Source organism: Castanea sativa, chromosome 6, assembly GCF_040712315.1.
Source record: "Castanea sativa cultivar Marrone di Chiusa Pesio chromosome 6, ASM4071231v1".
NCBI lineage: Eukaryota > Viridiplantae > Streptophyta > Magnoliopsida > Fagales > Fagaceae > Castanea > Castanea sativa.
Window position 1 is genome coordinate 61,214,838 of NC_134018.1, and position 72,089 is coordinate 61,286,926.

At 32.7% G+C, this 72,089-nt stretch overlaps 5 protein-coding genes across 6 annotated transcripts; 4 read left to right on the forward strand and 1 right to left on the reverse strand.

Annotated features, from left to right (window-relative positions):
* Positions 1–237: 237 nt before the first annotated feature.
* Positions 238–25,755, forward strand: LOC142640975 (callose synthase 7-like). The gene is given in 42 exon segments (XM_075815321.1): positions 238–442; positions 529–629; positions 1,229–1,341; positions 1,451–1,538; positions 1,647–1,757; positions 1,879–2,040; positions 3,145–3,231; positions 3,364–3,455; positions 3,579–3,702; positions 7,645–7,779; positions 7,860–7,936; positions 8,020–8,107; positions 8,346–8,468; positions 8,554–8,671; positions 8,894–9,225; positions 9,350–9,402; positions 9,574–9,634; positions 12,328–12,409; positions 12,501–12,550; positions 12,668–12,754; positions 12,999–13,103; positions 13,336–13,430; positions 13,521–13,602; positions 13,688–13,851; positions 13,951–14,074; positions 14,206–14,303; positions 14,412–14,511; positions 14,601–14,752; positions 15,177–15,286; positions 15,371–15,502; positions 15,597–15,665; positions 15,794–15,980; positions 16,074–16,185; positions 18,247–18,369; positions 18,453–18,571; positions 18,725–18,808; positions 21,050–21,162; positions 21,237–21,466; positions 21,904–22,701; positions 22,780–22,830; positions 23,161–23,346; positions 25,203–25,755. Coding segments are annotated over 42 exon segments (5,757 nt in total). The 3' UTR covers positions 25,437–25,755.
* Positions 25,756–28,721: 2,966 nt separating this feature from the next.
* LOC142641598 (uncharacterized) lies at positions 28,722–34,660 on the forward strand. Of its 2 annotated transcripts, XM_075816050.1 has the most exons (5): positions 28,798–29,053; positions 29,174–29,241; positions 30,036–30,130; positions 32,588–33,182; positions 34,529–34,660. In XM_075816050.1, the coding sequence occupies exons 1-4, from the start codon at positions 28,927–28,929 to the stop codon at positions 33,138–33,140; spliced, it is 843 nt and encodes a 280-aa protein (XP_075672165.1). In that variant the 5' UTR covers positions 28,798–28,926; the 3' UTR covers positions 33,141–33,182; positions 34,529–34,660. The 2 variants fall into 2 exon arrangements, with proteins under 2 accessions (XP_075672164.1, XP_075672165.1); XM_075816049.1 differs by lacking the exon at positions 34,529–34,660 and having other exon boundaries at positions 28,722–29,053; positions 32,588–33,403.
* A 1,035-nt stretch (positions 34,661–35,695) lies between these two features.
* Positions 35,696–36,837, forward strand: LOC142639015 (chlorophyll a-b binding protein of LHCII type I, chloroplastic). The gene has a single exon (XM_075813104.1). The coding sequence runs from the start codon at positions 35,912–35,914 to the stop codon at positions 36,713–36,715; it is 804 nt and encodes a 267-aa protein (XP_075669219.1). The 5' UTR covers positions 35,696–35,911; the 3' UTR covers positions 36,716–36,837.
* Positions 36,838–50,683: 13,846 nt separating this feature from the next.
* On the forward strand, positions 50,684–55,955 carry LOC142639016 (putative receptor-like protein kinase At2g42960). Its single transcript, XM_075813105.1, has 8 exons — positions 50,684–51,169; positions 51,768–52,504; positions 52,590–52,694; positions 52,884–53,006; positions 53,402–53,572; positions 53,666–53,795; positions 53,966–54,175; positions 55,398–55,955. The coding sequence occupies exons 2-8, from the start codon at positions 51,840–51,842 to the stop codon at positions 55,515–55,517; spliced, it is 1,524 nt and encodes a 507-aa protein (XP_075669220.1). The 5' UTR covers positions 50,684–51,169; positions 51,768–51,839; the 3' UTR covers positions 55,518–55,955.
* Positions 55,956–67,518: 11,563 nt separating this feature from the next.
* Positions 67,519–69,749, reverse strand: LOC142638778 (WRKY transcription factor 28-like). The gene is made up of 3 exons (XM_075812842.1): positions 69,139–69,749; positions 68,526–68,666; positions 67,519–68,083 (listed from the first exon to the last, which is right to left on the reverse strand). Exons 1-3 carry the CDS (start codon positions 69,609–69,611, stop codon positions 67,732–67,734), a joined length of 966 nt encoding a protein of 321 aa, XP_075668957.1. The 5' UTR covers positions 69,612–69,749; the 3' UTR covers positions 67,519–67,731.
* Positions 69,750–72,089: the final 2,340 nt, after the last annotated feature.

Consider the following 72,089-nt stretch of genomic DNA (forward strand, 5'->3'; position numbering starts at 1 on the left):
GCAAAAATCCAACAAATGTGTTTACTTTAATTCGTTTCTTCCATCCAGAGAAATCCCTTGCCCCACTCTTCTCCCAAATTACCTCTCTTTAATACCCCAATATGATCAGCACACCGAGCTTTACATTACAACCCTCTCTCTCTTTCTCTCTCACTTTTTTTTTCTCTCTCAACTCGAAGAAGAAGAAGAAGAAGAAGATCGAAATTGGAGAAAAAACCAAATTGATTGGATTGAGAGATGGCGAGTACGTGCAGGGGTTCGAAATTGAAGCTGCTGTTATCTCAAAGTTATACACAGGCACTGACGCCTATGGTGGATCACCAAAACAATGATGAGAAAGTGATCGACAGTGAGCTCATCCCCTCCTCCCTCACCCCTATCATCCCTGTTCTCCACGTCGCCAATGAGATCCAGCAATTGAATCCCTGAGTCGCTTATCTCTGTAACTAACCGCCATTCCTTTCTTTCTTAATTAATTGCCTTTAATTTCTTCAAAATATATTATGATTTTTTTGTTTGTTCAATTAGGCCGATTCCATGCGTTTGAGAAGACGCATTACATGGATCCAAATTCAACTGGACACGGTGTTCACCAATTCAAGACATATCTCATTCACAGACTTGAAATAGTACTTCTCTATAATTCTATTTCATTCCAATTTCCTCTCGTTTCATGACACATAATATAATATAATAGGAGAGAGTGTTATTAGTTGTTACTGTAATACTGTTCTGTGACTACTACTACTACTACAGACATATAAAATTGAATTCTCATCTTAGCCTCCATGCTGTAATACCTTTTTAAATTTAATAATAGCTGCAGGATATTCATAAAAGTTAATCGGCAGTTACTTTTTTAGTCGCGTTGTTCTTATTATTGTTAATCTCAACATCTTATTGCATAATTGTCCATATCTCTCTTATTGCATATAGTTTATAATGTAAGAAGTTGCAACTCTTTGTGTTTGTTTTGTTCATGCCTTAATCTAGCTTGAATACCATATCTGATGTTATTTACACAGTTAACTTTTATGAAAAAGGTTATAAGCGTGCAATTTTTAAAATGAAAATTGACTTCAATTGAAATTTGAAAAATAATTATAGTCTCGTCACAACTTTTAAAATATTAAACTTTATGACTGTGAAGACTAAACTCCATATTTTATTTCACAGGTTCTAAGTGTGAATGAAAATTATTTTTAATCTTTCAAAATCTCCTTTGCAGGAAGAAGAAGAAACAAAGTGTATCCTTGCAAGCAACGATCCAAAAGAAATTCAGTTGTTTTACCAGAGATTCTATGGGGAAAATATCATAGACGGGGAATATAAAAAAAAACCGTGAGGCTTGACTTTGAAGTTTGAACTGTTGACATGCCTAAATTTTTGTAACCACATTATTCAAATATTATTATTCTTTTTTATAATTTTATTTTTTCCACTGATGAAGTGAGGAGATGGCTAAGATTTTTCAGATTGCATCTGTATTGTATGAGGTGCTGAAGACAGTTGTACCTGCTAGAAAAACAGATGAAAAGGTTTTGTTTATCTAATTTTGGTTTCCTGACAGGAATTCTTTTAGTACCCATTTGGTGTGGAAAATACTGAAAATATTGATTGATCTTCAATTCATTTTGTCATCACAGACAGAAAGATATGCCAAAGATGTCGAGAAGAAGAAGGAACAGTGTGAACACTATAACATTCTTCCACTGTATGCAGTTGGGGTTAAACCAGCAATTATGGAATTTCCTGAGGTTGTTAAAATTCAGTTTATGTAATCTTGGTTATTTTTGTGTTCATTAGACCAGTTCTAACTAATCCTTCAATTTCACCTTAGTTATCTTTCTTCCTTCTGATTTTTAAATAATGATATAGATCAAAGCAGCACTTAATGCACTACGTAATGTGGACAAGCTTCCAATGCCTAGAATCCGTATGACTCACGGTGGCCCTGATGACAGTCCAGTAATGTCAACAGAGAGGGTTAAATCTATCAATGACATACTTGGTTGGCTTTCATCAATCTTTGGATTTCAGGTAAGACGTGTCTTGAATGTCTCCTTTTAAATTTTATTTCATATCTACTTTTTAGTTATCATAGGCTGGTAAGCCTACCCTAAGCATGGCCCATTGTGTAGGCTTCCATTGCAACAGATTTAAGTTGCTAAAAAGAATTTGTAATCCAGGTTTTTGGATTTCCCTCAATGGAGGTGCAGCTTATACCACTGGACCACAACTTCTTCATTAACACACACACACACACACACATACATACATATACATATATATATATTATTGTTATTATTTTAAACATATTATTGTTATTATTTTAAACTAATAAAGAAGCTATTAGAGAGGCTGAATAACAGGGAAATTGTGTGGTGGAGAAATTGTACTTTTTGCTTGTCCTAATGACCCTCTTGTAGGATTATGTTAAGGTCTCTTAAAAGAAACTTAGTTATCTTGGCAAACAATGTATATTATTACATGTTGTGAAAAGTATTGAGAGAACAATGAAAAAAGCAAAAGAATCTTGATTTAATGTCTGCTGTCACAGATTACAGCACACTCAAAGATAGACTTAAGAAGGGTCTAGATTTAACACTAAAACATGACCTGCCTCTCAATTGTCCCTTCTAACCTTTTATAGAATGTAATGCATTCTGTTAACTAAATCCAGAAACTAACCAAGCAGTTCAAGGGTTTCTTTTTGCATTTTTCAAGGATTTTGACTTGAAGTCCCACAAGTGTTTTTTAATTTGTTTCCACTAAAATGATATTTCTTTTAAAGGAAATATGAAATACAACTAGTAAATTGTTATTTTCTTCAAATCCTTGCAATGTGAAGGGTTTTCTCTCAAGAGTGTAAGAGTGTGGGCACACACACACACACTGACACAAATGAACTTTTAATGTTTTCCATTGCTAAGGACTTATATCTGAGGAACCTATACTGTTTACTTTAATTCCTTCTTTGTGTAAAATCTGGGATCTTATACCTGTGAGGGTGACTTTAGCAATGATCCTTCATTCTATTGTGCTACTAGTTATATTATTCGTTCATATGAAATATTTATGTGCGAAATATCAGTACAGCTGACTAGTTTTTGTTTTTTTTTTGGATCTTTTTGGGGCATGAAGAAAGGGAATGTAGCAAACCAGAGGGAACATCTAATATTGCTCCTTGCCAATATGCACATAGGGAAGAAGGAAAGTGATCATACTGGGGTAAAATCATAATTACTATTTGCGGTGGAATGCCTGTTATTTGATTTTCATTTCTCTCTATTTGTCAGTAACTTCCTTAAGTTTCATCTTTATGTGATTATATATTAAAGATTGATAAGAAGCTTATTGCAGCTGGATAATGTCACTGTACAGAAGTTGAAGAATAAGATTTTAAAGAATTACACTTCGTGGTGTCATTATTTGCGCGTTGAAAAATATAATAAGTAAGTGATTTTTTTGCTGTCCAGATCATAAGCCTAAAAAGTTACAATTCTATTAGACTTGGTACCAAACGATATTTACCACATTAGCACTTACACATTTTTTTTCCTGTGTGCACTTTACAGGACTCCTCGAGGTTGTGACACAAAGCAAGTAGACCTTATTTATATTGCACTTTATCTTCTCATATGGGGTGAAGCTTCAAATGTCCGATTCATGCCTGAATGCCTTTGCTTCATCTTCCATAATGTATGTTTCTTATTCAAGTATACACTTCCCATTATGCTATCATATTTTTTCTTTAATTGCACTAGCTGACTAACAAAGCTTCTATTATTACTATCTTTAATGTTATCGTGAATCCTTAGATTTTTTTAAATTATTTATTCTTTTAATCGTGAGATTTATCTCTGTTCTTGCCATTGCTTAGCTCTATATAAATCAACTTATTATATTATCTTTATCCTTATGCATTCAAATCATTAGAGATTGACATAGAACTTAGAACATATCCTCTGATACTAATCTGTTGCATGAGCTTTTTTAAAATCAGCACTAAACTACCAGGTAGATAGTTTCCCTGGCTAATTGAGGATTCCAGGTTAGGTAACTTTCACAGGCGACTAAAATTAGGTTTTTGGTTGTATTTGGGACGGGAATACTTATGGGAGGATAAAACACGACATGTAGAAAGTATGGAGAGAGATAGAAGACAGAAAGGAACTTGGTTTTGCACCAAGGTCCGTACATCCAACAGGAGCTGCAGCACAAATCAAGCATTTATGCTTGTCCCAAACACCTTTTATTTGTGGATAATTCGATAGTTGGGGGAGGGAGGATTTGAGCTCTGGACGTTTTTGTTGGAAATATCAAGAAATGCCGGTTAAGCTATAGGGTTCTTGTCTTGTCCCAATCACCTAGAACTGTTTTTGTCATATTTATTTATTTATTTAAAATTTATTATTAACACTTAAAACCTTAAAACTATTAGGAAGGAAAGAATTGAATCATTTAAATATTATTCGAATACTCCCCTTAACGTGTGGGATCATTTTTCCCTTTAAGCGGTTGGGTTTGACATGTGGGATTTATAAGATTTTTTTAATAAATGGGAAATAGAGTGGAGACAAGGTTTGAATTTAGCACTACCTTGTCTAATACCATGATAAATCACTCTCTTTTTTTTTTGGACAATTGTATTTATTATGGCATCAAAGTAGGCGGTCTTAAGTTCAAAATCTTTGTTTGCTTTACCTCCCATTTACAACAACAACAAAGCCTTAATCTCAAAATTTGAAGTCAGCTATGGATCATCTGTAGATTAGAGTGGGTCAGCCACATGAATTCTTTTCATTCATTCTATCCTACCTAAAGTCACGCTCTACCTCCCATTTAAACAGTTAAACATCTTACATGTTGAGCCTCACTTATTAAGGGGGAGTGCTCACTCATGAGGGGAAGTGTTAGAATAATAGTAAAATTGGTGAATTCACCATTTCTAACAACTTCACTTATTAAGGGGGAGTTCTTACTTGTGGGTGGAAGTGTTAGAATAATAGTCAAATGGGTGAATTCACCCTTTCCTAATAACTTAAGTTTTTGGACATGTAATAATTTATCAGTTCTAAACAAGAAATACCAATTACTTGAAGGAGTCTAGAATCTCACTAACAACTTGGGCCCTAGAAGGAGGCTCTCTTTACCCTCCACCTAAGTTGTGCAAGAAGGGCCCAAAGCCAATCTCAGGGAATAGTTAAGTTCATAAGGTCTTTTTGTTATGCTAAGTTTTGAGTTTAGGCCCTGTTTGTTGTTCTTAAATTCAAAATGCAAAAATCACACTCTCAAAACTGTTTTCTCTCAACCAAATCTAACGAACTCAAATCACACTTAAATTGAACTAAGAAGCGAAAAAAGAAAATTCTGAAAGATTTGATTCACTGTGCATGTTTTGTTTGATTCAAATTTGTTAATGTGATTGTGAGACTAGGGATTTCATTTTTGGTTTTCATTTATGACTAGTTTGGCTGCTAAGAAAAGATAAGAAAAATAAATGTTACGGAAGTTAATAAATGAATGTGGATTGTAGAGTACTCTACTCTAATGCCACCCTACTGTGTGGCCTAGAATTTGAAGTCCTTTATTTTCCTCTAAAACAAATAAGATAAAAAAGAAAAGAAAAATAAAGAGAATCAAAATTTGAAATTCCGTTAATATCCAATTTTGTTGCTTAAGTAAAAACCCAACACAAAAAAATTCGATTGGGGGCAGAGATTTTGGGCTGTAGGATGGGGACTTTGCCTATGACTTATCTTGGAATGTTGTTGGGGGCTTCTCATAAATCACTTTTAATTTGGAATCCTATTCTAGAAAAAAATGAGCGGAAGTTGGCTGGGTGAAAGAAGCTATATTTATCAAAGGGTGGTAGATTGACATTACTTAAGAGTACATTGTCTAGTTTGCCTACAAAATTCGGTACTGATTTACAAATTGACATTGTTAGTATCAACAATATAATAAATAAAATTTTAATTTCTTTTTTTTTTTAATTTGAAAGTGAAGATATCAATTTGTAAAGCTATATGATGAAATTTGAAACAGCATCACTCATTCACTCTTTTTCATTTTCTTTCTCTAATTGGATATTCCTTTTTTATATTTTATGGTGCTAATTGTTGATAATTTATTTTTATTGATTTATTATTCAACTTAAGAAATAAATTAAACAAAACTATATCTGCATCAAAAATATATATAAAAAATTTGTTTATATCACAGACATGTCTATATCACCAAGTCTCCTTCTACGACAATGCCCATATTGTTATACCTTTTATGTAGTTTGGAACTTATCAGACAAGGAATTTCATTACCTTAGGATAGTTATTGAGAAAACTGCAATCACTTTTATAGGTAAAAACCTTCTAAAACTTAACATAGTCCTTAAAACCAAATGAGTTCAAACCATGCATTAAACCCAAGTAAATGAACCTCAAAAGAACAAAAACACTGACTAGTTAAGTGTGGAAGGTAGATAATGAGTGAGAAAATTTTGGTTAATGATATTGTACAAAGTACATTAAGTTTACAAGAAATTGCTAAAGTAAGTTTTAACAAAACTTGTTTCTTATCATTCAATAAAGGAGATAATAACTAAAACTCTTTCTCTAATAAATTACTAATATCAACTTTATATAAATTAAGACTACCAACTAGCAACTTTGAGTGCTGGAAATCTTTCACCATATAGCATTGATGATTGTGTTTAACATTGATGATTATGTTCTTCATAGAGAGAGAAAGAGAGAGAGAGAGAGGTATCCATTAGGATTTTGTGTGTGAGGCCATTGCATGGGTGTTTGTGGAGTCCTATATCAGGCACATACTAAGTTGATTAGAGTTTTATAAATGGGTATGGGGAGTCCCATTTGTGTATATTTTTTTTGGTGTATCGAAAAATGTGGTTAGTATGTCGTTAGATTAATACAAATGGTATCAGAGTCAACCTAAGAATATCATACAAGTTGTAGTTACTGCAACACAAGGCAAGTTCCCTTGATAAGGGCATTAAGGATTTGAGAGGAGGAAATTTTGATACCATATCAAGATTGTGTAGATTTGAATTGCATGAGATCATTGTTCCCTTTTGAGGTATTGTGCAAGTGTGATTAGTATGACTATTGAGAGAGAGAGAGAGAGAGAGAGAGAGAGAGAGAGAGAGAGAGAGAGAGAGAGAGAGAGAGAGAGAGAGAGAGAGAGAGAGAGAGAGAGAGAGATTATGGTGCACTTAACCTAAAAAATTCAATATGTTTATTTAAATTCACACTTATTTGACAATTGAAATTGCAAATCTACAATTAGATGATGTTACAGCAAAAATAGAGCAATTTTTTTTGCTTTTGATTTGGTTGGATATTGTAAATAGCATCATAATATTATTTACAATCTCCCAACAAATATGTTTATTAAACTACATACTTAGTAAAAACAATTAAATTACTCTTCTTTTCTAGATACCAATTTATTTTCTGGGTTGAGTATATAAATTATCCACTAATCCGTCTTCTTTTAAGAATATAGACAACTTTATGTAATATAAAGTAATTATCTTATACCTATGATTTTATCATAATTTTATTTGATTCAAAAACATTTCGTATGTTAAAATAACTCTTGTTTTTCTAATTGCATAAGATGGCACACGAGGTACATGGGGTATTATTTAGCAATCTCCACCCTGTTAGTGGAGAAACATATCAAGAAGCAGCTCGTGATGAAGAATCTTTTTTGAGGGAAGTTATAACCCCTATCTACCAGGTCTTGCTCAAGGTAATTATGATCTTGTACTGCCTGAATTAGTTTTTGCTACATGTTTCAATCTGAAATTTGACTTCCATTCAATGCAAAAGGAAGTTAAGAGAAACAAAGGAGGCAAGGCAAGCCATTCAGGATGGAGAAATTATGATGATTTAAATGAGTACTTCTGGTGAGTTTCTTGAATATTTAATTCTGTTTCTTACTTCTAACAGATACTAAATAGCTGAAAAATAACATATTCCTTTTCTCTAGGTCTGATAGGTGTTTAAAGCTAGGGTGGCCAATGAACCCCAAAGCAGATTTTTTCATTCATTCAGATAGTGTGCAAACTGGAAATGTGGTACTTATCTTTTTTATTTTAATTATTTTAAATTAGTTAATAACTTGTAATTAAGTCATGTTTTTGTATATTTTATGTTATTTTATGAAATAATTATTTTCATTCTTGTCTTATTTTAATGAGTTGGACATTATTGTGTGCATGCAAGTCTTTACACATACAACATAGATTTGCATACATGTGTGTAGCGTAGGCTTTTTCTAAAAGAATATTGTCATAGTTCATTTGTATTTGGCAGAGAGTTAATCAAGCTGGTGCTGGAAAGCGAAAGCCTAAAACAAATTTCGTTGAAGTCCGCACATTTTTGCACCTTTACAGAAGTTTTAATCGAATGTGGATATTTTTTATATTGGCTTTCCAGGTAGCTTATTATTTAAAAAGGTTTTCTTACTTGTTGACTCTTCTCTGGTTGGAATTTACTCATCTGAATTAGTTCTGATTTTCAGGCAATGTTAGTTGTTGCATGGAGTCCGTCTGGATCCCTTGCTGCTTTTTTCGATGCAGATGTCTTTAGAATTGTTTTGAGCATCTTCATTACTTCTGCTTTTCTTAATCTTTTCCAAGGTACTGGTGTTATTTCTCCATGTAACTAATTCTTTGGTGGCACTTTGGGTGGACGTTCACAAAATAGAGGTCTTATATTTTTATAACTATTTGAAACTGTTGTATTGGTTATTGTGCAGCAGTTAGTTTTAAAATAGCATCTATATCCTGTTTGAATGTCATTCTAGGGGTTTGACTGGGGTTTCATGGTGCTCTCTCATCTTCTCTGTATCTGCTCTGCAGCCAGTCTGGATATAATTCTTAGTTGGAATGCCTGGAAGAGTTTGAAATTCAGCCAAATACTACAATACCTTCTGAAGTTTGCAGTAGCAGCTGCATGGGCTTTGGTTCTGCCAATTGGTTATTTCAGTTCTGCGCAGAACCCAACAGGATTGGTGAAATTTTTCAGTAGCTGGGCTGGGGATTGGAGGAACCATTTATTTTATGGATATGCTGTTGCACTTTATTTGATACCCAATATCCTCTCTGCTATACTGTTTTTCCTTCCACCTTTACGGAGACACATGGAGCGTTCAAACTGGCGAATTCTCACTCTTATTATGTGGTGGGCTCAGGCAAGCATGTCTGACATTGTCACTTATGTTTTCTGCTTTTTCTTCTTCTTGTTGCTCCCTCCTTTTTTCCCCCCTTTCAATCTCTCTTTTGAGTATTCTTTTGCCTATTTTGATTTTTTTGCAGCCAAAACTTTACATAGGAAGGGGCATGCATGAGGATATGTTCTCTTTGCTGAAGTAAGGAAAAAGATTTTTTTTCTTTTTTCTTTTTTCTTTTCTCCCTGGATTAGTTCAAAGGAGCTTTTCTTTCCCAATTTTGTGCTATTCCTTTAAAATCTGGTCTATGATTTCTGCTTTGATTTGGAGGTGGCCTTTTCAATTAATAGAATTCCATCTTCTTATACTTAGGTATACACTGTTTTGGATTATGCTGTTAATCAGCAAACTTGCATTCAGCTACTATGTGGAGGTGAATATTCCTTAAATATTTGTTGTTTGATTCAATGTCCTTAGGGATTCTATCTTGGTTTTAATATTAGTTCAAATGCATATATGTGAACACAAATACTCATATGAATACATGCTTGCATGTAGAATACACACATGCAAACTTAAATGTAAATTTGTGTTATTGATTGCTCATTTGATTCACATTTATGGTGAATCCTACTAAATTAAATTCATAATAAGGTCAACTGTGAATATGAGAAGACATAGAATTGCATCTCCGTACTACTCTGAGAATACCTAATAATTTCAATCGATTCTTGGTCATTGACCTCCAGGGAACATGTTGGGTTGATCAAAGAGACTTTGTTAAAAGCCTCAATCTTCTCTAGGCCCAATATCAAAACCCATTCAAACACATTAGTGTCAACCCAGCCCAATGAGAAGTCCTAGTTCTACCATGAGAAGTTAAAAGTAGGTTCTATTTAAGTGTTTTATTGTACACAAAAAAGTTAGAGTTGAATAATAAAGTTATTGAGTGTTAAGAGTAGAGAGACACATTGGTCTTTGTGGGTTCTTCTCTCTCTTTCTTAAGGTAGCGTTCATACAGTCCCTAATCACCATAACGATCTCTCTTTTTCTTCTTCCTCACAATCCAAATCAATCCCTTTCTTTTACCTATCAAAACCCTAAATTCCACCATACTTTCTTTTACTAAATTGCCATCAAATAACTCATCAAACCACATTTTTTAACCCTTTCTTCAAAAATTCTAAATCTATTTCTAAAAACTCTTCTAAATCTTAACCCATCACAAATCCACAACCACACATAGACAAATTCCTCAAGCCCTTTCTTTTACCTGTCAAAACCCTAATTTCCTACATACTTTATTCTATCAAATAGCCATCAAATAACTCATCAAACCACCTTTAACCCTGTTTTTAAATTAACCTTTATTCACCACAAACAGACCTAGACAAATTCCCCAATTCGTCCTATGTCACAAACAACATAAAAATGTTTTCAAGATCATTTTCAAAGTTGCAACCAAATAGAGGACAACAAATCTTTTTTCTAGAAAATGTTTTCGTCCTCAGGAAACTATTTTTTTTTTTTTTCCAAACAAATGGAGCATTAGAATGAGAATAAACTGGTTTACCTACTTTTTTTCATAACTTTCAATAGAAACGGATGGTATAATGGGAAAAAACAAGGGGCAAGATATGCAGAGAACATCACGTAACTTCTAACCATAAGAACTAGTGAGAGAGATTGGACACAGCATCACATGTCCTCATTTGTGTATCGGAATAAAGCTTTTCGTTCCATTTTTTTGCCTTTTCTTTTTCTCTTTTATCTTTCATTTTCTCTACTTTTTTTCTACTGTCATTTTTTCCCAATAGAGATCTACTAGTGTATACACCTAAGGGCACATAATGATGGAGGAAAAAAATGGTGTAAAGAAAGATGTTTTAGAAAGCTAAGCTGCTTAGAGAAAAGAAAAAATGAAGTAATTCTTCAAAAGACACACTCTTGGAATAATACCTCATAGGCAGAGATTTCTTGGATTCAAATTCAACTAGTTACAATGTGGGCAGCCTTGATTATTTATAGTTATATAAGCAAGCTACTGAGTTAGTTACAAGAACCCACCATGTGGCTGCTATGTGATTGGCCAAAGCCTAAAAAACTTCTCTAACTAACTAATAAGCTACTGCACTTATCACTAACAACTTATTAGCTAACTAACTTTCTGTTACAAGTGATAAAGGCCATTAAATATAAAAAGGAACTACTTATCATACAACATAAGCACTAGTAACGGCTAGCTTTAGAAGTGAACTGCATCACATAATGTATTACATGTTAAATTTTTGTTATTGGTCTTAATTTGTGCTCCTTTGCATAAAGCAGTTTTTTTATACATATAGGTCCTTATTTATCCAAAAAAAATATTTGTTACCACTTAAAAAATGACTTTTAAGTAAAAATGTGTGGTTTCTGCAAATTCATATGAAACATGTGTTAATGATAGAAGACTAAACAACACTTTTGATCCTTATAGTTCGGGGCTGTTTTTACTTTCGTCATTTTTGCATTTCAAAATTTTTCATATTGCCCTCATGTTTGATTTTGTTTATACAGTGGCCCTACCATTCATTTATGTTGGTAATGTAACTATTAGTGCCAGATAAGGGTTATCCATTAAGACACATCACTCATACAATGCCAAGTATCACTAGATTACAAATGGAAATGGATGGCAAGGAAAATATGAAAACGGAATGAAACTGGAAAAGCCAAAATGATAATTTTGAAGCATAAAGTACCAAAATGAAAACAACCCCCCAAAAGTGTACTTTAATCCTTTTTTTTTTCAATATTTTAAAATAAAAGAAAAGATTCTGAAGATTGACTTCCACTTGGAGGCTAATAATATTATAACAAGAAATTAGTTCTTTTAATCATGAAATGGGAGAAGTTGTATATGTACATTTAATATACGATTAAACCTTCTTTACTTCTATTGACTACTGGATGATGAAATGATGAACTAATGCAGCTAATTCTATACAAATCAGGGTTTAATAATTAGATTCCTTTACTGTTAATCTTTTAAAATGCTGTTCCATTATATGGGACCTAGTTTGATTCTTCGAGAATATGTGGAATTCAGGTTGTTTAAGATCCCTTTATATGCTCTGTCAATAGATATTGCCACTAGTTGGACCAACAAAGTTGATAATGGAGATTCCAATCGATAACTATCAGTGGCATGAGTTCTTTCCAAATGGTAACATAATAACTTTCTTATTGCACTTCCTAGTTTCTTTATATTTGAAGTTGTAGACTGTGCTAAGTCACAATCTGAAACTGTGCTGTAGTTACACATAATATGGGCGTTGTTATTGCAATATGGGCTCCAATTGTCCTGGTAGGTGGATCCAAGAAAAACTCTCCTTGAAATAAATTTTAAGTCAGTATGCTGTATCTTTGTTCTTTACATTATAATACTGTATATGCCATTACTTTAAGTTGTTTCACCATATAGGTCTATTTTATGGATGCACAAATATGGTATGCCATATATTCTACTCTGTTTGGTGGAATTCATGGAGCCTTCAGCCATTTGGGCGAGGTCAGTGGAATTTTTTTTTCCCTTTTCTCTGATAAATTAAAAAAAAAAAAAAAAAAGAAAGGGAACAGAACTCAAGATGTTTGTGTCCTATGGTCCTGAAAGCTAAAGGGAACGGAACTCAGCCCGTTTCTCTGATAAATCAATGCTCTGATGCCCATCGAATGAGAACCTTGTCATTTGGCTTCACATTCGTAATAATGGTTCTCTTCCTGAATATTACTTTATATCATTGGATGTTTGTTAGATACGGACACTTGGGATGTTGCGATCCAGATTTGAAGCTGTGCTTTCAGCTTTCGAAAATCGTCTTGCGCCACTAGCAAAAGAGGACTCCAAAAGGGAACACAAGGTAATTTCAACTTTAATCAATCTTGTAATGTTTGCTCAAAGTTCTTTAGCATTTGAAACTTCACTAAATTATGTTTGAAATATAATTTTTTTTTTTTTACCGAATACAAATAAAGCTTCACACCTATGTGATCTGGAAATTTATGCGGGTGTGTTGACTAATCTTCATATGTTTGACTTGGTGTCTTTCATCTTCATTGTCTTTTACTGCATTCTAAACTTTGCCATGGCAGGAGGGACACCTTGACCGGAAGACCTTTGCCAAGTTTTCTCAAGTGTGGAATGAATTCATATATTCAATGCGAAGGGAAGACCTTATCAGCAATAGGTTCTGATTGCTGCTTTCCCAGTAATTCATTATATATCATATGAATCATATTATATCTCTAATTGTTTTATTTGACTTTTAATCATTCAGGGACAGAGACTTGTTGCTTGTTCCATATTCTTCAAGTGATGTATCTGTTGTCCAGTGGCCTCCTTTTTTGCTTGCTAGTAAGGTATATTCTTTTCATGTTACTTGTGTTAATTTTAATATTGAACACAAGATTTTTGTTATTTACACCCTTTTTTCTCATGTGGTAGATTCCTATAGCATTAGACATGGCAAAAGATTTTAAAGGGAAGGACGATGATGATTTGTTTAAGAAGATTACAAGTGATGATTATATGCATTCAGCAGTTATTGAATGCTATGAGACACTCAGAGATATTATATATGCCCTTCTGGAAGATGAATTAGATAGGCTGTAAGTCAGAATCATTTGCATTACCAGCTTGAATAGTCTAAATAATCTTAGAGGCGACCTTGCAAGACTCACGATGGCTTAATTTTTCTTGTGAATCAGGATTCTAAGGAATATATGTTATGAAGTAGAACAGAGTATAGAGCATAACAGATTCATAAATCGTTTCAAGATGAGCGAACTGCCTCAATTCAGTGAGAAGTTGAAGAAATTTCTAAAGCTCTTGGTAACATTCATCCTTTATGTTTCCCTATTGTTTTAATTGTTGAAAACTTCATCATTGAACTGATTGACATAGTATGGACATTGTACTCGTTAATTCTTACTTTCTTGCTAATTATGTTTGTAAATTGACAGCTAGCAGAAAGTGAAAATTTTTCTGAGCCTCAAATAATCAATGTCCTCCAGGACATTATGGAGATTATTACACAGGATATTATGGTTGATGGTCATGAGTAAGTAGTGAGAAACGTATACTTAGTGGAGACATAATTTTTGTTTTTTAACTTTAGAATGAACCTTCATGACTCCGGTATACTGTTGGATTTTCTGTTCCATTTTAGATTCCTTGAAGGCGTTCACCATACTCAAGATGGTAAGACAGAGCAAAGGTTTGAAAGGCTAGCCTTCCAACTGACCTTAAACAAATCATGGACGGAGAAGGTAGTCCTTGCACTCACACTTGCAATTAAAAATGTTTACTATTTTATCTAAGGTCTTCTTTGTTATTTATCTCTTATGTTTCTCTATAGGTTGTTAGGCTTCATTTGCTTTTGACAGTCAAGGAGTCTGCCATAAATGTGCCTCAGAACTTGGAGGCTCGCCGACGTATTACCTTCTTTGCCAACTCCCTATTTATGAATATGCCAAAAGCTCCCAAAGTCCAAAACATGCTGTCCTTTAGGTTAGTCACTAAAAACAAAAACAAAAAAAATTGTCAGAAAAAAAAATTGGAATTTAAAAGGAAAGAATACAAACAATTTTATTAAAAAAAATCATTGTTTCTAATATGGAAAGAATATGGTATGATGCCAAAAACTAACTCCTAAATCATTTGTGACTAATTACTGCAGCTTGTTATAAATTGAAGGATTAATATGGTTCTCGTGCTAATATGTTTTTATTGAATTCTAGATTTGGTTTTTTTTTTTTTTTTCAGTACTTCACGATTTACTCTTCTGCTTCATTACTTGATAGCATACGAATTCTTGCATGCCCTTATCTACAAATTTTTGTGTGGAGATCAGCTAGTAGATTACCAACTATTCTCAAACTATTATTCCAATGACATTTCTTTTCTTCTTCTTTTTTTCTGATTTATGGCCTAGTGTTTTAACTCCATATTTCAAAGAAGATGTACTTTATTCTGAAGATGAACTAAAAAAGGAAAATGAGGATGGGATATCAACTTTGTTCTACCTTCAAAAAATATATCCTGGTTAGTTTCAATTTCATTGCTATGTTATACTTTTTATTATATGACAGCTGTGAACTTAGAACTGCCTATCTGGTCACAAACTAGATGAATGGACCAATTTCCTAGAACGCATAAAAGATGTTATAAAAGAATCCAAAGAGGAGAATCGTGAGAAAGAAAAGATGGAGTTCATTCGTCACTGGGTATCTTACAGGGGGCAGACACTTGCTAGAACAGGTTTGATAATGATGAATTTTGTGGTCTGTCCTTAACCATAATTGTATATGAATCCAACTTATACTCCGCACCTCTATCAATGTGTTTGTGCTAGTGAGAGGGATGATGTACTATAAGCATGCTCTAGAACTTCAATGCTTCCTAGAATTTGCTGATGATGAAGGTCAGTGTTTTCTGTCACAGATACATATTTAATTGTAAACTAATTCATTCAACTTTTGATTCCAACATTTTAAAAGTTGATGCTATTACAAGACATTTTTAATGATCTATTCATTGTTTTCTTTGCAGCTATTCTTGGTGGCTATCGGAACTTTGAGATATTTGAGGATCATAAGGTTTTTCAAGATCGTGCACAAGCCTTGGCTGATTTGAAGTTCACATATGTTGTTTCTTGCCAGGTTTATGGAAATCAGAAAAAATCTGATGATGCTAGAGACAGAAGTTGTTACATTAATATTCTGAATCTGATGTTGACGTGAGTCACTGTTACAATTCATTAAACATTGATAGTTCTCCAAAGAGATCCAAAACGTGAATGACATCTTTGAAATATTTAAATTCTTTTTAGGAATCCATCTCTACGTGTTGCTTACATAGATGAAAGGGAGGAGACTATACAAGGAAAATCTCAGAAGTTTTATTACTCTGTTCTTGTCAAGGGTGGGGAGAAGTTAGATGAGGTATGCAAGAATAATTTATTTATTTTTGATGTCTTTATATTTTGTTTGTTGGCTGAAGGCATTAAGTTTAAGTGGTTACCCCTACTAGGCTTATCATTTCATCATTTGTTCAAGCTGCATGTGATATTGGGCATATAAACAAGTAATCTCCACTTAAAAAAAAAAAACTACTTAGAATGTGTTATACCAATAATCCAATTGAAATGAAGCAAATTAAAGTCTATGTTCATTGAATCTCAGATTAATTGGGTACTGTTATTGTAGCATATGAATTAGTTAGTAAATTCCTTGTGTATATGATTGTTTGGCTGATTTGTTTGTCATTCATTCCTTATCAATGGCATGTGTTATTCTTATTTGTCTCTTATTTAGGGATAGAGTTGTTTGTAAGGCCTTGATATATTTTATAATTTCCAACTTCATGCCTTTGCACAATGTTGTTAAAATCAAGATCCTACTTAGGTTCAATGGAAGGACTTTATAGATCTGATCGTAGAATTGAATTGAGGATCATATGATCCTAGTTTTCATCAAAACTAAAGACAAAAGAACATTAGTAATGATTGTGTATGTTAAATAATCATTAAAATTGTCCTTCATAAAAGTCAAAATTTAATTTAGTGTAATTTTTTATTTTATGTAGGACTACATTTCTATAACTAGAGTAATATTCTTTTAAAAAAACAAAAATTCTCCAAAAAAAAATTTTAGTTAGGAACTACGTACCAAACTACAAATACATAAGTAAAGGAAAATGCTTTCCAAGATCCAAGTTGCAACTCCAAAATAAGCTAATATCTAAAAGAATTAAAGTTAACTACACTCTTTAGGTTTCCAAAAAACATTTACCAGAAAATTTTGATTGAAATAGCTTAAACTAAAATTTATAAGGAAAAAAGAACACAAAAAAATTAGTGGGAAAATAGCAGCATAATCAAATTTGTGATCACCTATATCTTTCTTTCTTGATCACATTTCTATTAAACTTTGTATTGTCACCATGAAGAAGATAACTTTAGAAACCTATTACAGAAAAGTAAAAAACTCATAGAACCATATGAAAATAGTTTATATTCTATATGCACTTAGATATAAACATAGAATTATCCCAACCCACAAAAAAATCAACTCTGAATTAAAGAGTTTTGGTCAAACCCATTTACAAAATCCTGCTATGGTTTGGAAAAGTGAAAATGAATTTATTTAAAAAAAGAAAAAAGAAAAGAAAAGGTAGAAGAATCTCAAGAAGAAAACCATAGGTAAAGTTAAGAAATGTTTATTGAATTGTTCTTAGGTCAAATTTCGTTAATAGTTCAAACCCAGTCACCATAGTCTAATATTTGTTTAACTTGGAGAAAAAAAAGCCCATAAATGCTTAGATGGTAAGATTGGTGCGATCCCACTGATCCTTCCCCAATGTTGCTCTTCCAATGATTCTAATGCGTATGGACAAAGTAGGATCATATGTTCCAGATGATAACCATGAGGGAGGTAAAGGGCTGGCTCTATTACAACTTTACCTAAAGAAAAATATTTATACTAGTAAGACATTTTCTTTATTTGGTGCAGCTGTTATGATACATTTGTTTTGTTATTCAGCCTAGTTTTGTTTTGTATATTCGTTTTCTCCTGAGCTTAGTTAGAGCCATTTGTTTATTTCATTTGGGCTAGGCTCCTGTACAGTAAGCCTTGTGTGTGTGGCTAGCTTATTGCTGCTTTCTTATTTGCTTAAAGGTCAGAAGAAAAGTGACTTTAAGTTGGCTACTTCTTGTCTCACCTTTAAAAAAATAAGCAAACAGCAAATGATCCTAGCCAAACACAACAAGTCAGTATATGATTTATATATTCTTTCTATGTAGTACTTTTAATGTTTACTTTTGTGAGAAAGGAACTAATTGATATCATGCTTCTCGAATATCCAATTAATATTCAATTGTAGATATATGTTTTTTTCTAATGCTAAAAAGTTGTATGTTCATTTCAACTCCATCCACTGCATTCTGAATTTTAAATAATGCAACTATGTTTTACTAATAAATATGCTCTTTCTAACCTTGATAGGAAATATACCGCATCAAGCTTCCAGGTCGTCCAATAGATGTTGGTGAAGGGAAACCTGAAAATCAAAATCATGCCATCATCTTTACTCGAGGAGAAGCCTTGCAAACGATAGACATGAATCAGGTAGCTTCCCATCTCCGCTATTTGATATTACATTATAAAGGTGACCTACTGTGTTTTCTTACCGTGTCTTTTTTTTCCCCCAGGATAATTACTTTGAAGAAGCTTTCAAAATGAGAAATGTGTTAGAAGAATTCTTAAAAAAAGGGCGTAGCCAACGGAAACCCACAATATTGGGACTAAGGGAGCATATATTCACTGGAAGGTCAGCCTTTATTATTATATGTTTAATTATAGACTGGATCTTAATGAGTGGTAATGGCAATGCAGAAATTCATTCTGCAGGGTAACATTGAGATTTTTTTTATTAGTATATATGCTCATCTTCATTCCCCCCCCCCACCCTTTTTTTTTGCAGTGTTTCGTCACTTGCATGGTTCATGTCCAATCAGGAGACTAGTTTTGTAACTATTGGGCAGCGAATTTTGGCAAATCCTCTCAGGTAAGTCTTAAGTTTTCAGGAAATTGACTGAGTGCTTATGTGATTTTATATGAATTTATCAATAGTATTTGCATTTGACTTGATCTTTAAATTACTTGTTGGAGAGAGAGACTCCAAGGGAGTCCACCAAGAACCCTTTGATGTATATGTTGGGACATCACTCATTCACTCTAACCCAAATGTTAAGCCAATTGGTTTGGGCTCAATTATTTGTATCATTTACTCACTTTCTTTACTTATTTCTCAATGTACGACTCAACGTTCACACATGCACTCACAAGAAATCTACCCCTATGTGACTCTTGGTGGAAGGTATTTGATGATTGTTTGCTGTTTGGAATGCTAAGTTACTTAGAGAATGAAAGGTTCGGTTAGCTTTTCAACAGACACTCTTGGAAAGAATACCTCTTGGGTATAGGATTTATTCATTCACAAATTCAACTAGTATATCCCAAGGGCAGCCTTGCTTATTTATATGGTACATAAGCAAGCTGTTTGAGTTAGTTAGCTAGTTACAAAAGCAGTCATGTGATTGGCTAAGTCTCTAATTAACCAATAAGGTAATGAACTTACAACTGCCCTATCTTCTATCTAACTTGCTGTTTCAATCAAGACTCAGTTACAATACAAACCCTAGCTTATCATATCCGCTTACATATCACATAACTAAAGCTGATTATCAAAACTAACACAATTAGCCAAGGCAAGGACAGGCTGCTACATTAGGTAGACACTTAGGCACTTAATAGAGCTGCATCACTCTCTACCAAATTGACCTAACTCCCCTCATGTGTGAGTCCTTCACAATTCCCTGAGTGTCATGCGCATATGAATTGCACCAAATGCAGGGCATCAAGCGCAATTCTTCTCATATTCTCAACTAAGCCTACCAAATGCATCAATACCAAGACATTTGTTTAATCAGAAGTTGAACCATTAGCTGTGATTCCATTTTGTTGAGGGAGAGAGACACCTAGGGAGTTTACTAAGAGTCTTTTGTTATACATTTTTGGACACTACTCCAGCTAAAAAGTTTAAACCAATGGGTTTGGATCCAACTATTTATCTTAGTGGCTCACTTTCTTTACATATTCCTAAATGTAGGAGTCAACATAGACAACGCTCAGCTACCTCGAATTAGCCATAGATCTCTTAACTCAAACACATATTTATGATGGATTAAGGCTCATTTGAAGGATCGAATTTGTTCTATATTGAGTCAAAATTGTTCAAGTTCATATTGGAGGAGGGTGGAAGAACATATGGGCTGTGGATCTTTAAGAGGGGAAAGAACTGCATGCACAACGTGCTGCTAGGGAAGGAAGGAGCTTTGTCACTTCACTCAATGCTGGTGGAGATATTCTCGCAACCACTGGATCAACAGTTTATTAAGTCATGTATGGAGGGTGTCAAGGTGATGCTAAAGGGATAGGCTTTTATCAATCATGGAGTTTGGAGTGGTGAGGAATTGAGGATCGATGATCATTCCAGAGGGCAAAGAATTGTAAGGGCAGGGTTTCACCAAGACACTCAACGGCCTTCTTGATTCTAACCATGATCCGGTGCGAGTAGGCATGCTGGAGATACATCAATCACATCCAAGCCAAGAAGAGCAGCCAAAAGGAAAGGACATAACATTCACTGGCCAAATCCTGAGATTTGTGGAGAATGAGGAATTACCAAAGTTGAAAAAGAAAAACAGCTTAGGTTAACATCAACGAAATTTAACAATAACAACAAAAACTCGAACAAAATTGAAAAATAGGACTTTGTAGTAATCAGGATAGCCTACAGATGTTTCTAATTAGGCCTCATCAAAATTAAGCTAATTTTGAGATTACTTGGTTTTTAAGCTTGCTTTCTCATGAGCATTTTGTATCCCCCATCACCTATCTCCTATCTCAAATGTCCTTGTTTAGACGGACAAGAAGAATACATTTAATTAACTTAATTATATCAGAAATACAATGGACTTAATCAACTTCCATGAGGCATCTTTACACTGCATAATGATCGAAATATATTGGTATCTTTTATCTTGATAACACATATGTGCTTCTGTACCTTATAATTCTTTGATCTTGATAACTATATTTTATCATTTCTCTAATTTATATACAACCATAAAAAATATCTTCGAATGTTCAAAATACATAAATCATTGCTTACTCAGGTGTAGTGCTAGCTGAATTATTTCTGGATGTTACTATTTGCCTATTAAATTCCATCCTTACTCTGCAGGGTCCGGTTCCATTATGGTCATCCTGATATATTTGACAGAATCTTCCACATAACAAGGGGTGGCATAAGTAAAGCTTCAAAAATAATTAATTTAAGCGAGGATATATTTGCAGGTAATTTTGCTTCATCAGAAGATGACTGAGTACTTGTTATTATCTGGTCACTTAACTTGGACTGATCTCTTCAGGATACAATTCAACTATGCGTGGGGGATTTATAACACATCATGAGTATATCCAAGTAGGCAAGGGCCGTGATGTGGGGATGAATCAAATATCCCTTTTTGAGGCTAAAGTTGCAAATGGAAATGGAGAGCAGACACTTAGCCGTGATGTTTATCGTCTTGGAATTCAATTTGACTTCTATAGGATGTTGTCATTCTACTTCACAACAGTGGGTTTCTATTTTAGTAGTATGGTATGTTAAGCAAACTAATTCCCTTTACATAATCTCTTTTTAGAATGCCAATATATTTTGAAACAATGCTAACTAACACTTGAGTATAATGTACTTGCAAATTTTGTCACCAGGTTACTTATGGTCAAAGGGTTCGATTTTTTCAATTAAGATGATTACATTCTTTAAAGAATTACCTTCTAAGATTCTAATATAACAATAATATTTTTTTTTTAAAAAAATTGGCCTGTAAAAACTTGATATATATTACAACTGCAACTTGAGTCCTCCAACGAATATTTATGTGTTTATTGTCTTTCTTTCTTTCTTTCTTTTTTGGCTAAATGTGTTTGTTGTCTTACTTACCATTCCATAGATAATTGTTTTTCCACAAAAACCTATTTTTATTATTTAGAAACATTCTTTTATGGCTTGATTTGGACATTTTGTTGTTTCAGGTGACCGTGCTTACTGTATATGTATTTTTATATGGACGTTTGTACATGGTTATGAGTGGAGTGGAGAGAGAGATCCTTGAAAATCCAATCATACAACAGAGCAAGGCCCTTGAACAGGCTCTGGCCACCCAGTCTGTTTTCCAATTGGGCTTATTGCTGGTACTGCCCATGGTTATGGAAATTGGCCTGGAAAAAGGATTTCGCACTGCCCTTGGCGATTTTATCATCATGCAGCTACAGCTGGCCTCTGTATTCTTTACATTCCAGCTTGGAACAAAAGCACATTATTATGGAAGAACAATCTTGCATGGAGTTTCTAAATATCAAGCTGTTGGCCGAGGATTTGTTGTTTTTCATGCAAAATTTGCTGATAACTACAGGCTGTACTCACGAAGTCATTTTGTGAAGGGGTTAGAGCTGTTTATTCTATTGATCGTATATCAAGTTTATGGAGAATCATATCGCAGTTCAAATCTTTTTTTGTTCATCACTTTCTCTATGTGGTTTCTTGTTGCCTCTTGGTTGTTTGCTCCTTTTGTGTTCAATCCATCTGGTTTTGACTGGCAAAAGACAGTAGATGATTGGACAGATTGGAAGAGGTGGATGGGAAATCGTGGTGGTATTGGGATTTCACCTGACAAAAGTTGGGAATCGTGGTGGGATGAAGAACAGGAACACCTCAAATACACAAACATCAGGGGGAGAATACTTGAGATAATACTTGCATTTCGCTTCTTTGTTTATCAGTATGGAATTGTCTACCACCTTGATATAGCTCACCGCAGCAAGAGCTTGCTGGTAAAATTTCTTAATTTCGATATTTGTGGACTACCAATGTCTGCTTAGATGTATGGTACTAACTTAATTTCTTTGTAGGTTTATGGACTTTCTTGGTTAGTTATGGCAACTGTTCTTATCGTCTTAAAGGTATGCAAATGGAACTTACTGATATGAATTTAATATATCCCAAGTAAGCTTAAATGAAAATGTTCTAGCATTAGTGAATGTTCTAAATAATGCACAATATGTGAATTAAATGTGTCTCAAAGTACCTTAAAAGGAGTTGTTTAGACTTCTGTTAACCCGGTTATTGTTAAAAACGGAGTTACTGATTAAAGGGAAAGAAAAGCGGGTTACAGTTACAACATGTGCAACTTTTCCTTCTTCTTGCGTGTTCTATTTATTTCATTTCATCTTGAACAAACATATTCATTCATCTGTTATTTTTCTGTTTTATTATTCCCATGTTGCTGTCAGATGGTATCAATGGGTAGGCGAAGATTTGGTACCGACTTTCAACTCATGTTCAGGATTCTCAAAGCACTCCTGTTCCTTGGCTTCATGTCAGTCATGACTGTCTTATTTGTTGTATGTGGGCTCACTATATCAGATTTATTTGCTGCTATCCTTGCCTTCACACCCACGGGATGGGCCCTTCTCCTTGTAAGTTTAAAATTCTTCCTATTCTTAAAGTAGAAAGAACATAGTATCTTGTGAACTTCAGGTTAACCATGCCATGTGTGTCTTAAAAACATACTGTCTTGTTGAAAATAGCTTAATTTAGCAGAGAATTATAGCCAAACTAGTTCCATTTTCAAACATTGTTGTACTGGCATATTATTCAAAATGACCTTTTTTTTTTCTTCCTAAGTAGTGGTGTCTTATTAAGAGAGGAGATTACTTGATGTTCACATTGGTGAACATAGAGTAGCTAAAAGAAATTACAAAGAAGTATACATAAAAACAAAGTGAGTCTTGGAACTCAAGAATAAAGTTACAATTTTTAAAATCCCATGTGCGAGACCAATCAAACAAAGTTCGAATGAACAAGGATTCCAATTGATCCAGTAGTCTTTCTTTATCCCCAAATGTGTGGCTATTATGCTCCTTCCACACCATCCACATCAAACATAGCAGAGTAAGATTCCAATCAGCCAAAGGGTGCTTCACAAAACCAATTTCTCCACCAAACACCGGCCTGTTATCATCTTCAGCAACACCCTAAAACCTACACTTCAAAAGCATATGCAACATCACAATGGAGCAACAAATGGCCCACCATTTCCTCACTATACTGACTCATACAATACCAACCAACTAAAGAGAAACCCGTGTTGATAAGGTTATCATAGGTAACAATCTTTCTCCACCCTCTTTAGGGCCCTGGCACACCAAATACTCTTCCAAGTGAGTATAATAGCAATGGTACCTCGGATACCCTTATAATAAGAACGAACATTAAATTTTCCACTCCCATGTAAATGCCATCTCAACCTATCACACACCTCTCCCCTAGGCACCTGTGTGTAAATAAGTGCCAGAAAGGAATTCACCAAATTAAACTCCCAATCACAAAGTCTGTAAAATTACCCATTCCAACATTGATCCCTCCATACGAATGGCTATCCAAACATGCAAAACTGAGGCATCTCTATCAGCATAGCATGCATACACATCAGGGTACCTTAAGAGAATGGTGTTCACTCCATTGATCGTGCTGAAACCTTACTCATGTACCATTTCCGAACTCAGATGCTACATGCTGGAAGAATCTATCCCAGCCCACTCTAATACTCCACCAAAGGCGGCAGCCATGAGTCCCTCTACTTGGTTTCAAATGCCACCCCCTTCCACCCCATACTTTGAAGCTATCACTTGATGCCATAGTTGCATATGTTCATTCCAAAGAGCCATAACATTTTCTCTGTAAGGCTTGATTAAAGCTCCCTATCTTCCTAATGCCCAAACCGCCTTGAGCAATGGATAATCAAGCCTTATCCCACACCACCAAAGTGTATTTGAACTCCTTTTCAAGAAAAGATTACAATTAAATGTTGCAAAAGTCCGAATTATTTTTTTAGAATTATTATGAATAATCCATTAATGACAACATATGCTACTTTTTTTCTTTCATGTATTGCCATGGCCAAGAAAGTTATCATTTTTTTCTGGCCCAAGATTCTATTTCACCACTCATTTACTATTATTTATGTGATATTTTCATGCTGGTTCCTAAGTTGAGAATTCAACCCTACTTTGCAAGTTCCACAATTCCTAAAATACTAGACTTAGATTTTGAATTTGTTGAAGTTGCAATTTCCTGTTTGTACTGCAACAAAGTGTTAGTAATTGTCACATTTTCAAAGTTGGTTCTTTCTGAAACTACATGACCATTTCTTTTATCAGCTCAGGATCTTTAATGACTTATTTATTGGAAAGATAGTTAGGTTGGACACGGACATATGTCTACTGATTAATTGTGATTTACTAAATCATTGTCCTAATCTTGTATATCCAAGATTGGGCAAGCATGCAGGCCATTCTTGAAGTGGTTAAAAGTTTGGGACTCGATAAAGGAACTAGGGAGAGGATACGAGTACATGATGGGGCTGATAATCTTCATGCCGACAGCCATTTTGTCTTGGTTCCCATTTGTATCGGAGTTCCAAACACGCCTTCTCTTCAATCAAGCATTTAGTAGAGGCCTCCAGATTTCAATGATTCTTGCTGGAAGGAAGGAAAAAGCAGCTTGAAGATTTTTGCATTTCCCTTACTGATACTCAGTCCAAATGTTACCATATATGACATTTGGTGATTTTTGTAATATTCTTTCCTTGAAAATTACTCTAGCAAAAAAAATTTTTCTTCAAGAAGAAATGTTACCATACATTCCTATCCTATGTATCTTTACTCGAACCAAGTTTGATGTTGTCAGTTTCTCTTCGTTTTACTTGACTTTTCAATTATGTATTCATTTTAGGTATAAATTTCGTTACAAGGAATTCAATGTATCTTAATTCATTAATGGATTTGTTCTCTTATTACACTCATATTAATGATTGCTGTAATTTAATTGAAGCTAGATCCTTAGCATACAAGCTGTCATGGGGTAGCTTTACATCTTAATTAATTCAAAGCACAAGGAGATGTGGCAGCACACTGTGATTCCCTAATGGCACTGGTTAACATGACCTACTTATAAATTATAAAAATTGAGATATGAGTTATGAGTTATGAGTTATCTCATGATGTGAGAACCAAATAGAGCCTTAACTAAAGTCCTGAAATTAAGACCCAAGGTAAGGATGGGCTTGGCAACTCACTCTCAAAGAGATCATGGAATAGAGTGGAGTGGAGTGGAGGTTGCTGGATCTCGCTGTTAGAGGTTTAATGAATGATCCACGTGAGTTTGTGGGTGGGTTCACATCCAATGATGTTTCATGGTGGCGCTGGGATGTTCTGCTTCTTGCAGCGACATGGGTGTTGTAGCTAGTGGTGACCTTCTTTTATTGAGTGAGTTTTAGGGCTGATTAATGGCACTGAAACTGTTGTTTGAGAGAAAACTCAAAGGTAAAAGGATCTGTTTGGCGAGCGACATTTGGTCCTCGTTTGGTGGATTTCATCGAGTGAATGAGAAAAGAGAAGTTGGATTTTACGTAGTATTCTCATGTGAATTATCTACTTATTTTATTAAACTTTTGCTCATTTTTCTTACTATTTATGGGTCCTACACGAGTTACCTATTTATTTTATTTAACTTTTACCATTTATTTATGGTTCTTTAAGCAAAAGCTAAATAAGTTGTTTTCAAACAAGGTGATCTGCCTTTAGGTGGCCCGCCATAGTCTATGTTCATAGGATGAGTCTTGATGACTACAATAGTTCGTGTTATAACATATTCAATGTAGGGTTTAAATGCTAGAGAATCCTACATTAACCCTATATTAAATTAGGGTTAGTGTGCTTACTCTACAGGTACATGGGCCAATAGGTTTAGGCTTCTTAGGTCATATATCTCTAACAACTTTTAAAGAGAAACTCAAAGAATATCTTAAAAGGAAAAACACTCTAGGGAGACAAATGTTAAATTATTTACACTAACTATTGTTACACTTGTTAAGTTATACATAGTTATACATATTCCAACCGAAATCGTGTTTTAAAAACTTGATTTGAATTATAATGTGGAATGGAATTATTACTGAAATCAGTTAAATGTCAAAGCATGATTTCAGTTGTGTCTCGTACACATGGTATATAACTATCACCACTCAACTATTTAAGTCTCTTTACATTCAAAGTCGATGTAATGTTTGTTGCAATTTTTCTAGAATTTTTTTTTTTAATTAAAAGACAAAAGTGTGGATTTCTCTTAAGTATTCATGCTAGCTTATGTAAAATATTATAAAGTCCAAAGTATAGTCAACCCACATCAGATCATAAACTAGTTTTGCAAAATGGGATTTTGCTTATGCAAATATATAAATCACTTTAGCTTATGCAAAATGATTTTTTATTAAGACTATGAATGACAACAGGGCAGGTTTTTTTTTCCTCGCCCTCGCCCCATTTCTGCTTTGGAGCAGGTTTTTTTTCCGTCCGGTTCTAGTAGTTACCCATCCTGCCGCACTCAAATTTTATATATATATATATATATATATATATATATATATATATATAATTAAAATTTTATTTTGAACCCATTAAATTAAAACTCATAAAAAAAATTTAAAAAAAGTTTTAATATTATAAAAACCTTCTCAAAGCATAACAATACAACTATTCAAGTAAAAAAAAAATACAAAAACAATTCAAACATAGCAATACAATAATTAAAAAAATATAAACAACGTAAATATTAAAACATAAAAGTGTAAATTCAATAATACAATATAAATAAGGGATCATAAATTTAAAGTTAGAACACTAAAAACACATACGTATGTTTTATTAAAAAAAAGAAATAATATGTCCACAACATTTTTAATTATTTAAATATAAATGAGGCGGGTGTGGGGGAAAATGTCAACCCCCATCCCCGCTCCATTTGTTATGTAGGGTGGGTAAAATTCATCCATTAAGGACAAGTGAGACGGGTACCGTAGGTGCGGGTTTAAATTGTCGTTCCTAATTGTGACGGAGAGATAAATAGAGATTGATTGATTGTTGACTTGTTGTTGCATATGAAAAGAGAAAAACATTTATAAAAAAAAATAAAGAGATTAATATTTTAATAAAATTTAGTATAAAATAGATAATTAATTATGGCTGATTTGATAAATTGTTTTATATATACATATATATATATATAGGATTCAGATCCTCTAGAGTTCCTAGGTACTCTACCAAGTAGAGTTCATTAAATCCTAACCACTCTTTAATGATTTAATGGTTTAGATTCTGCCATGTCAGCATTTCATTAATAATATTCTTAAAATAATAAAATAATATTGTAAACAAAACAATTAAGATGATTGTTAATGAAATGCTGACATGGCAAAATCTAGACCATTAAATCATTAAAGAGTGATTGAGATTTAACGAACTCTACCTGCAGTAGCACTTAACTCTAGAGATTCGAATCCATATATATATATATATATATGAGTTTAAATTCTATAAGGACGTGGTGTAAAACTCATGTTTTACCCCTCCAATCCTAACATGCCACATCATCTTATCACATATTTAAGAATAAACACAATCACACTCAATCAATTTTAATACCCATATATAAATCCAACCAAATTGAGAATCTATCGAGATGTTATTAGGTGTGGTAGGATGTATTGAATTTTAAGTAAAATGCTGATGTGACAATCATTCATTAGATAGTGTAAAACATAAATTTTACACTTCATCCTTATAGAATTTAATCTCATATATATATGCTCATAAAATTAACAAAAATAAAATTTTTTTTTTTTATAAATTGCCGCAACTAGCTTATATGTGGAACTTTGTGAAGCTTCTTATCATTTTCACTTAAATTCATAATTTTTTCTTCGTCATTTAGTGATTGCGACATGGACAGATGTGTCATTTTACAGGTCCTTACAATTTTTCATAAAAATAACAAAAGTCGATTTCCAGATCAACGAAACCAATGACGTAAGCCCCCAACGAAACGATTTCCCCAACAGATTCCCCAAATTGCATTTCCATTTCCAATTCCAATTCCTGCACCCAGTGAGAAAGTCGCAGTAATTTGATTTTTATCTAATACCAGTGATTGTTAAGAGAATGAGTTCACGTCAAAACCCAAACCCAAACACCAACCCAAACACAAACACAAACACAGCTTCTCTCACTTTTGATCAAATCTCTAGATACTTCTCTTTGCCTCTCAACGACGCCGCTTCTACTCTCGGTACTCTCTCTCTCTCTCTCTCTCTCTCTCTCTCTCAGCATTTTACTTGACATGTTTTGATCTTCAAATGTGTGTAATATTAACAATGCCTGATTGTGTGGTTTGATCTTCACATGGCAGGTGTATGTACAAGTGTACTAAAGAAACTTTGTCGTGAAAATGGTCTGGATAGGTGGCCATATAGGAAGGTAGACTTTTTAAAGTTCCCCTAATTTATGCTCATGTTTCAAATTGCTCATTTGTACATATTTACTTTTGTGTGTGTGTGTGTGTGTGTGTGTGTGAGAGGTGAATTACTAATGCATTAGCTTCACAAGCTCTGCAATTTACCAATTCTGATATTGTATAGATCCCCAAATTATTACCCCAAGACCAACTGGTTGGCATGTCAGTAATTTCTAAGTTTAGGGGTGAATGTTGGTTTGCTTAAAAAAATAAAAAAATTTGTAGATGGTTAATGAGATGAAGAAACATTGACTGACACTTCTTTTGTTTTTTTTTTTTTTTACTTAAAGTAGTAAATGGCAGCAAGAAATGTCAGTTCAAAACTTCAAATGCTTATCTATGAAGTAGCTAAGTTTATCACATGTACTGTTATTGTCTAAAGATGTTTACAATTATTGTAAAATTAATCACATCTTTTAACTTATCAAAAAAAAAAAAAAAAAAAGGAAATTACATCTTTTACCTTTTCATTTTCATCCCCAAAATGATTGTAAACCCTGTGTTTGAAATCAAATTGGACTGGATGGTTAAGTCTAATATGCATCTCAGAACAATCTCAAACGTAACAGGTTACACTATGAGTGGTATAATTGTTATGCATGTCTTGGACTGATATCTGTACTGGCTTTGTTGCCAATGTTTATGCGAACATTGGTGTCACTGGATGATGATTCTGAATAAACTAGTTGTAAATTTTTTTATTTCCTATTATATATATATATGATTTTATGTAATATGATTTTGAAATGCAATATAGTTTCTATCTGGAAAGAGCATTGAAGAAATTAGAAGATATGCTGCTAGAGAAAAATACAAAGAACTTGCTGAGCTGTCAAAGAACAGTAGAGAAAGGTATAATGCTTTGACAAGTTCTGCCATATTATTGAAATCTCATAGTCATACGAGTTTCTTTTGATGTTCCTTATGATAACTTCTTTACCCTTTTCATTGGCACAAAGTTGCTGCCTGCTGATCAATAGAAAAGGAGTTTTTTTTGGCCTAAGATACATGCTTTGAGGTCTAAAACATTATGGACTCCAAACATGAATTAGAAAGTGATTATTTTTACCTATTAAAAAAAAAAAGTGAGTTCTAACCATGGTATGGAGGAAATTCATTACATACACAAACACGCATAACTGCATATATGTATGTATATCAACTTGAAAAATGAATGGTTATAATAACACTGAAGCATCTGATCATAAACACAAACCCATATATGCACATATGTATGTATGTATGTATGTATATCAACTAAAGAGAAATGAATTGCTATAGTAATACTGAAGCATCTGATTAGTACTTTCTCAAAGAGGAAAAGTAACATACTTAAAATCAATTGATTTAGATCAACCTAAATCAATTAGCAATTCTAACATATACTGATTCCCTCCCTCTGTTCATTAGTTCTCCTCTCTTGTAACCAGTTCTCTGTTCTTATTGGACTAAGATTGTCCCGTACATCTCATTAAAACTGAGGGCACTTAAGCAATCATACTCTTTTTTTTCTTTTTACGCGAGTAATCTCTTTCTTCCTGAATCTCAAGTGGATGGTCGCATACCCTTGGAGACATCTTGCCATCGTTGTGCAACAAATCAGCATAAAATCTTAATTGTGGTATTGAACTTGACAACTCCTCATGATCTGTATACAGTTTGACATTAAGGCTTACAAGAGTCTCTACAGGTTTTGAACCTGATAAGCCTATTTCCTCCAAAATATCCCACCCATATTTCTCTACAACAAATTAATCCCTTCCTTAGATTTTGCTACTTCAATACCCAAGAAATAACATAGTTTCCCCTAATCCTTAGTCTGACTGAGTTTTGAAGGCACACCTTCAACTCGATAATTACCTACTTGTCATCAATAGTACTAATGATGTCATAAACACTTTCCAATTAGCATATTGGGAGCAGTAGAGGTTGGGAGATCTGACATCAAATACTTCTTACCTATCACCTTAACTTCCAATCAGCATATTTGGGACCAGTAAAGGTAGGGGGATCTGACACCAAATACTGAAATTTCTTCTTACCTATTTAAAATACTCCAACTAACTTTGCCTGTTGAGCATAATTATTACAACTCAATTTAATTAATTGTCAAAAATAATTTAGGAGGAAGAAAAAAACTCTTATATAGTTATTTCTTGCACTCCATGACATCATATGATTAAGGAATTACTCACAAGTAATGCAAATACAAGAACAAATTAACCCACTGCAGAAAACTCCATAATTGGAAGAACAAATTAGCAATCCAACCAGCCAACACACGAAGATACCAGTAGATTACACAGCATCATAATAATTAACAAGGTCCATTAACCTATCTATGGTTGAAATAGGGAACATCTTCAAAATAATCATGGGTCTTTAGAGAAGCCCATTAACCCATAGAAATCAAAGACTAAAAGGGGTGGAGCAATGATGCAGGCCAAATGAAAAACATAGCAGTAGCAGAGTGATGTAGGATTGATTGTGATGTCCTTCTTGATACGATGTTCTAATTGACTGCATTTCAAACAAGGAACAAAAAGAAATTGCCGAAAAGTCAGGCAAACAATATCGAGGAACAATATTGAGGATCTTCAGATAATCTGTTCTTTGTGAGGACTATCAATCTCAGGTTTGGGCTAGCCATCAGGATTGTGATAATAAGATTGATAGTGATGATAGAGTAATGCAGACAAGAGCAATTGCAGCAGTCAATGGTGGTTATTAGCGGTGTAGTGGTTGATGGTGATCAATCATGGCAGGCAGCTGTTTAGAGTTACAGGGGCTCTGATACCATGTAAAAAAATTATTAATTTGTTTTTTGATAATTTATTAGTCGAGGTGCCAATTAGTAAAATTGTGTTTAGGTTTTGTTTTATATATATAAATATGTTTAGGGTAAAATTAATTAACCATATTATACATAGGTATTATTTATAGGTTAAGCACAAAACACAAGGTGACCAAATTATGCCTATCACCCATACAAAATTACTGATAAACTAAGTATCTGTGTTAATTAAATGCCTTTCTTATTTTGTGACTGATCATTGTGGTAATCTTACAATCTTTCATTCTTCATTCCATTGTTTTGTTAGGTTATGCCTTTTCATAACATTAAAATTGATGGCATACGCATTAGCAATTTTATATAATAACTTGATATCTTATGTTGACCAGTTGTATGTTGTCCTGACATTTGAATTTTCAGCTTGCTGACAAATATGAAGAGATCCTGCCAGGAATTTCTGATTATTCTTTCTCTCTCTCTCTCCCTACTTCCATTTTCCTCATTTTTTAATGCAGTGGTGCGCAAAAATCAAACAGTGATATGTCCAAATCAAAAGGTGGTGCACTTCCTCATAATTTACAACAGCAAGGAAGCAAGAATGTTCAGACTCTGCGATCCCAGAATTTGCTTAGCACAAGCTTAACAAAAGGAATTGCAGCCTTGGATGAATTTAAATATGGATTCCCATCAAATGGCTTGTCAATTGCCTCAAACAAATGGTGGGGAAGCAGCAGCCCTAATGGTTGTGAGGGCAAACTTGGAGATGGAGTTGAGACCAATGAAGATGACAAACATAAATCTGAGGAAATGGTTGGTGACAATCCCAGTGTGGTAATAGTGGACAAAGAGGAATGTGTAACTGGGAAAGAAGAGAGCAACATTGGTCCCCAAGGAACAGGTTTATTGACGACTGTGAGAAAAAGAACTGTGGAGGAAGGACGAAAAGCACTTAAGCTTGGTGTATTTCGGGGCTATGGTATTAACAAAATAGGCAAGAGAGAGAGAACATTGCTTCTCCGAATATTCAAATCGTCATTACCCAAACAGTGGATAAATGGCTCCTCATAAAAATTTACAGACGGAGTGCTCAATCTTAAAGTTAGTTGTAAGGTACTATTTTATGTTTCCTTAGTTCTTTATTATCATTTCACAATGACTCTGCTGCTAAATTTGTGGATGGCTTCATGCAGTTACATATGTAGTGTGTTTGTTATTTTACTTAGCAGTCTTCACTTTGATGAATCATAGCGTGTAGGATAAATTGTCTTATTGTCTATTTATGATTACCCTTGACATATCCACTCCTCAATTGCATTTATCTCAGTTCACAATCTGGAATGTTATGTTATTGGTCTTGTTGACAAGGTACCATATCTGAGCTGATTTGGATGAATCTATTTCAACCTATTATAAAACTATCCACGTGTAATAAATCACATGACTTATTAAATTATTTAAACAAGACACATGACTCATTAAATAGGTCCTTTTACTAAAAGTACACATGGATGGTTGTTTGAGTCGCCATGTAACAAGTTGATGGAATTTTCCCACAAAGCGGTTTGGAGGTAAACTCTGTCCTAGAGACTAGAGTAACAATGAAGCATATTATGGAAATAGAATCATCATAAAATGGAACCACACTAAGTTTGCAAGTTATAGTATTATCATCTTATCATTAACATGACCTTTTATTATGTATGCTCATTGAAGAATTGAAGACTGTTGGGCATAAGATGTCAAGGGTATAATGAATGTGCTAAGGTTATTTCTTCTAATCAAAGTGTTTTTTGGATCTGGAAAATGCGATTGATAGGCTGGAATGCCTTCATATTTATTTTGTCTTGGCTATAATGGCCAAAATGGGATTTCATCATCAATTTATCCGGTGGATCAAGCTGTGTATTTCTATTGCTTCATTTTTTCCTTACTAACAAACGGTTCCTCAAGACCCACGCAACCAGCGAGTCTTAAATTTAAGACCTCATTCTCCAGCCAACTTTTTAGACACTACTAATAAGATTAGTAATAAAATGCAGGGATGAGAAACTAAGATGATATCAAGAGCTGATACAGAAGTTATGGTGAAATCTATACCCTCCTCAATTACCCACCTAATATAGTGAGTTAATATTTGCATCCTAAAGATATTGAGAATATTCAGTGTGGAGATCATAAAAATAAAAATAAAAAACATAGCTTTTCTTCAATTAATTGGAAAACTGTTAGTGCCCGAAAGAAAGGAGATTTAGGTATGAAACATTTCACTGATGTGAATATGCTTTTATGACCAAATTAGCATGGAAGGTTATCAGTGATCCAAATACTTTGTAGGTAAAATTAATACATAACAAATGTTCGGCCTGGTGTGTGTGTGTATATATATGTATGTATATATATTATAAAAGGTAAGAGTTTCCGGTAATGATTATTGGACTTGTAAATCTGTTCTTCAGGTTTGAGAGCTGGAAAGTGTTGGAATCCTTTGGTCAACTGGAAACCGTAATTTATTTTGGTTAGATAAATGGGTTGGTCCAAATGCTTTATTTGAGTCTCTTCCCAAGGAGATACGCTGCAATATAGACTTGAATTAGAGGTAAGCAAGTGTAATAAATATGATAAAAGTTGGGGGGCTAGAGTAATATATATATACACTTCTACCAAAAAAAAAAAAATTCTTATATATAGTATATTAGGTTCTCCATTTAAATTATAACACAGTAGTATTGATCAATAAAGCACAAATAAATTTTTTTTTTCAAGAATCATTAAATTTAATATATCTGTTATTAAATTCAATTAGGAAACCTAATGAGTTAGTAAAGGAAATTTTGTCCAAAATGGAACATCTCTAAGATATTAAGCTGTACATATTCTTTAGCAAAATATGGTGCAGGAGAGAGATGATTGCAATTTTAACAGAATCATCCTTAATTCTTATCTTATGGTTAAAAAGCCAACCCATATGCTTGTGGACAATTCTTAAAACTTGAGAATGTGTCTAAAACTGTTTAGCAAAAAAAAAAAAAAAAAGAGAGAATGTGTCTAAAACTAGCAGTGATAAAGAAAAGAGAAAAGTCAAGTACATAGTGACAATATGAGATTCTCCTAAGAGGGTTGGATAAAATTAAATTTCAGTAAATCTAATAAAGGGATTAATTCAGCAACTATGGCTTCAATTTTTAGAGATTTCTTTTGGTTGTCCTTTTTTTTTTAAGAAAAATATTTTGGTTGTCCTAAATGTGCAGAAATCGATTGGATTTGAGAAAAACTTGTGGCTAATTGGCTATGCTTTTGAAGACTATGGCTAAAAGAAATTATGGGGGAAAAATGAGTACTTTTTTTGGAAATAGTACAAATTGTTTTTTTTTTTTGGATACTGAGCAAAAATTGTATGTTGAATTACCGACATTATAGTTAAACTCATTAATATTCATCATTATGAAAGAGGGCCCATATTGTCCCTGTTCCCCTATCTTTTAATCTTTAAGAAGTGATATTGTAATCTTAAAACAGCACGTGGACTTCTTCTATAGGCTACAGTCTACAAAGGTTCAATCTATAATTGGAAGATGGAATTGCCCCACAAAATAAGATAAAAACAAAGTTCCAAGCAAAATTGGTGGTGTTGAAGACAGCCGACTGGATAGATATTCATATGAAAATCTTGCACTTCATTTTCACCAATGAGAATAGAGATAGAGATACCATAAGATAAGGGCCCCTAACTTTCTCTAACACTATAAATTCACTGTTCCTCATCCATCAAACACACCTCAGGTCCTCAACTCCTCTCTTTCTATTTGCTTGGAGACAACTCTTAATTTTTGTTCAAACCAATGGCTGCCTCAACAATGTCTCTCTCCTCTCCTTCTCTAGCTGGCCAAGCTATCAAGCTTATGCCCTCCACATCTGACCTCCTTGGAGAGGGCAGAGTAACCATGAGAAAAACCTCTGGCAGGCCCAAGCCTGTCTCATCCGGAAGCCCGTGGTATGGGCCGGACCGTGTCAAGTACTTGGGCCCATTCTCTGGTGAGCCCCCATCCTACCTCACTGGAGAGTTTCCTGGTGATTATGGTTGGGACACTGCTGGGCTTTCAGCTGACCCAGAGACATTCGCCAAGAACCGTGAGCTCGAGGTGATCCACTCACGATGGGCCATGCTTGGAGCCTTGGGCTGCGTTTTCCCCGAACTCTTGTCCCGCAACGGGGTCAAGTTCGGTGAAGCCATTTGGTTCAAGGCCGGGGCCCAAATATTCAGTGAAGGTGGGCTTGACTACTTGGGGAATCCAAACTTGGTCCATGCTCAAAGCATTTTGGCTATTTGGGCCACACAAGTGATCTTAATGGGCGCAGTTGAGGGCTACCGTATTGCTGGTGGGCCACTTGGTGAGGTGACAGACCCAATTTACCCAGGTGGGAGCTTTGACCCATTGGGCCTTGCTGATGATCCAGAGGCCTTTGCTGAGCTTAAGGTGAAAGAGCTCAAGAATGGAAGATTGGCCATGTTTTCCATGTTTGGATTCTTTGTTCAGGCCATTGTTACTGGAAAGGGCCCATTGGAGAACCTGGCTGACCACTTGGCTGACCCTGTTAACAACAATGCTTGGGCATATGCCACAAACTTTGTCCCTGGGAAGTGAGGAAGTGAGATTATTGGCAGTGATGTAAACCAATGAGATTATTGGCAGTGATGTGAACCAATGAAAAATGCATGTGAATTTGCGATATTTGGGTTTTTTAAAAGAGCACAATTTCTTTTTAAGTGGGGATATCTTTCGTGATTGCGTATTGAATTCATCATTTATAATTCAAAGTGAAATTTATTTAAAGAACATAAGCGCCTGGTGGTGTGTTTAGGATGATTTTTCTTTTCATTTTTTCCATACCATAACAAAAATAATGCTTGAGTTATGCTCTTTTTTTCTTTTCTTTTTTGTTCTAAAAAAAAATGGGTTTGTAAGGGTAGTCACAGCCTCCGCACCACTTAAACATCAGCATGCCTTATGGCATAGAACCACTTGAACACTTATAAGGCATGTCACTACTCAAACTCACAACTCCCAAATTTGTAGATATTATGAGTCTATAAATTAATGATTTTGTATTTAATGAAAAATAAATCATTTCCATCATTGAGATTACATTATTTGATCTACTTTATTCTATATATAATCTACATCATTTGTAATTTAATTATTTTAAATAAATATGTCCTACATATGCACTGATGTACAAGTAGTTTATTAAATGAACTTTAAATTTTGTGCAACCCCTAGCTTGTACAAGATCTATGCTTAAATTTACCTAGTAACATCTATGTTTAAATGCCACAAAATCCTGTCTGGAACGTATGGCTGGAACCTAATATAAAAATGTATTTAAAAAAAAAAAAAAGAAAAAAGATAATGACTTCATTTTAAGATATAGGACTGCCCTACATAACTAAGTGGCTTACCTAGATGAACCTCCTTCACCAATGAGCTGTGAGTCTGACTCATCTGGATTGAACACTACATTAGAGAAAGAGGAAGATAAGAAAAACAGAGAAATAGAAACACACACCGACAAAATCTAATAATAGCAGCAACCAAAAAAAAAAAAAGAGTAACACATAGTTTTCATATTTGTCCAATTCTTTCCAGTGAAGAAAAGTTATCATGTTTGTCATAGACACAAGCAAGGAGAACATAAAAGCCAATCACCATTAACTTAGCGAAGAGCAATGCTATTGACATGTTATTTTTCACAAACTTGATTATCAATTGTGAAAGTTGAAAGTTGGGATTGAGTATGATTGTTTCACATATGCCTATTATTGACATTTATTTTTACCTTTATATGAACCAATCACAAATTCACAATAACTCGCATCAAGGGTTACGAAAAATTTTATATTCTTAAAGTTATCATTTAATAAATCCTCTTTTCATTAGAATTGGAGGGATTGTCAAGTTAACTGGTTGTTGTTGTTGTTATAAGTTGTGAAGTACTGTAATTTGGAGATTCAACATTTTTTTTTCCCAAGAATTGAAAAAAGTTCCATAGTAGATGAACGAGGCAAACATAAGAGGAAAGTAATAATTGATGCCTAGGCAGAGTTTCCAAGGGACAAGAAAACGATTTTTTTTTTCAACGATAACATGGGGAGGGTGTGTGTAACAGATCAATGGAAGTATTATTAAATAATTGTCACAGAACTAATAAACTATGTGCTATGGAAATAGTGTCTCCCAAATGAAAATTTTTATCTTATTTAAATTTATAATAATATTTACCTAAATCGAATGAAAGAAAAGCTATAATGATGTTGGGGGAGGAAGACATGATTAAGGATTATGTTTTTCTTCCTCTTGTTTTTTTTTTCCGAGATCCAAACATGACCCACGAGAAGAACACAAATACAGACACTCTTAGCTTAAAGCTAGTCAAACCTCTTGTCTCTAAACACCAGGTCACATTAGAGAAATCATTCTCACTGTCCCAAACAGAGGAATCTTCTTAAAAACCATCTACTTTTTCAATTGTATATAACCCTTAGGTATTTTTTACTACTTCTTAGATAATTTTTTTTTTTATGAAACATAATATTCTTATATAATATATAGCATAATAGCCATGATTTATGCTTCAGTATTAAAATAATAAAGAACAAAAACTGGATAATGGGATGGGTGTGACCGTGTGGGATGCAAAATTAAACAATTTAAGTTATTCTGAAAGACACAGAATTTTTGAAAGCATCCAAGAAAGTAGCATCTCATTTAAATAGTGAAGATGACACAAAGAAACCAACAAAACAAGAAATTCTGTGACACCCTCATAGGTCATAGCTACAAGATCTTCATGTATGCCCTTGGGTTTATTAACAAAACATTTCAAAGTGGGTTACTAAGAGGGTTTACAAAATGCCAAAAAGAAGTTTTCTATTTAATAGTAAATTGAATAAAATGTATATATAAAACTGGTTTGTAAATGCAATCAATTGTATGTTTGGGGTGACTAATTAGAGGTTTGGCACTTGGCTTGTCAGTAAATATGCACTCTCCATCACTGTTAGTACCTGATAAAACCAATCTTGTCTATGCCTTAAACTTGTCATTAACCATACATTTATGGTCCATCTAATAATTTTTTACAATTGAAGGAGTTTTAGGGCCTGTTTGTTAGTATTGTTTAAACAACAGTTTTCGGTATTTAAACAACAAAACATGTATTTTCACAATTCTTTTTTACCTACACATACTTTTACAACACTTAAATAACGTTACTAGAATAAACGGACCCTTAACCATTTGCAATTACATAAATAATGTATTTTGAAGTTAAATTTGATTAGTATTGAATAAATATAATAATATTAGCATATATAATTTTTTAAAGGGCGCAGCTTACATCCAGTACTCCAGTGCACTGGACACCTTGCAATTGTGCCACGTGTTCAAAAATAGACACGTGTCACAATCAGTGTAGCTCCAGTTCACTGGAGTACTGGACATAAGCCGCACCATTTTTTAAACATGATTCACTTAACAAGAACTTATGGCCTGTTTGGATGTTTAAAAAAGGAGGGGGAGTAGAGTAGAGGGAAGGGGAGTAATTCAATTACCTTGTTTGGGAGTTTTTTAAGGAAGGAGGGGGAGGGGTTTGGAGGGGTTTGAAGGGGTTTCAACTACCTCCAACCCCCTCATTTTTAATTCCCCCAAATTGGAGAGATTTGGAGGGAGAGTAGAGCACATAAAATTATTGATAAAGTAAATTACCTAATTTACCCTTATTATATTTATAAAATTACAATGTTAAAAACAAGGGGAAGGGCTAATTACTCCCTTCCCCCTTACTAATTATAAAAACATCCAAACAAGGTGAAGGGTAATCATTTTCCTTTACTCTCCTCCCCACTACTCCCCTCCCCTCTACTCCCCTCTACTCTCCTCCCTCTCTAAACTCCCAAACAGGCCATTAGTAAATGGTGGTTTGTGTGTCTTTTAGATTTATGTATGGTTTCTTGTTGAGATGTGTAATTTGATGATTAAAGTTAAAATATTACTAACATTACATTGATTTTTTTACTGTTGTCCCACGAGTGCTTTGCAGCGGCGTTTCATGATTACAGGCCTACTTGAACTAATACCAAAAAGAGGGTTGGTCTGCTTCTAAAGTTGCTTAGCTTTTGTGATTGAATTACTGAAAGTAAATGTAGGAACTTTTATCCTATTTGCAAGTAATAAAGTAATAATTGATGTTTTTGATTATCAACCAAAAAAACAAAAAAGAACTGTTTGTGAGTCAGAAATTTCATTCATAAGCAAAAATAATAATAATAATAATAATGAAAAAGTGTGAAGCAAACATCATAGTTTATTACGAACCATTATGTGAAATCCAGTTGATGGTTTGAAAGCCCTTTTTGACCAAGAAGTTGACAGCACTTTACAGGACATAAATGCATTCTAATTCCTTAAGTAAAGTATATATTTCTGTAAATTTTGTTTGGCCCAACCTTTGGATGCCCAGAAAGGTCGTTGGCCCAATCCAACCCAAGATGGCACGGATCCACTAATTGGGCTACCGCACTTGCTTAAATAAATTGATTTTTTTTTAAGAGAGTTTTAATTTCGAAGTCCTCTTCTAATGATAACTCTTTTATCATTTAACCAAGACACCAGCCAGTTTTTAGTATAGGCGAGAATTGAATTACAGATTTCTTATACAACTATCAGAGACTTTACCAATTAAGCTAACTAGAACTCATCTTAAATAAATTGATTAATAAATAAATAAAAAGCTCAAGCTCTTATTATTATTATTATTATTATTATTATACACACGCATATATATAGTTTTTTTATTTTTGAGAAATTCTAACGGATGTCCTTGAAGCATTGATTAATAATCCATTTAAATAAAGTTTTTATAGAAAAAAAACAATTAATATTTTGACAGTTTTTTTCATTTTACATAAAAGTAGTGTCAAAACTTTTCTAAAATGAATTGTTAACCATTACACTAAGGGCACTCGCTAGCATGACCCTTTATTTATTTTTCGAGTTGCAACCTATGACGTCTGGTTTTAGGATTTTTTTACTCAAATCTCTTATTCCATCATCAAAAACTTTATTAATTGAACTAATTAGAACCCACAAAATATATAAAAAATTATTATTACTTCTTTATATTTATTGTCTGTTTAAACAGTCTAAAATACACAATTTAATCTCTTTCTTTTTTTGAGAATCAAATACACATAATTTACTTCATACACTCATAGCATGCTGATGAGTTTGGTGTTTTTTTTTTTTTTTTTGGTACTCCCGGAGTATCATAAAAGCGTACTCCCTCATTTCACATGAATAGTAGGTTCCACTAATTAAATTCATGGTGGAACCTACCATTCATGTGAGAGGAAGTATGCATTTATGGTGCTTCGGGAGTACCTAATAATTTTTCACTACTACGTACCCTAACAACTTTTTTTTTTTTAGTTAATCTTACTCTAATTAATTGACACCTTAGTTTCCTTTCATTTCAATACTTTATGTTGGAGAAAAGCATCTTTAATAGTGTTTTCAATAAGATAATCTTTCAAATCAAGAAAGAATTATTATTAAATCATTTAAAAAACTCATATATAAATATTTTTTATGGTAAAGAAATAATTACTCTCTTCGTCCCACTTTGTTTGTCCTGTTTGAAAAGTAAAGCTTTTTAAGAAAATATCATTTATTGTCTTATCTGCCTTATAAACATATATAAATTTACAAAATTACCCTTAAATAAATTTATCAGTTTTTTTAAAAAAATATTTATTCTTAATGAGGCAACTAAAAAGGTGCACTAATTAGATTGATTTTTTAAATATTTATTAGTTTTCTTTTCAAATAGTTTTGAAAATAAAGTAGGGGTATAATATAAATATTAATTAATTAATTAATTTTATTTTTAGAAATAAGACAACATTTTAGGACATCCTAAAATGGAATAGATGACAAACAAACTAGGACGGAGATATTATAAGATTTTGTGCTTTTATATATATATGTGTGTGTGTGTGTGTGTGTGTATGTATGTATATTTAAAGGGCTTTACTTAAGAGTTGAGACATATATTAATAAATTATTTTTAAAAACTTTTTTTATGAAAAAAAATATGATTAATTATTTTGATAATTTTTTTCAATTTTTCATTAACAAATTTTAAAATAAATAATTAAATGTGGATGTACATTAACTCGAACCTTTTTGAAAATATAAAAAAGCAAAAAATAGGAGAGAAAGAAAGGTAATGTAAGGTTTAATGAATCCCCCAAACTTTAGCAAGCGAAGATGGATGCGTTGATGTGTGTGCTATTATCCATTTATAACTTCAAGATAGTTATGTGGACATTTTTGCCTGTAATTTGCTGTGCCCTACACATACCACTCCTTCCATACGCTGCTGAAGCATAGGAACATTCCTATTTTAGCCCCCCCAAAAAAAATTCCTATGATATAGAATAAATTTTTTTTTTACATCAGGTCTATCTTTCTCAGAAAAAAAAAAATAAAAGTTTTTAATTAATAACTAAATTAGTACATTTTACCTAATTGAAACCTAATTAAACAATAAATTTTAGTGGACTTTTAATATTTAAATATCAATTAAATGCTATTTATGATATATATATATATATATCATATTATGTACTATATAATAAAAAGGGCTTGTGGGGGGGGGGGGGGGGTAAAAGTGTTTGAATAGACGTTTGGGTTTTGGGCCTGATTAATTGGTACAAGTCTGTTCAAACCAGGGTCTTTAAGCTCATACGTCAGTTCGCATTATAATGGTTCGAGGAGTTGTCTGAGAAAGAGTAACTCCTCGGACAGACCCAGCAAAGGCCTTAGGACTTGCTAAACGGCTTAGAGGCAGAATTCTGGAAGATCCGTTGGGTAAAGGTGTGATTCAAGCACCCTTTAGAAGCAGAAACATGAGAGAAATATCTAAGGAAAAAGCTGCTACCACCGCATTAAAGGCCCTGCATCTACCTCCTTGGCCGCATTAATGAAAAAATGACATCTGAACAGTAAAATTCAGCATTCCAGCTATTATTTGAAGATTTTTAGAAGGTGGTGGATAGGATAAGTATCTGAGAGGAAGATTGGTGTTACACGTGGATGAAACAGGGAAGAAGAAGAAGTATATAAGAAGATGAGAGAGGAAAGAAGAGGGAGATCTACTTCTTGGCTTAAAAACTAAGAATTGTGATCTTTTACTTAGAAAATGAAATACTATATAAATTGTCCTCGGCTTACGTCCGATGAGGGTTTTTTTTTGTTACGTCCATCTATTACTTGCCTAGATTGCGGCATTCTAGCATGTTGGTCAACTTTCCAACATCCTAAACCTAAGTTTCAAACTCATACTCTACAAATTTCATTGTATAAAGCTCTTTGGGCCTGAGCCCGTCACTTGTTTTTGGGTCTGGGTACAAATTGTGCACCTACAGGGCTTAAAAGTCGTAGTTGTGCCAAGTGGCAACTCTCACTGATTAGTAAATTAATTATATATTTTTTGTTAGTCGTAGTCATAGTCGTGGAAATTTTTGTTAGGATATATTTTCCCAATTAAGGGATAATATTTAACAACTGTTTAATTTAGGTAAAACTATTCCTAAAAAAAGAAAGGTAAAACTTTATAATTTAAATTCTATTCAAACTAAAAATCTATTATAAAAAATTTATAAACTTAAATCTCATACAATAACCCATGTTTATATATATATATATATATATATATATATATATATATATATATATATATAAAATCATGTTTAAAGGATAAGATTTAACAATAATTTAAAACAAATTTAAATTACATTCAAACTAAAAGTCTATTATAAAAAATTTCTATTTTCTAAACTTAAATCCCACATAGGTTTTGTTTTTTGTTTAATTTTTTCCTCAAGTTGCTTGATTTAACAATAATTTAAAAAAAAATTAAATTATATTCAAATTAAAAGTCTATTAAAAAAAATTTCTAAACTTAAAAATCTCTCACAACCTACCTTTTTGTTTTTGTTTTTTTCCTCTAGTTGCATCTTATTAAATTAATATTTTTTTAGGATATTAAGCTACAAAACTCTTGACTAACAGATAAGATTTAACAATAATATAATTTAAATAAAGATTTTTCATCTAAGTTTTAGTAATTTAAGCTATACTTCAACTAATAGTTTATTATCAAAATTTTCAGAACTTATATATAATCAGCCATGATTTTTTAATACAATCCCCCTTAACCGCTAAGTCTTCCCTATAATTAAATCTCACACAATACACCTCAACTTCTTGTTGTTGTTGTTGTTGTTGTTGGTTTTTTTTTATTTTTTTCAAGATGCAACCTATGCTTATTTTTTTATCTACTAAATTCATCTTACTTATTGCTCTTTGCTTTTGAATTTGCATGCAAGATATTATGCCGAATGAAGTTTACTATAAAGAAGCAAAACAATGGACACCCATTTGAGTTCTTAGTTCTCTTATGTAAGTTTTTATTTATTTTTTTATATTTTCAATTTTTGACTTTGTCTTGATTTTCGGTTTTGGTTATTGTATTTAATATGTGAGTGTGCTGTTTTTTTCAGTTAGACTATCACTAGGAAAAAATTTGTTTATTATTGTTTGTGCTGACTAGGGCATAGATTAAACATAACCCAAATAGGAATGATCAAATCCATTTCATATCTCATATTAAGAAATTAACACAAAGCACAGAGATAGTTTAAAAATATAAAAATAGATAAACACTTACAAAGTCTAAACTCTAAACAATCAGAACTTAAAGTTGTAAGGATAAAAAATTATGCACAAGCCCAACAATAATAGCGTTTAATAATTCAAGGCTCAAAACAATGAATTTGTAGAGAGGGTATCAACAACAAAGTTTATGGCGTTCTCCCCCCTGTTTTTTCCCCCTTCTCTTATTTATACTCCTTGCCTTTACTATCTCAACCCTACACCTCTCATCTAATCAACCCATTTACTGACACTTGTCCATTCTCTTGTAGTCGGTAATGGAGAAAAGTTCTTACTCTGTGCCTTGTACTATTCAGGTCATTTTCACATTAATGTAACGGATAAAGCTGATACTTCCTATTCAATGCGGCCAGAAAGCTTGGTGCAGAACATTCAATGCAACGTTTATAATTATTTATTCCAACTCAAATATTTGCAATATATCTCATACATCACCAATCTACCTTTCGTACTTTTCCGGACCATCCCACTTCATCCTCGGGCCCTTGACTTTTATTCTCCTCTATTCCTTATGCTTCCCAGTATGTCTTCGGGTCTTTAAGTTTTCGGGTCCTCGAGTCCTCACAAAAGTAATTATTAATTAAAATTAATTAATTATTTTATAATTTATATTACTATTTATTTAATAATTGAGTTTTAATTATTTTAAAATCTTTTAGCGTACATATGAATCTTCATCAAGCTGTACATCGCATGGAAGTAATACTAGTATATATATAGATATAGATACATGATTAAAAAAATTGTTTTTTTTTTTTTTTTTGAGAATGAAAAAAAAATGTTCTTCTTGCTTCTTGAAAAACAATTAAGTTTTTGGACTTTTTCAATATATCTTTTACAATTGATAAAAGATAATCTACTTAATCTTTTTGTAATATAATTGATTTTATTTGACAAACTTGTAACAACATTTTTTTTTCCTTTAAAACAGCTTAGGACTTCAATTGGGATATATTAACTTAATAATTTATGGATCTTCTTTAAGTGAGCAAGAGAATGTGTAGTGAACCCATCCATGTTTAAAAAAATAAAAACCAATTATCATTCTACAAATTCTTTTTAGTCCCTTTGTTTATATAACACCTTTTTAAAATTTTAAGGATAGGGAATTTGGACCTAAGCATAGAATCTTAAGTCTTTAATAATACTTATATTAAAAAAAGTTGGGATCATTTTATACGTATGGGATGATGCAAATAGCCAAATTGGCGAGCTAATATAAAGAGGGTGTCATCCACGTGCCATGCACGTGATCACGTGAAGGGGACTGTTCCTCCACTGCAAGTTTCTCAACTTGGAAATTGCAAATGGCCAATGGGAAATCATTCGAGACCCAGATGCTTCTAGAAGTCAGCACATGATTTAGAATGATCGGACGGCTAGGGTTGGGCCTTGGCCATTGAAATTGAAGTCAAGAATTTGGAGTGCAGTGAGAGAGACATCTCTCCCCTCCTTAATTGGGATTTGGGACCCATCAAAAAACATCTTTCAAGCCTCTTTTTTTTTTTTTTTGTTAAACCACATAATTAAGCTTTTATTTTAATGTTAATCCTCACAAAAGATTGAAAAGGATTTCTTTGGGACATACTTTAATCAAAAGTTAATGCTTCAAATCAAAGCTTTTGTGTCTCTCCACAGTCCACCAACTATTGGAGGCTTTTTCTGCCCATATGCCATGATTATATTTAAGAAAGACCCATTTGTTTACTCAAAATTAAAAGTTTAATCCTTTATGTTAGAGAATATTTATTTTTTTAATAAATTTTTCATTGACGAATTTACCCCTAAGGACCGTTGGACCAAAATTTTAGTTTTCTATAATATATTATCCATCAAACAGTTAGATAGCCTTAACAATTTGCAAGCTTTGGTGTCCAGTCCTAAACATTCAAGCTAATAATTTATTTTTCATTTTTGCCTAATAACTTTATTACCATTTCATCATATTGTTGAATTATTTCTTCATATTATATATATATATATATAGAGGGTCGTTTAATATCTTATTCAAGATTTGCAAATGAACATAAAGTGTAAGTGTGTAGTCCAAACTTTGTAGGAGGAAAAAAAAAAAACTCATAATCATGTTATTTTATAGGGTCCAAACAAGTAGCAGTATAATTTCATGTTAAAAACAAGCTTAACGACATTTAGACTCAAATTAATAAAAAATAAATTTAAATAAAATAAATAAATTTAAACTTACATGTCTAATATGTACAATTTATATTATATGAATATATGTATCTTAAGACTTATGAACATGGTCACGTGGTTAATACGTATTTACGACACAATATTTTCTTCAATTGACACTATACTCTGACTCTATCTCAATCACCCCCACAATAACATAGCTATCAGCTACATGCCTACACCAAAGTCACAAGGAAAAACAAGCGCGCACACGCGGCACACCATGAAATTAAGGAAAAGCCAACTCTACACCACCAGTCTGCCACACACGGCCCCAAATCGAACACAATAACTATTATCCAGGAAAAAAAAACAGTGACTATTATTATTATTATTTGCATACCTTGACTAGTGATCTCATTTTTAAACACAATCTTAGCACACTTTTAAATTATGCAACAGTTTTAACTTATTACAAACGACTCTAAAGGAGCCAAATTCCAATTATAAGTCTTTTTGAACAAATACAATTTTTCTCTAAAATTTTGAGAGTTCAATTTTAGCTGATGTTATTTAGAATGCCCTCGTGGGCTAATTATTAGTTACTCTCAGAGTACCATAAATGTGTACTCATTTCTCTCACATAACTGTGAGTTCCACTAATTAAATTTTTAATGAGTCTCACAATTCATGTGAGAATGAGGAGTACGTATTTATAGTACTCTCGGAGTATTCTAATTTTCTTATATAGAGATAATTCATTGTAGATGCTATGGGCTTTTAAAGCATTAATTACTAATTGCCTTACATTTTCTTTTTCTTTTTTATTTTTATTCTTAGATATGCTACAATTTCAATTTTAAAATTTTTTACAGTATATTAGAATTTACATTAATCACTTGACTTTAAGCCGCTAGAATTCATTACAAGATGTATCACTTGACTTTAAGCAGCTGGAATTCATTACAAGATGTGCTCATGATAAGTGCATAAAACCAAATCTGAACCTAGACAGTTTCTTGAATGTAACCATTTTCCAATTAAATGTGTGGCAAGTAAACTTAATTTTGTACTTGTAATGATTTCTCTTCCTATTTTGAATGTTAACATTAAATGCGAATCCCTCTTTCTCTCTCATTATAAAGTATCATTTAAGAAGATAATTAAAAAGCTTTTGATAATGGCTTTAGATTCATCGCGTTCTTTATTACTAGTAACAAAAAAAACACACACACGCTTGCTATATGTTCTTCATGCTTCCCAGGATATAGTATCTCATAAGATGGTGCATGAACCACCCTTTTCATTTGATGGGCCTCAAAGACTTGTGAGGCTTACCGGTTTAGGCTTACATGTTATGAGAAAGATAGTTTGACTCGATCACAAAGTAGGTCATGAGTTTTCGATTATTACATTTGACTGATTGAGTTCCCCTAAGACTTGAATTAAAATGAAATCGATAGGATTTTGTTCAAAAAATTTCGTAATGATTCCTTTTAAAACAAAACCTTTAAGGGATTAACATAGAAAAATTGAAATTTTTTGTGGCACTAAAATGTTATAACCACGACAAGGGATAAGTTATATTTGAAAGTTTGTTCACAAAATTCAAAATTTATTAATTTGGTGGGAACACTAATGATTTTATTTTAATCCACAATTTAGGTGTTAATTGTAACAATTGAAAAGGAAGAGGTGGACAAAAGGCAAAGGCAAAGAAAGGAGAAGAGGAACTAGATATGGGTATAGTACCATAGCTATCATCCCTAAAGCCGAAGCAAGGATAGTCATTGAAGAAAATTGTAGTTTGTGCACATGTCCCTTATGGAAGAACGAATGATTTTTTCCTTACAGATAATGACTTCACCACTTGGTTCTTGATGCCAACACAGCTCCAAGTCTCCAACTAGTAGACAAAGAAGAGTAAACAGATTACTCAAAACAAGGAACATGCCAAAACAGGGGCATGCACTTTGCTGGAAATGAAATTCTCGTTTTTATAAACTTTGGACTTTGTAACCCCTTTTAAATTTTTGATAGATTATCCATTTATGGATTTTTATAAACTAAAATTGAGATAAAAACAAACCCCACGGGTAAATTGTAATTTTCCTTAAATTTCTTTTAATGCATACTCTTATCTACTCTTGGTGATGGTGTCACCAAATTAAGAATGGCAAAATGTCTCCCCTACATCTAGATTTGATCGGTGTTTACTTTGCATTGGTTTTCCCCATCTTGAAGAGGAAGCAAAGTAGGAAAGAGGCACCTATGATGATTACCTTTTATTATTAAATCAAGATACCTATGACTTTTGCTATACACATGATTCCAATTTAGATTTATTATACACCGATAAAAAATTTTGTCAACTAAATTAATTTTATTTTTTAACCCAATTATTGTAATATTGCTAAGTTATTGAGAATGACAATTGATATTCTAAAAATTACAAGTGCACTTCAAAAAAAAAAGTTATACTAACTTTTTATTTAATTATGGATAAAATTTGGTCAAAAACTTGACTACAGCCATTGGCTTAACACGACTATATATTTTAAAATTTTAATAGTTAAATTGCATTTTTTTTATGTCCTTAAGTTCTTAACACACATTTTAAATTTTGTGTCAATAAGATGTTATTTACTATTCAATCCAAACAATTATTTTTATGTGTAATTTTATACTACTAAATTTGAAATTTATATATTTGATTGATGACAAAATAATTAATTTTTTTTTTTATCTTATGAAAACTTTGTAAGTATGGAGGATATAAAAAGAAAATATAATTTACATTTAATAAAAATATATTGACTAAATTTATGCTACAACTAAGTTTTTAGTCAAATTTTACCTTTTAATTATTTAACCTTTTTAAGTAGAGGTATAATCTTCTAAAAAATAAAAAAGTAGAGGTACTGCAATTTAAAAAGAAAATTAATTCTATTTTTTTTTTTTTTTTGGGTAAAGCATGAGATAACATTAAACTAAGAATTCACAAGTCTATTACAATCAATGCATATCACCTTTATCAAAAGCTAAAATAGTTTCCATCACTGGCGGTAGGTTACAGAAAACAACAAAAGAAGATAGAGACTGCATGTCAAGGGAATGGCCATGCTAAAGATGGATTAGACTTTTCATGCAGCAATAACAAACAAATTTTAGGCGGTGAAGTCTAAGGGGCTGTTTGGCAGATCAATTATAACATATTTTAATACATTTTAAACAACTTTACATATATTTTAACATACTTTTTTATTCACATATATATCAAAAATAATCAAACAACATTGCTTAAACTAAATTACCAAACACCCTCCAAATTAAAGAAATTTCTATCTAAAATGCTTTAATTTTGTGAGCTCCACAGGCATAAATTTCAGTCCATTGCAAAATGTACAATGGCAGACAATAATGTTCAACTATTCTTTTTTTTTTAATACAAAACTAAATTTAAAAGATTTCAAGCAGAGTTTCATTAAGACAGAAGGACAGTTTGGTAAGTAAACCTAAGTTCAGACTTAGATTTGGAGTTCCCTCCTGTTGGGTTGGGTTGACTCTCTCTCTCTCTCATCTCTCATTCTCTCTCCACTTTCTAGTTTGCTTTTGTTTGCTTATTATTCAATATTTTTTCTTACCCAGATATAAATGCCACTTCTGTTCACTTTCATTTTTGCTTTTTCTTTACTGTTTCTCTCTCTCTCTCTCTCTCTCTCTCTGATTTCCTCCATTGCAAACCAAGCTTTACTTTCCAGCTTGCTCAGGTCCCTTTCTCCCCTCCATTCACGCACACACACATACACATACCCACCAACCATTTAACCCACCTCTGCTTTTTCTACCCCTCTAAAAATCCCACCCCATTTCACTCTATATATTTATAAACTCTCTCTCTCTCTCTCTCTCTCTACTTTCCTTTCGAAGATTGGATTTTTGTCTGGCCTTCTTCACTATTTCTTTTATCATTCTCTGAATTCTTTTTGGCCCACTTGAGGCCACTATCCCCTACTTGTAAACTACTCCTCTTCAGCTCTATCCTTTTGGGGCATCTGGGTTTTTGTTATTCCACCTCTACATCTATGCTTATTGAGTCTTTGTTGGCTCAAAAAGAAGTCCTTCCTTTGCTTCTCTGGCTGCTCAAGGAAGAGGATCACTACAAAGGTAAATGCTTTCCCTTTTTTTTTTTAAAAAAAAAAAAATTTCATACTAGCTTTTATCCATCTCTTACTTGGATCATAAGTGATGCTTCCCAACATTTATTCCTTTTTCATAGATTTGGATTTGTGACTATGACTTGTTGCCTTTTGGATATGTGTGTGCTTTTTCTAGAAATGTGAATTTATTAACTTTCTTTAGCATGACTTAATGTGCAAACTGGTTTCCTGATTTGTTAAATGCGTGAAATATGTGTGAGATTTTTTTGGAGTGAGTGAACTTTCATTAAACCCTCAATGTAGATGCTATTAAACTTCCTTAATGGTTCTTTCAGATTCTTAATTTTTGTTTTGTTAATCTCTTTTTAAAGCGTGCAATCTAAGATAAGAATCTGATATCTCAACATTGAATTTGGTTCATTTTCTTATTCTGTACATATCACAGTAAGGCTGCAAATAACGAGTCTGATTGCTTGAATTGATTATATATTATTTTGTTTGGGTTTCTTCACAAAAACTGACATTCACATTGGAGAACTTATAAAATTTAGAGGTGTCCCTATTTTCTTGTTTTCAGAGTTAGATAACATGGTTCTGTTACCCAGGTGGGAATGTTTCTTTGGTACGGGAGCTGAGAGGAACAAGTCATTGGGATTTTGAGTAGCCGGGGATCAGAGATGTCAACTGAGAGTTCTTTGAACGCAGAATTATCAAAAAAGACTTCACTTTTGGGTTTGAGACTATGGGTTTTGATCTGCATATGTGTTGGTGCATTTATAGTTTCAATTCTCTGTATATTATCCGTCTGGGTCTCATTTCGGAGGAAATCTAGGAGATCTGTGGACAAGTTCTCTCTTTCCAAAATACCAAATGTCTCAAAAGATATCAAGGTTGACAAGGTTGGGACTCAGGGTTCTAATTATCACCCTGAAAGCTTATATCTTTCAGTCCATGATAAGTCAAGTGATAAGAATTCAGAGAAAACATTGGTTCATTTGGGCACGAGCAAGTCGAGTGATCCTGATAACACCAGTCAGTGCAGCTCAATTCATCATCATGAGAGAGCATTAAGTTCAATGTCTGGGGAAGAAGGAAGCTCTGGGACTATTAGGAAGCAGTCTACATTGTCATATACAGGACTTGTCACAGCCTCTCCTTTAATTGGCTTGCCTGAAATTTCTCATCTTGGGTGGGGCCACTGGTTTACTCTTAGGGATTTAGAATTTGCAACAAATCGTTTCTCTCCGGAGAATGTGATTGGTGAGGGTGGATATGGGGTTGTTTACCAGGGAAGACTGATCAATGGAACTGATGTGGCTGTGAAGAAACTTCTTAATAACTTGTAAGGATGCTTCAAGACACATTCTCTTACTTTACAATGCTTTTGTTAAAACTTTCTTTATGATTGTAGTGAATTGGGTATATAGGGGACAGGCGGAGAAAGAATTTAGGGTTGAAGTTGAGGCCATAGGCCATGTTCGACATAAGAATCTTGTTCGACTCCTGGGCTATTGCGTCGAAGGAGTTCACAGGTTAGATTCCTTTACTTTTTCGATTGATTATTTAAATCCCTTACTGATCACTTTACCTTGTTGCCAAATAAAATATTACTGTTGTGCCAGTGTGTTCTACTCCCAATCTTTTTATCTGCAATAGTTTGTGCTGTAGTTTAAAGGTTCAATATCAATGAGATGATAAACTTACTCGCTAATTGTACATAGGATGCTGGTGTACGAGTATGTGAATAATGGGAACCTAGAACAATGGCTTCATGGGGGAATGTGCCAACATGGAACCCTTACTTGGGAGGCGCGCATGAAGGTGATTCTTGGTACTGCAAAAGCGTAAGTTAATCTTTCAACGCAAAACAATTCGTATGATTTTTTTTTTCCGCATTTGCTGTCAAATAATTTATGGAACAGATTTGAAACCCCAGCTTGACCTTGTAGGGAATTTGACTATGAAAAATTATATTTTTGTCTGAGTTGTGGGAATTTTGGGGATAGATATAATTTATCATTCTTTATTGTTCCTGTTCTTTTGTGACATTTTTATATTGTGTCTAGTTTTCATCTTTCTTTTGAACAGGCATTTAAAATTATGACAAATTTTTTTTCCAAGTGTTGGTACTTTCTTAGATCTTCTGATATCACTCATGGCAATCTTCAATGATAATTTAAAACACATCAATTTTGGAACTTTGAATAAAATAAAAATAATTTCACACATTGGGTTGCAGCCTTGCGTATTTACATGAAGCAATAGAACCAAAAGTTGTGCACCGAGACATAAAATCAAGTAACATCCTGATTGATGACGAGTTCAATGCTAAGGTTTCTGATTTTGGATTGGCAAAACTCTTGGATTCGGGAGAAAGTCACATCACAACCAGAGTGATGGGAACATTTGGGTATGTATAATATTTCATTTCCCCAAAGTTATTATCTATCAGCTTATAAAACATTATGGGGGTTCAGAAGCTGGTCTCTTTTGTGAATTTCAGTTATGTAGCACCTGAATATGCTAATACTGGCTTGTTGAATGAGAAGAGCGACATTTATAGCTTCGGTGTACTCTTGCTGGAAGCAGTTACAGGAAGGGATCCAGTGGATTATACCCGGCCTGCTAATGAGGTACCAAATGCTTTAAACCTTTGTCTACTACTGACCATGTGTCCTTCAACATCCCCTCCCCCCCTCCCTCTCTCTCTCTCTCTCTCTCTCTCTCTCTCTCCTGGTTATGAGGTGCTTCTTCCTTCTGATTTAGTAGAGTTTTAATAAGCATTTCATTATGCTCATGGCAGGTTAATCTTGTTGAGTGGTTAAAGATGATGGTAGGAACAAGAAGAGCAGAGGAAGTTGTGGACCCAAATCTTGAAGTTAAACCCACTACACGTGCTCTAAAACGTGCTCTGTTGGTAGCACTAAGGTGTGTTGATCCTGAAGCAGATAAGAGACCCAAAATGAGTCAGGTTGTACGAATGCTTGAAGCTGATGAATACCCACTTCGTGAGGTGCAAATTGATTCTTATCCTCGAAAGATCATTTTTTATTCACTTATTTGACTATCTTTATTTGGGTTTTGAAATGTCTTTTGAATTTTTGTAAATGTGCACATTTTTTTTGCCAGCATTTACACATTAAGGCTTAAATGAATTGAGCCTTGCAAGCTGTTTGAATTCAGCTTGATCAAAGTTGTATGGGCTTAAGCTCATGCTGAGCTTGATTCAAGCACAAAATTTTGAGTTAGGCTTAATTTGAAAATTGTTTAATAAGCTCAAGCTTGGGTTGAGCTTGGTTTGATTTGATAAGTGAATTGTGTTCAATCTTGATTTTGGTAAACTTGAGCTCAAGATTGATTTTGAAGCCTAAAGTCATGTACATGCAAGTTTGAATTTTAGGACGTTCAATGATCTTTTTTGTTCATCAAAACAAACAAAAGATATGATTTAATGTAATTTTACAAACTGTGTGTACCCATGTGTTTATTTCCTCTTTGGATTATTGGCTTATCTAGCATATTGTCGAGCCTTTATGAACTTAGCAAGCTTGATTGCAAGCTTTACATTACTTTAGCTTGCTTGTTTATCAAATGGGTCTAGAAATCATGCTTGAGCTGGTTTACTCCATAGACAAACTAAGGACTGGAGCTTTGAGATGCTCATAGCTCTGCTTGCTTCTTTGCAGCTCTAAATTCATTCTCTATTTAATTTAATTTTTTTTTGGGTGTCATACATTATGCTTGGAAAAGAATTAAAGCTTGATTGATGTTGCAAACAACTGATAAGAACCCCTCCTCTTCCCGCTTTCTGCTCCAAACATATACCTTTAGCTTGGACCTTCTGGTATTGATCCAATTATGTACAGCTTAATGGCTTCTAGGAGACCGTGTATTATGTGCATTTGCTACAGTACCTCTTCCCCCACCCTTCTTTCTTCTTCCTAAGTATAAGTTAAAAAAAAGAAAAGCAAAAAGAATAGCCCTTGAATCATTAACTTGTAGATTATATATGTGATTTCTCTATCATGTTAAGCTCTTGAATGAAAGTAAACTTCTAGTTAGCTTGCTTTGCTTGTGGTTTGTCCTCCTAACTTTTCCCAGTTTAATCTCACAATTGTACGCCAAATGTAGTTCTGGTGACAATGGATTTTTAAATCCTGTACTTTTCACTATGCTCATTAGAATACAGGAGTTGATGAGAAACTCATATACTTGACTTTGACAATTCTTTTCAGGATCGAAGGACTAGAAAGAGTCGTACGGCAAGCATGGAAATTGAGTCCATGAAGGAAATATCTGGTCCAGCTGACTCTGAAAACAAGTTAGGGGAGGCATCTGAGAGAACTCTTGGATAGGACTGACAAAACATTTGACAGGGTGCATAATTTATTCTCACTGCCAGATTGAAACCTTTCAGTAACTCATCAAATATTACACATCTTAAAGTTTGTTTTCCGGAAAAATCTAATTTTATGAACGGAGTTGAATTGGAGATAGCACGTGCTTAGGTCATGAAGGTTTTTCTGTATTGTCATTTAAGGATTGAGCGAGGTGCTTCCAGCCCCATCAACAAGCTAGAGGGGAGAGCCATTGAGACTTTTGTTGTACAGTCATGTCTTGGACCGGTGGGGCTGTCTTTCCAATACGTGAGTGCAATATTTACTTTTTTCTTTTTTTCTTTTTTCACTTGATTACTGCCATTGAGATGGCAAATGATTCTAATATGTACTTATCAATTTGTATTAGCCCTTAAAGGATTGAATCAATTATCATGTCCTTTTCTTCTTTATGCAGTGATGTCTTGCTCTTAGTTGCACAGCAGAATGATGGTTGTTCCATTATGTTTCTTTTTCTCTTCCCCCATTCCTTGCATCAGATTTCAATCAAAGCATGTCTCTTGAGACTTCAGTCTCTGCTTGAACTATAATGCCACGTCTATGTTTATGCCACGTCTATGTTTATGCCACAACCTAGTTTGAGTTCTAATTAATCATAATTGATGATACTTTTTGTCTCTTGAGTGATCTTGGTGCATTGGTGCTCAAGTCAAGCAAAATATCTCTCTCTCTCTCTCTCTCTCTCTCTCTCTCTATTATATATATATATATATTTGGAGGGGAGTGGAAGGATTTAATAAAAGGCTAGCTATGCTTATAGGCTACACAAAGGAGGTAGTTTTGAGCCATCCTTCCAATCCTACTTACCGATTGCAATCAATGTTGGATCCTAAGGTGGTGGGGTTTAATTAATTCAATCGGTAAAGTCTCATGTTAATGAATAAGAGTTTTGGATTCAAATTCCACTTACACTAAAAACTTTTGGTGTTTTAGCTTGATTATAAAAAATGAGATTTTAACTCCTATTGCATGCCCATATAAAAAAAAAAAGAAAAAAAAAGTTGGATCCTAAGATTTTTGTAGGACAAAAGTTAGGCAAGCTGACATATACACTAGAACTGATTTGAATCCAATGCAATAACCCCATTTTGATATGAAAGGAAAAAAAATCAACAAAGTAAACAATAGTAAAAAGGTGTAATTCTTTTTATTCAATAACGAAGATTAAGAGTGAACTTTTAAAATTTAAATTTCAGCCATTGAAAGTGCTATTACACCAAATTTCAATCCCATTGAAATGTGTGGATTCTTGACTGCTCCCAAATCAGTGCATCAAAGATTTAATAATGATTTAATTGAAACAACTTTCCCGGTGTAGCCTGATTTGCTTTAATATCCTCTTTAACTTGGTTGTATTTTGCAATCCAGTATTAAAAAAAGAAAAGAAAAAAAAAAAGGAAACCCTTTTGGAGCAGATAATCTTTTCAAAGTAGCAGCACAACATGGTCCTAGTTAAAAAAGCAATTTGGTCTAAAATGTAATGAAGGAAGGTTTGCATTTATTTGTGGCAGTCTAGTCAAAGACTCAAAATGTCAGATGCTTCATAATTTTCATGAGTTGGTGGTGCTCTGCATGATTGAGTCAGTAATTGTGGTGAGAGATTCCATTATTCATGTACCCTATTTTTTTGGCTCTTTGCATCAGTTTTACTTTGATTTCACAAACTCCAGAAAACAGGGCATGGATGATGGATCATGAAAAAGGGCAAGCTGTCCGCTATGTTTGAATTGTTACTTTCATGCTTTTGACTTTGTAGGTACGTACTACTATTTGTCTAACGGTCACCTTTTGGCTCTTCTTTGACCATTCTCAATTTTGTGATTGCCTCAACAGCTAAGTAATTACATATGAATTTTATTAACGTTGTAATAAACTATTTTAGGAAACATTTTGTAGAAAAATAAAATACTATTTACTATTTTGATAGTTTTTTCAATTCTTCATAAAATTTTTCTCAAAATGTATGGTTAATGTATGTCTCGAATCTATTATTATATATAAGGTTGTGTTAACGGACATCGCAAAGTGCCCGTTAACAAATTTATTAAAAATTTATAATCTTTTTTATAGCTTTATCTCATTTTTTAATACCAAAACCAAATAATTTTTTCTCAGGCTATATTTTTTTTATAACTACAAAAACCTGAATTTATACAATTGATAGATGATATGACTATTGATATTTGATCACATTTAAATTTTGCAAGTATGGAGAATATTCAAAGATAATGTGATCCAACAATTAATTTATCAAAATTCACATCTAATAAAAAATTATTGATTGGTGTAACATTACTTAGAGTCACACTAGGTATAACTTGAACTCAACCCATATATATATATTCCCAAAATTATAAAATTGCACATTTTAACTTTAACTAAATTCAATTTAATCTTGTAACTACTTATTCATTTAATTTAGTCACCTAACTTTCAACTTTATTCAATTTAATCCTTTTATCAATTTCTGTTAAATAGGTTACCGTTAAGTATCCACAATTGACAACGTTTTATATATAAATTAGTTTCTTTAATTAAAAAATCCAAAAATTAATAAAAAACATTTTTTTGAAATTAAAAATTAAAAACACTTAATAAATTAATTTTAGTTTCAAATGTAAAGGAAAATAAAAAGGAAGAACAGATGCTCAAAAAATTTCTATCACAATACAAAATTTTTAGACAGATTCTTTTAAAAAATCATCTACATATTCAATAAACAATATCTATCAAAATACATTAATTATTTCTTATAACACAGATTCAACCAAATATAGGCAAAGGTGAGAGTGGATCTCCTTGTCTTATTGAAATTGAAACTTTTCCCCTTAGTTGACTTCTATTGTGCTAGATCATAAGGAACTGTTGAATAGAAAGTGGGAAGTGAATCCGCAATACATGTCTGGTGAAGCCAATCAATATGACAATGTTTTTACCTAAAGAAAATAAGAAATAGCAGTCTGCAGTCAATAGGAATATCTGTGTATAATATACTAGTTTTGGTGGCATGCAAGACACATGTTACCCCTTGATTGCAAAACTTAAGATAGGCTTCTATCTAAAGAATTATGAGATCATATACTTAAAAATACATGTCATACAATGCTAATCTTGTTTATATAAAAATTTTGATTACACACAAACTTAGAGCAACTGTTTAACATATGAAATATCAATTTTTCTATGATAATTTTTTATAACCTATTTTCTAAAGGCAAAATCCACTCACTAAAAACTTTTAAGAATGATATTGAATATCATTATCCTACATTCTATAAGTCTCTATGATGTTTAGCTTACTTAGTTTTTAATAGACAACCTTTTACGCAAGAAAATAAATAATAATAAAAATAAAAACAAGATAAGAAAATGCATATGTGCAATTGAAGTCTCCATTGGATAAAATTATAGGTCTAGAAGATTAAAAACTCAATAAATTGTGTTCTGTGGGTAGCAAATAGAATACCTTATATCATGAGTTCAACTTCCCAAGCATGACAACTACATAAAACTCAAAATACATGAACAAGATTTACGAGATATTAAAATCCAATGGGGTATTATAGATATAGTACAATGAAATATTTTAAGAATTAATCATAAGATTTCATTAGAGTATAATTTAGAGAATAATAGTAGGGAGTATTTGCTAATTTCTAAAACATAAAGGGAAAATTGTTTGGTTTTATAGTTTAGGGGGACTTATAAACTACCCAAGTATAAAGGGAGAAATGACATTTTCCCCAAGTATTTTTGTGCATAAAACTATACACACACACACTTAAAGTGGTGCGTAAAAAAAGAACAAACAAATAAACAAAAAGCCAACCCAAGAAAATAGTGCATGAAAATAGTGAATTTTTGCTCACTAAAGGTGACTAATCCAAAAAAAAAAAAGTCTAGGAATAGAACAAAATGTCACATCTATTTCACAAAACCTTTATTTTTAGTTGTAGTTGCAATTGGTTTAATATTTTATTATTTTATTTTGACTTATAACGAACTTATGCTTTCGTAGTTGTGAAAATATTATAACATCAAAAAAATGCCCCAACATTTTCTTAATACCTTTATTTTCAGTTATGATGGGTTTTGGTTTAATATTTTATTATTTTATTTTGACATATAAGGAAGTGACACCTTAGTAGTTGTGAAAATATTGTAACAATAACAAAATGTTATAATATTTTCACAATAAATATTTATTTTATTTTGACCTATAAAGAACTAACAACTCAACAATTATGAAAATATTTTGACAATTTATTGTGCCATTATAACTATTTCTAAACAAAAATACTATGTCAGCACATATAAACATATTTAATAAAAAAAAGAAAAAAGAGAAAAAATAGCAAATTCAAAGTATCAAACGAATGTCAGTATATATAAATATTAAAATAAAAAAAAAAGTAGAAAGGGAAAAAGAGATCGGTTGAAACAGTGAGTTCTGACTCACCAATTGATTAATCAAATGGGCCTCTTAGCCCTCTTTATATAAGTGTTACAGGTTTAATTGGTAGCCTCTAATTCTCCTTATTTAGGTAATATAATTTTAAAATAAAAAATATTGCATTTATAATATTTTTACAACACTTTCACAACAAATCTGAGATAATAAGTTGTTATTGATTCTAATTTGAACTTATCATTGAAATTATTTTTTTCTACTAATTTTAGTCAATAATAACCTGTTATTTAAGATTTATTGTGAAAATATTATTGACATAACATTTCTTTATATTAATTTTTTTTTTCATTTCTTATCTAAACTCAAAATTTTAAGTCAATAAAAGACAAAACTACACTAAACCAAAGCTACTGTAGAAAAGCTCTGGTAAAAATGCTCATTCACTATTTTTATATAGTTAGTACTTAGAGCAACCATATCAGCTCGTGTAAAAGATTCCGTCTATTTTACACAAAAAACCTACTTTTAAGATTTTATACATTCATTTTTACAAAACACCTACATCAGTTCATCTATTCTATCACCTCTATTAATTAAATAATCGATTTCCTCACTTTTTTATTATTTCTCTCAACTGCCAGACTATATACGCGCACCTCGCTCTCTCTCCTTCTCTTCATTTTTGATTTATTTCGCTCTCTCTCCTTCTTTTCATTTCTCTTTCGCTCTCTCTCCTTCTCTTCTTTTTTGATTCATTTCGCTCTCTCTCCTTCTCTTCATTTCTCTTTTGCTCTCTCTCCATCTCTCTCCTCTCTCTCTCTCTCTCTCTCTCTACCCATTTTAGATCAACTCTCCCTCTCGATCAACTCTCCGATCCGCCTCGAGCCGCTCCGATCCATGAGCTCCGAGCTCTGATCCACTCTGATACGCTCTGATCTACTTCGATACGCTCCGATCCACACTCTGATCTACTCTCCCTAGCTTTGATCCGAGCTTCGATCTACTCTCCCTAGCTCCGATCCAGTCAAGCACCGATCAAGCTCCGATCAAGCGCCGATCTGTGTTTGTGTATCTATGTTTTTTTTTTTTTTTGAGCAAGTGTATCTGTGTTGATTTTTTGTGTGGATGTGTTTGTGTGTGGGTGTGTTTGTGTGCATTTGAGGAAAACGAAGAAGATGAAGAGTTGAGTTTTAGCTGGGTTTGTTGAGCACAGAAAGAAGAGAGAAAAAAAGGAGCAAACGGAAATGATAAAATAATGGGATAAACTAGCTACAGTAACCATGTTAATATACATGGTTACTGTAGCTCGGGGATAGATTTACAAAATTTTAGACATTTTTAAACCCACTGATGTAAGTGTTTTTTTGTTCAAAATGTGTAAAATTGATAGTTATGTTTATTTTAGAAACTTTTATATTAATTGGTGTGGAAGCTCTTAGTAGATATGTCCTTATTGTTTTTACCAACTTTTGTTGTGGGACTCTAATCGCTCAAGTTTAAGTCAAATATGTACGCTAAATATCGTTTGGACCATTTGCTTTTGCTCCTTAGTTAAATAAATCTCCCAATTCATAAAAAAATAAAATAAATAAAGAGTACACAAGTGATACATGTCATTTCAGCTTATTTATGTTTGCTTCTTTTAAAAAAAAAAAAAAAAAAATTTTTTAACAAACTCCAATCTTGTTTTTGAGCATCATTGCTATCCAAGGCCTTGCAAGAAGGCCCATCTCTTTTGGAAATAGCAGGGATATGATCACGCAACAAACGGAACAAATTAGAACAAAAAGCCCATCGTCCAATAGCCTGACTTCATTTTCAAGTCCCAGGGCCCAAACTTTGAGCCACACTTTCTTTACAATCAGACCCCAAAAAACTGGATCACGACCCCGGCCCAAAAAAAAACCCCGATCTGGACTAAAAAGCAAACTCACAAAAAGAGAGAACAAAGGAAGAAGGAAAACACACCTGAATACCTGATGGGTGTTTTAACTTTTGAAAGAAGGTAAAAGTTAATGGATGTCTTAGTATATAGAAATTATTTTTAGAAATATTTTATAGAAAAATGGTAAAATTTTTTTTGACAGATTTTATATTTCCTTTAAAAGTGATGTCTTTTTTTTAAAATAGTTTGTTAACAATTGCTTTAAGGACATTTATTAACATGACTCTTAATAGAAAGATCAATCTAATAACGTCTTTCCTGTTACTTTAAAATTTTAAAATTTCAAGACAAGTGAGAATTTATTATAGTATCAAATTCAAAATAGATGATTATGAGTTTGAAATCGAATCATGCTTTCGTTTTGCTAACCTATATTTATTTTATTTAAAGATAGAAACGCTAAATTGAGATAGAAGGGACTACCTTGTTTGGCATTAGATGCTTGGGACCAAATATTGTTTCCACTTTAGATAAAGAAATTTTGAGGTTGATATAGAAAGCTTCTAATCTCTTTTTCAGCCCGTAGATGCATATACATAATAAATTAAACTCACCTGGACATGACAATCTCTTTGTGGCTTCAGCTTCTTTCACATCTTTCTTCATTTCATATAGTAAAAATTGAAATTCACTGCTAACCTCTTGTGGTAGCTATTCACTTCAAATAATTTATCAATTTGTGAATGGTATTATTCTTATTAACATTTGATAATTCAATATCAGCATAGGAATGAAGAATTCATGTGACTGCATAGTGTTTGAAAAAAATAGAAGTCAATGTTAATAGTGTCGTAGCAACATCTAGCTACTAGTTTGGGTCCCAAGTTTCACCATATGATATACAAAACAATGAGACAAGGAAAGAAAAATGGGAAAGAATATTACTTATTATAGTAATCCAACTTGAAGTCCATTGTTATATTTTGAATTTTAGGTCAAAGGGATAAGCATCTTAAACTATAAAAAAATCACATGACAAAATTTTATATTCAAAAAAAAAGAAAAGAAAAAAAAGAGGTTCACTATTCCACAAATTTTGGTGAAACAAAGACAGTACTATTTTTAACATCTTGCAACTTTTTCTAAGGTCAAATCTACTCAAACTCTTTCTAATTAAAAACATAGCAAAGAATGCATTTTTCATGGAGAAATTTACTCAAACAAACATTTTTCTACAACACATGTTGGGCATGCTTTTGCCTTTCAAATCCAGATACACAAATTAAATTATACTTAGCATGAGAACTTTAAGACTTTTGAAATCGGCGTTTATAAAATAATAAAAAGCCGTATCAACCATGCTTTTGTTTAGATGCCTCAGAATAATATCATTTAGAGGAAAGAAAAAAGAGGGTGAGAAATGAGAATGCCAAAATTGAAATTAAGTGGCATATATAAGTGTAACCCAACCAAACCGTAAGGACTTTTAGTGTGTATGAATGCGACGTAGAAATCAATGTTCAGAGATCTTATAAATTCAACTGCATATATATATGCCTGATGGTGTCTAATTAAGATTATATATATATATAAATTAATTAATGATCAATGATTTATGTTGCACCATCTTGCATATTGGCTATGACCTTTTAATATTACTTTTATTTTTATTACTAGCTACTAGGGTTGCTTCTTCTCAGGTTGCTAATATGTATACAACTCCTGTACGAGTGTTTGTTACTATTCATTAACAATGCCCTTTTTATATATATATATATATATATATTCTTAGAAAATACCAATTTTTATCTTCCCAACTACAGTTCGTATGTTTATGCCCTATTATTCTGCGAACCCAAGACAAATTCGTCATAATATTCTACTTGGTACGTAAAAACATAGCTTTGACCACTTAATTATCTCTTATACTAATGTAACCATTTTTAATTTGTGGGTATATTAGTTGGCATAATTGATAAAATCTTTTATTTTTTGTAATATAATTAGGGTTTCTTTTTGATAATGAATCCTGAATGTTATGAACATATAAAAAGATACCAATCAATTAACCTACAATGTTCTTGACTTAACAATAACCTAAACACAAAGAAACTACCAATCAAACCAACCCCGATGTAAAGAGGTATAACTAATTATAAGAGAAGGGAAAGACTTACCTCTCTCATTACGTAAAACCCTTAGACTCTATAAGCCTCCGGTGGACACACACCTAAAAATGAATACTTATTTTAATTCAAAATATATAATTTGACTAACAAAAGTGCTCAGTACATGCATGTACATTGATCCTATTAAAATTTTAAAACTCATGTCTTGCTCTCGCTTTCATTCTTCTCGTTTTATTAATTTATATCCTAGGTTTTGAAGGGTTAAAGATCCTAAAATAGATTTTAGTTGACCAGGGCTGGTTGAATGGTGGAGCAAGAGGTGCGGTCGCCTAAGGCCCCAAGTAAAAAAAAAGGCCTCCAAATTTTAACCAATTGGGTTATTTATAATCAATAAATAAAATTATATTTTTTTACCAGAGGAAAAGCTAATAAAAAATAGAGAAAAATGTAACGTTCACGATATTTTTCGCAACACTTTTACAACTAATTCTAACTAGCAAGTTGTTACAACTTGTTATTGATGGCAAAAAAAATAATTATAGTGATATTTTCAAATAGAAAATAAAAAGCAACTAAAAACCTAGGATTTGTTGTAAAAAATATTGTGAATGTTGTACTTCTAAAAACAAATAATAATAATAATAAGAGTTTAGTTAGCAAATTTTTACTAGTTCTCATATAAGTTTACTACTAACACTATTCTTTTACTTACCACTATCAATCTACCGTATTAACAAGTATGAAAAATTTTGTTAAATTTTTTTTGTCTATAAAATTTCTAAAAACATAAAAAATTCTACATAGTTCATGTAAATGTTAATTAGTAGTAATTTTACATCTAAAATAAGATAATTAATTTTCGCCTTAGGCCTCCAAATATATCAAGCCACCACTGTAGTTGACCAAAATTTATGAAAGTGAAATGGTATGAAAACTGCAAATGATTTGAACGAAGAGATCATTGCTGTTGCTTTAGATATTCATACTTCTCAGTTTAAATTACCTTGGTTCAAACTTTAAAGTTTAATATCAGTCCTAAACAAGTAAAAAATTTTTTTTTTTAAAATTTTATTTTAATCGCTTATTATAAACACCAATTTAAACTATTTTCTAGAAATTTTTAAAAAAAAGATTTTTTCCTTGTAATGCTGTTCTACAATTTCTGAAATTATAAATAACATTTCATTTTACTAGTATATATAATTTATTTATTCACTAATATTATTTTAAAATTTATCGGATGAATTAAAAAGCGATGATACAAATAAGCTTAAATAGTACTGTAATACTCAAGACTTTGAAAACATGCCTAATTATAACTATTTCAGGCAGCCATTATCCAGATAAAATCTTAGTCGCCTTTGTGTCATCATGAATAAAATCCTGTGTCTCACTTTTAGCTTAGCTCCACAAATTGCAGCCTATCGCACGATTTTTTTTAATAAAATTTTTATAAATAAAATAAAATAATCAAATTTTAAATAAAAGACAAAAAAAAATCAGATATATGACATTTAACAAATGTTGTATTGAAGAAAGTGAAGCATTCAAATGGGATATGATTTTTATTTGTGTTGCCACCATGTGTGGCTTAAACAAAATGATAATAATAATAGTAATTTGGCTGTGAAATCTACTAAAATTGAAGAGTTTGGGGTCAATTTCTTGGATCATTTTAAATAATTCTTAACCAAAAAAAAAAAAGAATTTCCAAATTAGATCTCAAACACCTGAATGATCTCTTGTGCCAATCAAGTTGTAAATACAATCGAATCACTTATCAAATCGAGTATCACAGAGTCCTTCAACATCCCAATTCTTACCAACGTTCAAAGTTCAAATATTTTCCTTCTTAAATTTATTTGCTGTAAACCAAGCAAAAAGACTTATATAATATATAACTACCCACCTTCTTTTATAAAAAAAAAAAACTACCCACCTCCCCTATCAAGATCTTCACCATTTCAAAGAAAATGAAAAAGGGTCATTTCATAATTAATTTTGTTACAACTTTAAAAGATAAAAAATGTACATGATATAAGTATATTACATCTTTTAAAATATCATTTTATCCGCGTAGTGATTGGCTGTGATTCATGTTATATCATATGAACCTTTAAATTTGTAAAACATGAAAGAAAATATTACATAAAGATGCCAACTATATCATATTCCGAATTAAGTCTCATGTTTTTAATTTTTTTCAATTAAAATCTCAAACTTATAATAAAACTGTTTCAATTTGAATTGTATGTTCATCTCTGCTATTCATTTCCGTAATTCTAGAATAAATAGAGTGAAGAAAAATGTAAAAATGTTGATAATTAAAAAAAAAAAACCTAGATAGCCACTTTGATTTTCTAGCAACCATTTTCTCATTCTAAGTGAGACTTTCTCGCTAATTGGAGATTTCTCTCTCCACATTTTTTGTTCAATAGTTAATTAATTGATTTCCAAACAAATATGGAATAAAATGAAGAATTTAAGCTATTTGCAGTTTTCTTTGCCTCATTACCGTCGAATATAACGAAAATGAATATAAAAAATGAACAAAGACTTTAAATTGAAACGATTTCATAAATCTAAAGCTTCTATTAACAAAATAAAAAACCTAAAACCTAAAATAAAATATAATAGAAACTTTGAGCCTTTTTTAATATAAAATTTCAAAAACTAAATTTTCATTTGTGAAACATACTCTCCACTTAGAGCATCCACAGCAGTGGAGCTAAAAATTTAGCAATTTAGCTTCACCAAAAGTTACTTTATCTATTTTACCTACACACATGCTGCAGCAGTGGATCTATTTTAGCTTTCAACACAATAAAATAATATAAACATCACAATAAAATAATATATCTACCACAATAAAATAATACATCTCACTACAATAAAAACACCACAATAAAAAAGTAATGTGAACGCAAAATAAAAAATTAATTTTTTTTTAGCTCTTATGAACAGTGCACATCTATCTATAGATGTGCACTGTAGCAATGAGCTAAAAAAAAATAGATTTAGCTCCACTGCTGCATGCTTCTTTTTGATCTTTTAGTAGAGCTAAAATAGCTATATAGCTATTTAGCTCCACTGCTGCAAGTGCTCTTAAACAGGGACCCTGTCAAATGATTCTTTTCCCTATCTATGCGCACACATGCACATAGTGCCTTGTACTCCTTGAAAAGACATAGGTCTTGTCTTAGCATAGGCCATAACCTCTCATTAATCCCTCATTTCCCATATGGGCAATTTCTTGCTGACTGCCGTTCCTTTATAAAGGAAACACCATCACTCACTTTCTGGCAAATTAGCAAATTGTAGAAGTGGGAGTAACTTCTTTTTCTTTTTATTTTTATTTTTATAGAAGATAGAATTTCTACTCTAGTTTAATTTAAGTGTATATGTGTATAAAGTTTTCTTCTAGAGACTTAAACCTGATCCTTACCTCCACACTCTATAAGCATTTATACTTATATAAGCATTAATACTTATATTTATACCTCTCTAAGAGTGCGCGGTAGTAAAGTGGGAGTATTTAAGACAAGGAGAACAGCTACAAATACTATTTAGTCAGAAATATGCTTTTAATGCTCTCTATATGAGCCATACCGTTCTCAAGTGCATCTATCAAAATCATATTACATAAATCTTGGAGAGGATTATATATAGGAGAATGTATTATAAGAGAGTACCGTATTAATGAGAGTGCCATAGAATGAAGATTCATATTCTCTTGCAGAGTACAATTCATGGCTTTTGCCTGTTACTAAATGAGGGAACTAAATCTTGCAATAAGCCATAATCAGGAAGTTGAAACTGCTGTTGGGCACTGAGGTTTCGATAGAACATGGAATTCGGATCAACTTGGTTATTTGTTGGAAGAAACTGAGTGAGTAGTTGCTGGGGAAAGCTTGGCCTAATCGAAGCGCACGCCAACAAAGAAGGCGACAACATTCCAGCAGCGTTTCCTCGAAGGGTTGCCGGACATTGATGGTTGTGCTGCCCCTCATATGTTGTGATAACAATCGATGGATCCTGGAAATTTCTTTCAACACGTTTTTTCACGGTGCACTTCTGACTGGTGCATCTGTAATAACTTCTGCATTGGCAAATAAATTGAAAAAGGTTTATGACATTACACTTAATCTACAATGAAGTTTGATAAGTCTCTATTTGCTTGAATTTGACCTGAAATGATGAAACATTGAGTGTAACAAAATGATTTTGAGGCTAGTAATGTCTAAAATTAATGCAAGTAGGGTTATGAACAATGTTATAAAGTGCAGTGCTATTAGGTAGATATGGCCTTTGTTAGTAACATAAAATGACAAACTTCCGCAAACATATCTCAACGAACAGATTAAGTCATTGCATCAAACAAAGATTATTGAGATGGAGATTATATAACTTATTGAATTATATATTAATTATACTACTTGTTTATGTTGGCAAGCAGAGGACATTGATTTTCAATTTTCTGTTTTGTGTTGTACCCGCAGATAAATGAACAAGAGCTAGTACTACAACAACTACAAGCCTACCTTGGATAAGGGCTATTCTTGACAGCCTTCTGTCCATACTTTCTCCACCTGTAGCCATCTTCAAGGTGATCGATCTCACTCTTAGTCAAAAAGGCAAAACGTGGCTCCCTTTGCCTCTTCTCCTTCTTTTTCGGCTTGTTCCTGAAAAATCAACATCATGAACAGTCAATTTTGAACAAAATTAAACCCAGTTGAATCCAAATGGGAAAGCATCCAGTGAATTGGTCCTGAATATACTGTATTCTTCCCATAAAATGACAAGCTTGTGTTTGTTTTGGCTTTCTAGATCTTCTAAATTTATAAATATACTTTTTTTTAAATGATTTTCCCAGAAATTTAACATGACATTGGAAGAGATCTATGATTCAGGAATTTCATGATAAATAATAATCCTTTCCTTGTTGTGTACTGAAAAGTCCTATAAATAGTATATGAGTTGAAAAAAAAAAGTAATAAAAGATGCATTAGTCATATGGAAGGACTTGAAAGTCTACCCTGAGAAATTATATGATACTCAAACCCTATTAACAATATTCCATGAAGGTAAAAGAAGATCCTGACTAACTTGCAAGACCTTTACCAGGAATTATAAAGGAGAACCAAAAAAACCTACGCTTTCTTGGACTTTGCTTCATCACCATCTTCTTCACACCCTTGTGGTTTCTTATCTTTCTTACTCTTATCAGATTCTTCCTCGCCTGCTGCTGCCTCGTTAGATGAAGAAGCTGAAGCCGAAGAATTAGGCGTGGACGGGTTTTCACTGGTGCCGGCTGAGTCTCCCATGGCTGCTTGCTTCTTCAGATTGGTATCAATTGGAGTAGATAGATGATGATTTTGATGACCAGATGGTGAATTACAAGACATGTCAAAGGCTCTTGAGAGGGTGTTGTAGTCCATAGAGCCATGTAAGCAGTCAGTGAAGGTCATGAATGAGGGATCAAGGCCTTGTAGGGTTTGTGTGACTGGGTGATTGTACACTGAGGGATTATTATCATTAAAGAATGGAAATAAACTTGACTGGTTGATTTCATGTTGATTGTAGAAAAAAGGGTCTTGGTGGTATAGATCCTTCTTTTCTTCGGACATGGATGAAAGTTGAGAAGAAATGTTGCAAGGGAGAAAAAATGAGGATGAGACTTGGTAAGATGGAAGAAAAATGACCACACTAATCAAAGCTTTGAAAGAGAACTTTGGTTAAGGTCTTTACTTTGTTCTTACAAGCAAGATAGCTTTTTAGTTCCACTTTTATTTAGAGAGAGAGAGAGAGAGAGAGAGAGTGAGAGAGAGAGAGCTTTGGACGTAATTTGCTGCTATCTAGTTTATCTCCGGTAATCATATCAATGATATCATGATGAACCTAAGGCTTTTTTGTGGTGAGTGTCTGTCTAGTGTTTACATTGAAGTGTATAATTAAAAAGTAGCAACTAGACAAATTTACTTATTTTCCAATAAATTGTCTAAAGTTGTTAGTTGTTTAATAAAAAGAAAATTTGAATAATATTTTTAACAATGGTTACCAAATTTAGTCCATAATTTTTCCAAAAAGAAGGAAGGATGCATTTTTAGGTGAACTTTCACTATTACCAATACTACCTAGCAGTAGGAAATGAGGGGGAAGAAAAAAAAGAATAAGAAACACTCAAAGAACTTCCATTTTTTCTCTTCCTTTTCATTGTTTGTGTTGGAAAACAATAAATCAAAAGTAAAGTAATCATCATGTCAAATATAATTTGAACGGTTCAATAGCATCTAGTTCAAAAGTTTTGTAGAAAAGTGTCTATATACAGATTTTACTATTGTATGCTTTAAGGGAACACATTAGTAAAATCTATATATATATATATATATATATATATATATATATATATATATATATGTTATTTAAGTATGGTAGAACATTTTAAAATTCACTTTACATTTTAAATTGAAATTTCTCTTGCATTTTCAATTCTTTATAATAATACCATTCATAAAAAGACAATCAAAGTTTTTGTAGTCACTATAAATAGAATTGAAAAATTTAGAGGCACAACAAATTTCGTAATAATAAAAGGTGATATGTTATTAATCATGAAGGATTTGGATTAGGTCCAGTATACTGGACCCAATCAAATTGTGACACGTGTCCAAAAATAGATATGTATCACCATTTCAACGAGTCAGTGCTTCTTGGCACTGAACCCAAACTGCTCCCAACCATGAATATTAAAGTAATATTATTATGTTGTAGCAATAATTGTGTTGTAGCATAGTTCAAGAAGAATTGCTTTACAAATTCAAATTTAAATTTGATGAAAAAGAATTGAAGGGTGTAGATCAAATTCCTCACAGTTAAACACCCATATATGAAAAGAAAAAAAAAAAGAGGGTGCATTCAAAGAGGTGAAATTTTTCTTATAAAAAATAAATAAAATTAAAGACTTAACAAAAAGAGGTATAATTAGTCAAGCATGAGCAGCCGGTGTAGTGTGGGCAGTCAGAGTCACGTAATAAAGAAGGAGGGAGAATTGGGCAATCAGTCAAGGTATCCAGCTTTACGGTTTTGTTTTCGACAAGGATTAGGCTGACACGTGTTTTAGATTGGCACCGTCATTTGACCGGAACTGGCACGTGAGAATTTTTAATTTTTAATTATTTTTTTTGGGTTACTCACTTTTTTTTTTTTTGGTTCTATTCCCTTCCCACGCGTAGTGTAGCGTGTACAACTGAGTTGGCCTTAACGTCACCTCTGTTGCCTTTCTTATTCTTGTGGGTTGTGGCACACTTTCTGTTTCATAAAGTTGGTCAAGCCCTACTAGCAGGGCACTACACTCAACACTACACTGCTACTAATATAGTGAATAGGGTATGATTAGCACGACGGAATCAGGATTTAAACTTAAGGGTCGAAGTTTTTTTGTTTAAAAATTAAAAAAAAATACTCTACTAGCATGATACTATGCTCAACATTATCCTACTACTACTACTACTACTATAGTGTATAGGGTATAATTAGCAGGATGGAATCGGGATTCAAACTTAGGGGCCAAAGTTTTTTGTTAAAAAATTTTAAAAAATTATATTATCAATACTAGAGGTTGATAAAGTTGCATTATTAATATTAATTTTTTAATTATTATTTGTATTTTTTCTTTTGAAAATAAATTTTAATAATAGGATTTTATAATCAAGAGTTTTGCAAGTCAATTGACACATCTTAATATTTTCAGGATCTAACTAATGTGTAGATGAAGCAATCAATATGTGGCATAAGAGTTGTCTCTATAGCTATAAGGGTGGAGTCATTTGATAGGGGCATAGAGCTCTCAAGTGAGACGAAGAAATTAGGTAAAAGTTATTGGGTTTTTGTAATTTTTTTTTTTTGCTAGGATTTGTAATTGATTTGTTGTTATTATTTTTGCTTAGACCGGATTTATGATTTGTCCAAAGATTTTCTTATTATCTGGATATGTGTATTTTTTTTTAATAGATTTTTCTTGTTATCTATTTGTTGGATTTCTTGAGTCAGTTTGTAAATTTTTTGGGAGAGGGGGCCAAGTATATAAATTTAAGAGCTATAATTAA

Excerpts from the sequence above, each read along its gene's own strand:
- LOC142638778 (XM_075812842.1), bottom strand. The coding sequence starts at position 69,611 with ATGTCCGAAGAAAAGAAGGATCTATACCACCAAGACCCTTTTTTCTAC. Across the intron at positions 68,667-69,138 it reads GAAGCAAAGTCCAAGAAAGC|GAACAAGCCGAAAAAGAAGG; the intron begins GTAGGTTTTTTT and ends TTGATTTTTCAG. Across the intron at positions 68,084-68,525 it reads AAGAATAGCCCTTATCCAAG|AAGTTATTACAGATGCACCA; the intron begins GTAGGCTTGTAG and ends TTGCCAATGCAG.
- LOC142639016 (XM_075813105.1), top strand. The coding sequence starts at position 51,840 with ATGTCAACTGAGAGTTCTTTGAACGCAGAATTATCAAAAAAGACTTCA. Across the intron at positions 52,505-52,589 it reads AAGAAACTTCTTAATAACTT|GGGACAGGCGGAGAAAGAAT; the intron begins GTAAGGATGCTT and ends TTGGGTATATAG. Across the intron at positions 54,176-55,397 it reads ATGAATACCCACTTCGTGAG|GATCGAAGGACTAGAAAGAG; the intron begins GTGCAAATTGAT and ends AATTCTTTTCAG.
- LOC142641598 (XM_075816049.1), top strand. The coding sequence starts at position 28,927 with ATGAGTTCACGTCAAAACCCAAACCCAAACACCAACCCAAACACAAAC. Across the intron at positions 29,242-30,035 it reads ATAGGTGGCCATATAGGAAG|TTTCTATCTGGAAAGAGCAT; the intron begins GTAGACTTTTTA and ends AATGCAATATAG. Across the intron at positions 30,131-32,587 it reads TCAAAGAACAGTAGAGAAAG|TGGTGCGCAAAAATCAAACA; the intron begins GTATAATGCTTT and ends TTTTTAATGCAG.
- LOC142639015 (XM_075813104.1), top strand. The coding sequence starts at position 35,912 with ATGGCTGCCTCAACAATGTCTCTCTCCTCTCCTTCTCTAGCTGGCCAA.